This window comes from Phycodurus eques, chromosome 5 (assembly GCF_024500275.1).
Source record: "Phycodurus eques isolate BA_2022a chromosome 5, UOR_Pequ_1.1, whole genome shotgun sequence".
NCBI classification, from domain to species: Eukaryota; Metazoa; Chordata; class Actinopteri; order Syngnathiformes; family Syngnathidae; genus Phycodurus; species Phycodurus eques.
In genome coordinates this window covers 12,891,896-12,963,465 of record NC_084529.1, presented here as the reverse complement: position 1 = coordinate 12,963,465, position 71,570 = coordinate 12,891,896, and the positions used below count along the sequence as shown (strand labels likewise).

The 71,570-nt window shown below is 40.9% G+C and overlaps 3 protein-coding genes and 2 non-coding genes across 7 annotated transcripts; 3 read left to right on the top strand and 2 right to left on the bottom strand.

Moving 5' to 3' along the window:
* Positions 1-14,120: 14,120 nt before the first annotated feature.
* On the bottom strand, positions 14,121-14,193 carry trnar-ucg (transfer RNA arginine (anticodon UCG)). Its single transcript has one exon. It is a non-coding gene; the product is annotated as a tRNA-Arg (tRNA).
* Positions 14,194-14,326: 133 nt separating this feature from the next.
* On the top strand, positions 14,327-36,128 carry polg (polymerase (DNA directed), gamma). Of its 3 annotated transcripts, XM_061677569.1 has the most exons (23): positions 14,327-14,551; positions 14,860-15,473; positions 15,996-16,191; positions 16,338-16,505; positions 16,596-16,742; positions 16,842-16,921; positions 16,991-17,173; positions 18,588-18,730; positions 18,814-18,940; positions 19,010-19,234; positions 26,563-26,680; positions 27,164-27,229; positions 27,371-27,496; positions 27,561-27,721; positions 28,587-28,640; positions 28,757-28,874; positions 30,156-30,291; positions 31,736-31,982; positions 32,809-32,931; positions 33,026-33,194; positions 34,249-34,457; positions 34,589-34,749; positions 35,224-36,128. In XM_061677569.1, the coding sequence occupies exons 2-23, from the start codon at positions 14,887-14,889 to the stop codon at positions 35,286-35,288; spliced, it is 3,609 nt and encodes a 1,202-aa protein (XP_061533553.1). In that variant the 5' UTR covers positions 14,327-14,551; positions 14,860-14,886; the 3' UTR covers positions 35,289-36,128. The 3 variants fall into 3 exon arrangements, with proteins under 3 accessions (XP_061533553.1, XP_061533551.1, XP_061533552.1); XM_061677567.1 differs by having other exon boundaries at positions 18,814-19,234; XM_061677568.1 differs by lacking the exon at positions 14,327-14,551 and adding an exon at positions 14,741-14,780 and having other exon boundaries at positions 18,814-19,234.
* fanci (FA complementation group I) lies at positions 35,092-57,264 on the bottom strand. Its single transcript, XM_061677566.1, has 37 exons — positions 57,105-57,264; positions 56,938-57,010; positions 56,714-56,844; positions 56,349-56,502; positions 56,213-56,270; positions 55,997-56,038; positions 55,780-55,903; positions 55,622-55,707; positions 55,406-55,538; positions 55,234-55,311; positions 55,008-55,144; positions 53,847-54,027; positions 53,646-53,733; positions 53,263-53,393; positions 52,206-52,276; positions 51,937-52,051; positions 50,897-51,019; positions 50,411-50,479; positions 50,216-50,317; positions 49,810-50,001; positions 49,494-49,615; positions 49,253-49,414; positions 44,445-44,624; positions 44,171-44,337; positions 44,008-44,078; positions 39,897-40,013; positions 38,851-38,902; positions 38,654-38,781; positions 37,591-37,656; positions 37,411-37,495; positions 37,122-37,303; positions 36,632-36,688; positions 36,489-36,548; positions 36,317-36,385; positions 35,704-35,799; positions 35,518-35,619; positions 35,092-35,435 (listed from the first exon to the last, which is right to left on the bottom strand). Exons 1-37 carry the CDS (start codon positions 57,195-57,197, stop codon positions 35,376-35,378), a joined length of 3,957 nt encoding a protein of 1,318 aa, XP_061533550.1. The 5' UTR covers positions 57,198-57,264; the 3' UTR covers positions 35,092-35,375.
* Positions 57,265-57,627: 363 nt separating this feature from the next.
* On the top strand, positions 57,628-57,700 carry trnar-acg (transfer RNA arginine (anticodon ACG)). The gene has a single exon. It is a non-coding gene; the product is annotated as a tRNA-Arg (tRNA).
* Positions 57,701-60,821: 3,121 nt separating this feature from the next.
* Positions 60,822-70,484, top strand: fbxo31 (F-box protein 31). Its single transcript, XM_061677564.1, has 9 exons — positions 60,822-61,329; positions 63,226-63,297; positions 63,967-64,043; positions 64,147-64,314; positions 64,398-64,472; positions 64,643-64,752; positions 65,603-65,756; positions 67,227-67,588; positions 68,833-70,484. Exons 1-9 carry the CDS (start codon positions 60,933-60,935, stop codon positions 69,053-69,055), a joined length of 1,638 nt encoding a protein of 545 aa, XP_061533548.1. The 5' UTR covers positions 60,822-60,932; the 3' UTR covers positions 69,056-70,484.
* The last annotated feature ends 1,086 nt before the right edge of the window (positions 70,485-71,570 follow it).

Genomic DNA, 71,570 nt, shown 5'->3' with positions numbered 1-71,570 from the left:
GACTAATCCAAAAATCCTGAATATTCAGGACTAGCTGAGAGGAAACCTATTTATAAAAAGAACCTATAGGAGAAAGGCCTCCCCTGTTATTTCATTAAGGCAAGGGGAGGCATCCCCTGCTCTAATGTGTGTGTGGAAGCGATGCCTGTGCGCGCGGAAAGCCTTGTAGGATACGTTAAATCAGCTCTATTGGGAGTTTCGGCCAAGGCCAAGGCTCAAATGAATGGCCCACTAGTTCACAGGCCCCGTCTCCATTCTTATGCTAAAGTGTCGCTTCACCAGGCATCAACACCACTGAGCGACTTTGCCGCCAAAACGTGGAGACTTTGAAGACAGAATTCATTGAACTTTTGCTACAATTGTTCTCATAGGCATTTGAGATCTAATCTGCAGAAAATCGCTTGCTTTTGGAACCATGTTCAAAACTATTATTTAGAACAGAGCTCCTGTAAAGTTAAACGCACTTCTGTTTTCCTCTTCTGCTACTTTGTTGCCATTTAGTCATCTCTTTCTTTGAAGTTCTTGCTGTTTTTTTCTTTGCACTTTCGCAGCCAGTGTGTCTCAGTGCGGCGGTCACCGGGGAATGGCTGGAAATAGCCTCTTAATTAGCAACCCTTGACCTTTGACTCTGGCTTCTGACCTCGGCATCTCTCTGGTCTGTTTAGAGTCCTCTGGGGGACCATCCTGATCATGACCCTTGACCCCTGACATCCTGGAAGTACTTTCCCAAAACAAATAAAGACACGCGTTAAAAGGTCATTTTTAGCCCAAATGGTTAAAAATACACATGATGGTGTGTGGGAGACAAACTATGTCTTGATTATTAATGGCAACACTTGTTTGTGGAGCGTGCAGGCTTTAAAGCACACAAGAAGTTTTTAATGATTAAAATCACTCCAGTGGAGCAGTTTTATTAATGCGTTTATTTCAACATTCCAGAGGCTGCTTTCGCTAATTGCTTTGCATTCAACCAGAGAGAAGTTGCTGCAATTATTTAGATGCATCGAAAACATGCAGCGATGCACAATTCCCCATCATCACTGAATCCATACAAGATTTGTGGTTTTAGATGAAAAGCATTTTTATCAGCATTTGTCATTTTATTACATGGTTCAGTGATTTAATGCCCACATTTAACGGTGCATATTTGTGCACCGGCAATCGAAATATTAAAATTCATTTTCTCACATCTTGTAACTTCATTTTACAATATATATTATTGTTTTATACATCAGCCATCCATTCATCCATTTTCTATAGCCGGAGCCTATGAGCTGATTTTGGGAGAGAGGGAGGCACCCTGGACTGGGCAAATTATGTCAGGTTACATTATATAGTATTATATTACATTATATCATACTACTATATTGCTCGGCCCAAAGTCAGCTCCAGCACGCCCGCGACCCTAGTGAGGATAAGCAGGATGGAAAATGGATGGATGGATCCTACTATATTCTTTTATAACACTATATACATTTACACTATTATGTCAAATTTTAAAATGTGCTCAAATTTCGCAGACTTCGAGTTTATGAGAGTTGTTGAAAAATACATTTTAAGCATGGAAGAAAACAAATGTGGAATTTTAATGCATTGCCGTGTTGCATACATTGTCGAGACGAATAATCCATTGGCCCATTCCAGTAACTTGATTTTTGGTTGGTTTTTTTTAACCTTCAAAGTATTTCGATTACATGCACTTTAATTATGGGCTCCCATAAATGTGTGCATTGCATTAAATATATATATTTAAAGAAATTGATGTGGTCCAATCCCGTTTTGATGCGTGTGTGCGCGCGCGCACGCGTGTCCGAACCAGTAGATTGGACAGCACCCATCGCACTTTTTAATCATCTCATCGCATGCTGTTTGTTTGAGTGCAGTCACAAGGTGTCACTTTATAATCCGATCAATCTCGTTCTCCTTTTCTCTTTAATGTAAACCGTCCTGCTAAAAAACAAACTAAAAACAAAAAAACAAAAAAAAAACACGGAGGGATTGAACGTTTATTATTATTACACACGTACTTACCGTCGACTAAACTCACTATTTCAGTCTAGTTCAAACTTTATGTTGGCTCAAAAAGGCGCTAAATAAAATGTTTAAAAAAATAAATAAACGCTCCAAATGTATACATCGCATTTTGCTCCGGCGAGTTTCTTTGTATGAACTAATTATTTGAATTTTTCTTTTTTTTTTTTTGGGGGGGGGGGGGGGGGTGCTTTAAAAACATTTTCGATATCAAAATAAAAACACTGCCTATGCCAGATGCATTATTGGTCACCAGAATATTATTCAGCACTGATGTCTTTGCTTTTATAGACCTTGTTCTCTTTTATTTGAGGTCAAAATACAGAAATATTCATCATTTCTCTTCATTTAAAGCAATGTTGTATCCATTTTATGATGTTCTGTACAGTCACATTGAAAAGGCTTGTCTACACAAGTTTTGCTTTTTTTATTTGCAGATTTTAAAATCAACATATCTCACATGCTAAGAAAGTGAAATATAAATGAATAAATAAATAAACGTCTCGTAGATTTGAGTTGAGCTATCTCTAACAAAAAAAAAATGGTGACGACTTTTTGGGCAGTCGGGAGTTGGTTCCACAGCTTGTCATCTTCATCCTGAGAACAAACAAAGGAGGGGAAAAGAAGGGGGGGGGAATCAAGACCGGCCCATCAAATTATCAACCCTGCACAAATATATATTTCACATTTTGAAAGAAACAAAACAGAAAAAGATCGTTATATACCGTTACAACAAGGTGTTTAAATAACGACATTATTATTAAAAAAAAAAAACGTGACAGTAGTATCATATTAGAGAAACGTTTTCCTGGTGACGCCTCAAGAAATAAAAGCATGACTTTTGGTACCGTCCCAGAAAAACAAACATCCATTTAACGTCCTATTTAGTAAATAATAATAATAATAATAATAAAATAAAATAAAACTGTCTAGATATTTTTCTCTCCGATTTTCAGGCTCTATTATGGAGGGATCGCAAGGCTTTTATCCCCACGGGGAACCAGGCCCAACTCTTTCTCTGTCAATTTTCACTCACTCCTCAATTCACACAAGCTTTTTTCTCCCACCGAGCCCACAATGAAGGATTTGTCCTTGTTCTTTGTCCACATCTGATATCTTTTTTTTTTCTTCCCCTGCTCCTTTTATTTTCTGCAGACAGCATGCAGCATATGCAAATACACAGTCCTTTATTCGAAGCCCCCCCCCTCCCCTGAATGAATGCAACCTTAAATGAGGCCACACTTGCACATATTTACAGAGGGGGCATGTAGACATGCACTTATACCAATCAGCCTGCTTGACAGTTTTCGCAGAAGCAATAAAATCTAGACAAAAAAAACATGCACCGTCACAATGGATTTGAAAGATGGGATTAGAGTGGAGATGACCAGCTTTCTTCGAAGAAGTTTCTCAAAAATATTAAAATTACCACATAGGATTTACAGCCATTTCATGCAGATTGCCTCCATTTTCATATTTGGAAAAAAGTGGCAATTGTATATACAGCGTTCCTTCGCTATATCACCGTTCATTCAGTGCATTGCCATTTTTTTTTTCCATATTGATATTTCACATAATTTGCCATATCACAGGATTTTCAGTGTATACTGTCATTTTTTTGTGGTAAAATGATGCACTTCCTAACCCAAAAGATTAAAACCATGAAAAAAATGTTTTGTGTGAGTTACTGTATGTTTGAATTTAAAAGGTGTTTAAGCGTATACAACCTGGTTATGAGTATGGTTAATAGGAGTGTGGGGAAAAAATAAAAAGAGTCTGGAGAGGTTCATACATACTTTAAAATATGCATAAACAACTTAAAAAATATGTGGTCGCTACTTTGTGGATGTCGCCTATTGCGGGGGCCGGGGGGTATAACTACGGTAATAAATGAGGGAACCATTATTTATAATACTGGGATGAAGTGACAATGACACTGGTGCTTTACAGGGCAGATAATAGACATGTCATATCCTTGAAAATGGAGACATTTTGCATAAAATGCGGTCTGATGTCATAGTTTTGTGGAGCCCCTTAAATTGAGGGTGAAAGTCTACACTTCAATCATAACTGGATTTTATTCATTTATTCAAAATCACTGTGGTGGTATAGAGATAATAGAACCATTTTTTTTTTTTTGTGTAAACTGTCATTGTCCACATACTTCCAAAAACGGAATTATTTAATTCTAGTAGACCTGTACATTTGAGGTTTTGGCCACTATGTGTTTGACTGTCCTAGTTTCTATCAGAATTCAAAGTCAAATGTCCATCACTCCTTCTGACTGCAAGGCATTTTTTTTAAGGAGCATCCTTGTTTAAAATAAAAAGACGCAGCATCTGACAAGTGGCGTATATTTAGTGCCTTACAAGCTCACAGTACACAATAAAGGGTGTTCACTTGAATGGGCTTGGAGCTCGGATGAATTATAACAAACATAAACTGCTTTCTTGCAGCTGACACAGGGGGAGAATGTGAATGGTAGTGTGTGTGTGTGTGTGTGTGTGTGTGTGTGTGTGTGTGTGTGTGTGTGTGTGTGTACGTATTAGCTGCAGAGCAGTGACAGTTCGGCCTTTTCGCCGGTACATTACTGCGCCTGCCGGCCTCTTCGCCATAGCAACCCCAGCGGAGGTCAAAGGCTGTGTAACCTTCAACACGCACGCAGGGGACCACCTCCGTCTCCTCTCGCACTCGACGGTTGCACCCGTGAACTTGAACTTAACAACAGAGAGAACTGTTGAATCAAACTGATAAATGAGCATGTCTGAGCGAGAGCGCACCCAATACTACTCACGCTGAAGCGTCATCTCCTCCTGGAATGATTACAAAGAAGTATTAAAGGCACAGTCACCTAATTCTCCTCTCCTGCAGGGCCTATACTCAGGGATTCCTCTTAATCCGTGCAAACGTCTCACCATCCTTCTTTAAGATACTTAACGCCGAGCTTTGTGCCAGATTAGTCAAAGTTGCATTAAAAGAGCCCAAGTGAGCCTTCCTTGACCCACATGGGAAGGCATCCAACACTCTCGGGTTGTGCCCGTGAGCTGAGCATTAAATATTACAACGTGTTGAACATTCATATGGCTGAGAGAGAGAGCGAGTGAGAGCCAAAGATGAGCTCGAGCCCAGGGAGGACCTTAGAGGATCTTAAAAAGCAGAACAAATGACGACTATCCTTCTTCAAACTGGTGTGTTTATCCTCCTGGGGAAGACGCAAATGTTCCCACTATTTATTCCTATTTATTTCGTTAGGATATGGCATTTTGGAGCACTTTAAATATCATTGTACTCACTGAGCAATAAGGCATTTTCCATAAGTTTCAACTCTCTGTGCCGACATGGCATCACTTGGGTTTTTCCTGGCACTCACAAACAAAGAGCAACGCAAGGTATACGGGAGCTATAATCTGCATGTCATACATTGAAAGCACTACAGAGTGGATGAATATTCAAATGTACATCTGGCTGAGAATTTGTCCTAAATCCTCTTCTCTGCCCAGCTGGATCGTCTTGATTGAAAACACTCTTTTGTTTTCAGAGATTAGACACAGACGCTGATGTTTAATCACAAGCCGCTTGAATTATTTAGTACACATCTAACTTAATGTCACATCCACTCAAAAAACGAAGAGGAAAATATCTATATAAACATTAAATGTGGTTCGGGTGGAGTAACTTACTCTCATTTCAAGAGATGCCACGTCATGATTGTGCAACTGACCTGCTGAAAGCGTTTCATGTTCACCTCCGCTCATTTCAACCCCTTTGATCTGTATTATACCATCACTGGGGGCACCGTGTTTCATTCTCGACTGCTTGTTAGTTAACCCAACTACACGAAAACAACGTAACCATTTATAGTTCAGTCAAAATGTGAGGTTCGTGCAGCAAGATGTCGATGAAGCTATGCAACTTGGAGCTGTCTAGATGAAGATTGCTCAGACTCGGCTGAGCTCCCGACACATTAGCATCATGCCTTCTTTTGTTTTCTGCGGCGAGCTCCAGGACTGGTTCACACTTGACCTTTATATCAGGGTTTCTCCTGTATCTGCACAATCAAGTGAAGAATTTATTTTTTGCCATATGTCGTAGCTTACAAATCCTTTTGCGTGTGGTTCATTATCAGCAACATACATCATTCGGCCTGTCACATGTAGGAAGGGTCATGGGCACAGATACATTTGTGCCATTTCAAAGGTTTCATATCGTCTTGTTGTAACCAATTGCATCCTGATGTCAAGATAAGTCAAAAGGTTTGAAGGCAACATACAATCAGATTGAGATTGCGAATGTACGGGTGCTTTCTAATTGCATTCCGCCTCTGATAAAGGCCAAACACAGAGTGACGAGGTGTAGGTCGGTGACTGTGGGCATGTGGTGTGTGACTGCATCTCTAACGCCACTGAATCCCTCTCAATTGGCAGAGAAAAACGGCATCGCATCTCCATGCCTTTCAGACATGCAGAGGGGGCTGAATAGACTAATGAACAGTCAGGTGGCACTCCATGCAGGGCCCGCGCTGCCCCCCTCCCCAACGCACACATATCAAACACGCATAGACTTGCAAACACATTAAAACTCAGCGCCTCGGCCGACCTCAGTGCTCCGCACGACAGTCTAATGTCTCAGGCATCTGCTCATGTCTAGTCTGGAGGGCCTTTCCCACCCTGCCCCCCAGCCCGGGCCCGCTAAAGCACCAGCTCTCACAATTGTGGGAAAGGGAGCTTTTTCGGAGGGGGGGGGGGCAGGTGTGGCGGGAGGGTTCGGGGGCGCCAAACAGCTATTGGGAGGGCAGTGAGCGAGAGAGAGAGAGAGAGAGAGAGAGCGCGGACCTGAATGATAATGTGGAAACGCACAACGCTGTTCATTAACACACAAGCACGGCAGCTGCACATGTTGGCGGTGGACACGCATCCTCACGTGGTGCTGCTGCAGAGACAACCAATATTTGACAAAATTCAACCTGGACAAAATAATAACGCTTAACAGTGCCACTGTCGCAGGGGTATTCATTTAATAACGTGAGTATTACTGTTAATGCGAGTGTTGAACAAACCTGCATTATACCGGAAGCTGTGTCAAATATTCAGATTCTCAAATGACGCCAAACGAAGCAAACAGAATTATTAGAGGCAGCTCTCGTTATAATATTGTCCAGTTCGACACCACTACAACCTGCAACCACAATCGTAAACATATGGTGCAATGCATACCTTTCTGACAGTGTCATCAATACCTTTTTTAACAACACAATATTTTACATAGCCCTTGTGTTGGATTAGGACATATTTGGCACGATAAGGCTCCTACTGTGTGCGTGTGTGTGTGACCGAGAGAATGTGTAAGGTGGCTATATGGGGGCATCAGATCTTCCTGTATCCTTTTGAGAAAAGTTCTATGGCTGTGACCATAATAAATGTCTCATTATCTACAATACATGTAATTACGGAAGCGTATTCCTACCACACCACCCCCCGAAAAACGTTCAGAATCACCTTTTAATCTGCTAAATTTCACGTTCTAACCCCACAAATTTCATGTTTTAACGTGATACATTTTATATTTTAACGTGTTAAATTTAATAAGTTTGACTTTTGCATATGGCCAAACAAAACGAAGCAATGTCTTCCCGTTCAGGTCACTGGTGGAGCCCTATGTGTGTCTTCTTTTTATTTTATTTTATTTTTTGGGTACTATTTGGCTGTGAGGTCAAGCAGAAAGGAGGATCTGTATCCCTTTCATGCCGGAACAGTTGTACTGTACCACAGTGGAGCTTTTAAGCTGCCTTTGGTTCGCTGTATTCTGATGGATATTTATTGAAATTTTCTGTCGGACAGAACAAAGTTTTAAAGGGGAGTGACAGAAAAAACAAAAGGGAGAGACAGTGAAAAGACAACTAAACAATATAGGAAGAGAAGTCAACAAAAGACAGGACACTAGCCACAACAAAGATGAGGAAAGTAAATCATTATATGCCGAGTACAATGACACATTGGATTTGAGTGTTGTATGGGGCAGTAGTGCGACACCCTGTGAGGGAAGCACAGGACAATATAGGACAGGACTGGACAGGACAAGGACACGGACAAGGACAGGGGGGGGGGGGAGAAGCATGGAGGATAGAGGTAGTGGACCCGGCTGTACAACTGAAGTGTGCTGGGAGTGGTCAATTATAAACATGTTTTGAAACAGAGTGCACGTGAGGGGATACCCAGGAAGTGTGTCTTCTTTTTCAATTTTCAATCTTTATAAACACTTATTGCCTTATTGTTCTTTTACAGTATATCGAAGAGCAGCACAGTTACGTAGCTAGTAACTTTGATTTGTAAGACACACAAAGGAGACACACGTACCTTCATAGGTCTTCGCCAGTGACCTGAACCGGAAGGAATTGCTTTATTTTGTTTTGCCAAATACGAAAGTGAAACTTACCATGTTGTAAATTGACAAATTGATAAATTCCCGTTAAAACATGGAACTTATAACGTTACGGCGTGAAACTGATCACGTTGAAACGTAAAGTTGATCACGTTAGCAATGTGATATTGAATTGTGTGGCAGCAATACACTTCCGTGAGTAACACTCCTATTGAACATAGATACTCATCAGTCAGTCAAACGAATGAAAATAAAGAGGATGACAAAAATGAATCAATGGGAGATTCACAAAACCGATGTGTCAAGACAAAACAAAATTTACAAATTGTTGTTGGTTTTTTTTTTCACCATAAACCGGGATTGCAAAAATTGAAAATATATATTATATACATGCTACTTTGTGACGTGTATCTCATGTGCCAGGTGGACGACAACATGGCGTCCACCATGCTGTGTGCAAAAGGAGCGCCGTGACAAGAAGGGGTGGCAGCTTTCCTTCAACCGGTGCCAGCTCATTAATTTTGTTTGCTCCCCAGCCCCCTTCCCATCACCACCACCCTTAGCCCCCCCCCTCCTTCCCACTATCACCCACTAACTGCTAATTAGCAGGAGAAGAGGACAGATGAAAAAGGGAGAGGCCATGTGTGTGTGAGACTGGGGAGGAAATGGGGAACTCATCTCGTCTTCATCCACGATCACGCACGCACAAAGCCATTCGTCCTCCCACTGCTACCACCGTACCCACTGGTACCCTCCAAAAAAGGATGATGCAACCCACCTTGTACGTCAGCCCAGCCATTTTAGATATCAACGGCAACATCTCCCAAGATGGCTCCTCCAACCGCAGCCAGGATCCGAAGATGGGCCAAGGTCTTTGTCTGCCTCCTGGCACGGCACAGTGTCTCTCACGGGCAGTGCAGATGGCATCCCATCGCTTCTGGGTAAAAAAAAAAAAAAAAGAGAGGGCGGAGGAAACGCGATGACCTCGTCCTCTTTTTCTCTTAACAATGCTTCCGCCATCTTTTCAGGAAGAATGGCGCTAATTGAAACTCTGTAACGAGAACATCGATCAGGATTTAGAAAGCAAGCACACGTTGAATTGTTGGTGATGATGAAAGCTGCACAATGAGGACCAATGCACGTTTGGATGCTCGGTGATTAAATGTTGCCGTCAACCTGGGTTTATAATTCAGCTGCTCATGGGCAAAGAGTCATTCGTGTGGTAGAGGGACAAAGGGTGCCACAAGGGTGGCTCGGAGCATCCCATAAATAAAGACACCGACAACAGGAAGAGGCTCGGACCGCGGCCCTTTTCGCATGTCCAATATCCTGCAGTGAAACGGAGCAATTAGACAGCGAGCGCCACTGCAATAGGTAGTTAAGGCGCTGAATGCGGACTCATATCTCACTGTGGTGCACTTCGGGCTTCAGTGGCTCACATGGATATGGACTGCATCACACTCAAGGAGCAAGTTGAAAAGTTCAGCTCCTGTCTACACGATGGTCCGGCCCCTCTCATTCAGGCCTGCTACAATGTATCCCAAAGACTCTGAAGATTCGTTACAGCTTTTAAACACAGATGCCAAGTGTTTTTTTTTTTTTTTTTTTTTGAAGCCCTGTTGTGCGGAGGGTCCTACAACACTCCACTGCATTATTAGTAGTCCCGGAGACATTAATGCCAGCACAAAGCACTCGTTTCTCCCTTTCTTTCTTCTGTCAACAAAGCGGACGAGATGTTTTACATTTAAATTCAATTAAAAGATTCACTTTGGCACATTATGCCAAGCTTACACGCCAATCAAGATCATTCTGTGTTCAGTCCTTTAATATGAATATTTATAAAGTCTGCACCAATCAGTGTTCCCACCGTGTGTGTTTGCTTCCTTAACATCCGGTGTCATGATGCAGAGGAGCCCAATGCACAACTCGGCATTCAAACCTCTTTAAAACAAGCTATTCTTATCACCCATTTGATTAGCCGCTTGGTGATCTGCATTCTCAAAACAATGCAAAGGTACCAAATAGTATATACATTCCCATATATATGTATAAACTGCACACTGGAATATAATTTGAATTACCATGATGTGGTCATTGAATGTGCCATATTTATATTTTCATTACAGTCACGATTAGATTAGAGAGATGACTGCACTTTTCAATTCCGGTCGATTTATATGTCTCCCCTTCACTCTTTTTGAAATTGTACTGTATAGCACAACTGATTTTTGAGATTGCACTCTAAAATAGGAAACTCTCATGTTCATTATACACATGTTACGCTGACTGTCCTTGATTTCTTTTTACTGTTGCAGGAATCTTTCCCTTCCATTTATACTATGTAACTTTTTGCATGCTGTGGCATATAGGTGCTCTTGAATATGTTAACAAAAGGAATCGTGTTAAATAATGTGTCCTTGCAAACAGATGATATTGGTGCATGAAGTGTTTAACAAAATGAATTTTGAACTACAAGGAGTTCATTCAAAACATTTCTTACCTTTGAATGTTTATAGGTAAAGGCCAGAGTCTTCTCTCTTTCTTTCTATCTCAACGTTAATTACGGAAGTCATCCCTACATTCGGTTATCTAGCTTTATGACAGGTATTTAACACTCATACAGCTAGATAACCAAAGACAGAAACAGACCCCCAGAATTATATGATTGTTGTAACCACGCAGGATGCCACTTAGCATCTAGAGGAGGCAAACGTACAAGTGTTAAGTGTATTCCCAAAATAAGTAAACATTCATATAGAGCATTTTTCTAAATAATCATGAAACACCCAGCAAAAAAAAAAAAAAAAAAAAAAACACATTTTTCCCCCTAATTATTATGTTTATATACTTTATTATTTTAAATAGACCAGCTCACAGAATATCGCTATTATAATAAGGTCATCATTAATCATATTGTATTTGCCATTATTAAAAAACATAAATTAATTGAAAAAATATATAAAACAAAATACAATATTGATATCAAGTATTTGTAAGCACGCTTTAAAGATAAAAAAGAAGGCCTAGAACACCAATTAGGCTAATATCAAATAAAACGTGGAATAAATTGTAATTCAAACGTATGCTGTTCACTGTTTTGGGAAATAAACATTCTTACGTAGACGCGTGTTATAATTTAAATATGGGTCATTTTTCAAATCGAGACCCGCGTGAGGACTTTTCCTTTTTTTTTTGTTTTAACGTCCCCTTTAGATAACTTCTGCACGCTCTATCCATAAACTCACCAAGGTGAGGAAGAAAGCGAGAGAAAGAAAAAAGGGCAAATCTTGAAACGTCAGACAACCGCGACGGTGCCTCCCTCCCAACTCGCCATTTGCTCCATTTGACGTGCTCTCACTTCGTTTCGTCTCTGGCGTTTTTTAATAGCCCCCCTCAATCTTCACTTTTAATTGGATTTATGTCATTGGCCTACTTACACAACTATAGGCTACGCGCAATTAAATGTTACCGGCCAAAATGCTGTCATATAAGCGTACTATATTATTGAGAAAAACATGCTTATATTTTGTAATCAATGACTACGTTTATTTTTTATTTTTTTTACAAAGTGACCGCGTACGCCGCATGTCATCCCTGAATGCACCGCGGCAGTACCACACATGGTGTGAAGCAGGCGTAAATTATCTCTGCTAAAAAACACCAAGGTTTCTCTTACCTATTCGTGTGTCTTCCAGTGGTCTTGAATGTCCCACACGGCTGCTTTGAGCTGCACGGGGCCCCGGTATCGAGCGTCCTCTCGCATCCTCCTTCGTCCGCCTACTGCCAGCCTCCGGCCGCAGTCAGTCTGCTGTCAGTCAAGCCACTGCGGGATGACGTCACAAACCAGCTCGCCCCGTTTGGCCAATCACAGAGTCCAAGCACCCCGAAGAGCGGTCAAGGTGGACGGGGTGACTGCGCCCTGAAACAAGTCGCTTTTGTTTAGTTTTTTTTTTCCGACACCATATATTGTTCACCTAAAGGCCTTTCTGCAAAAATAATGTTGATGCATGTTTTCAAGGACAAAAAAAAAAAATAAAAAAATCTTGAGACATCAATAAGCATAATATCAATTTTAAAATCATTTTACATTTAACTTCTTCAATTTTTCTGGGCGATCTTTGAGACGTTTGCCACATCAGTGGCCCTGTTCTCAAAATACATCACTGGTGTTGGGACATTGTGATTTCCTAAGAATGTGATCATTTAAAAATGGGAACACTTGTAGCGAAATAAATATTGATATTTAACTGTTTATTGTAAAACGATTGATGGATCATTTGTCATGAATTATTAATAATAAAACAATTGAGTGTTATTTGAGCACATTTGTTACTTCATAAATGTCTATCAAACTGGTCGCCCCTTCACATTAATCAGTACCCAAGAAGTACCTGTCTGTTTCAACAAGGATGGTGACCCCTGCCCTATATCGTGCCCTCAATGTATCACACGATGCGTTCTTAAAAAGTAGTGAAAAAATCCTCAAGTTAGCCTCAGTCCGCCACAGAACGTTGTACGAGTTTGAATTTCAAAATAAGAGCTAGACCGGAAGTGCTATGGTGGTTATTTTAAGTGTCGCTGGCTTAGCATCGTTTTGATAGATTCGCTTTGCAGTGTACTCATTGATCCTGTCACGTGCCCTTGCCTAGTTGTACTTTTTTTTGCCCCTCTCTCTTAGAAAAGCACATCCACACAACAAAACATGCTCAAAGAGACAGGAAATGTATTCAAGGGAAATTCTGAAGTAAAAAGAGAAAAAGTTACACCAATTTTGAATTTGCAAGTATTTTCATGAGTGCCATATATCAAGTTAATCTGTTAAATTTGGGTACCATGAGCATTTATTAGTTTTGTGTTCATTTTTGTATTATCGTTATTCGAGCAGCCCAGTTCACGTGATTTGTTGCATGGGTAGAAGAGAATGTGTGTACGGGATTATAAATTTGTTCGGCTGTGTGCTTTAATGACAAGTAAGTAGTGGGTGACACACAAGTAACAGTGCCCTGTTAACAACAGCCATTACCTGCTATACTGGCTTGTGTTATGAGAGGGAAAGTAGTTAAGTAAGAAAGATGCCGTGTAGCTATTGCTAAATTAGCGTCATAATAAGTAATGATAATAAGCAATCAAATAAAGGATATGTTGTTACGTGATACCCATTAACATTTCTGCCTGCCCCCTCAAGTATGCATGGCTCGAACCGGCCCTGGTGTCGATACAGAAAAAAATGACTTTCTTTGATTTACGGCACGAGACAAATTTATGAGTTAAGGCGCACAAATATGTATGATATAAATATAGCAATACATCACAAAACGGATAGACAAAGTGTTTTGTTTGTATTATTTTATTATTATCACGTAGTCAGTATTTTGTCGGCCATGTTTAAAGTTGAGTGGAATTTGGAAGTTGGTGTGTGAGTGACAGTAAATGTGTATTGGTGGATATCTGTTCCATACAGAAAATTGTGCGCATTTTATCAAAGCGTCTTAATCGTTACATAAATGTGTAATATTTAACATTCTTACCAGTTTACTCTTCTTTTTTATTATTATTTTTTAATGTAACTTTATAACACTACACTGGCAGTTTTCTCTCATTATTTTCTGATTGGGTGTTGCGCCAATTCTATTTGTAGTCCCTATTTGTTTTGTACAAATACAAATGTCAAGCAGCAGCTGCAAAAAAAAGTGGATTGTCATTAAGACAAGCGACCGTGGCAGGACTCGAACCTGCAATCCCCTGATCCGAAGTCAGATGCCTTATCCATTAGGCCACACGGCCAACTTGGACCGAACGTGTGGTTACGCAACACAATTGAATAGAATCTCCTCTCCAGTGCAAATTTACACGGTCATCCAGTCCGCTAGATGTCGCAAAAAGCTTAAAGTGCGCATGGTTATCTTCTTGATAGCACGCCGACGAAGCTGCAGCCCTTTTTAAGGAACGTCAACTTTTTCTTCTTCGCCGATAGCCTAAATCAATAATGGGTGCATTTATGTCGCTTTGGGTCGCAGTGTTGTCATGAAACGTAGCCGGGCTTGGAGGAAGCAGCTATTGCTTTGTTAGCTCACAAGCGAGGGAAACACCTGAGCCGAGTGTTCCGGTTGATAACACGTTGACTCATCAATGATTTGACTTGGTAAATTGAGAGAAACGACGTAACCTAGTTTCACTGTAGACTCGTACTAATATGTGGCTATTTTTTGTTGCCTAATGTGTTTTGCTAATTCTACACGAGTAATATTTGAGGCATAGTGTGTGTGTGTGTGTGTGTGTGTGTGTGTCCCTCATGTCTGTTTAGTTTCTCAGTCATTCAGGTCATAGTAACACTACTGGACTGTCAAGCAGCTTTGATTCAACCTTTGCGTGTGTGTGTTTTCATCTAACATCAGGCTGTGATTAAGTCAAATGTATAGCTAATGATGCGGTTGTGAATGTTTTTCATAGGATGCGGTGAGCTGTCCAGATGAGGTGATGCTGCATGTGACGTTCGAAGTGATGCGCTGTCCCATGCACAAGTCTATCCTCTCCAAAAAGGGGATATGGCCGCCGCGCTCCTTCTGCTCCACAAAGCCCCACTCAGTCCAGGGTGAGGACACCGCAGAGACCCGTCTGAACCCCCTTAATATCCAGATGCTGTCGAGAAACCTCCACGAGCAGATATTTCGGGGGCTGGAGCCTAAGTACAAAAAAGATGATGTGCAACGCGGCGTAAGACACTTGCAGAAGCATCAGCTTCAGGGGAAAGAAACCTCACTGTTACACGACGTGGAGCTGAAGCTTCCCAAAATGTACGGGAACAATATTGACGAGCACTTCCGTGTTTTGGCTCAGAAGCAGAGTCTTCCCTACCTGGAAGCTGCGGCCGAGCTGCAGAGAGCAGAGCTTCCTCCCACGCCTCAGGAGTGGACACGGCAGGTTGGCTGGACACGGTACGAGTCCAACGGGGAGAGTCACAGGGTTGACTTCCCAGACGAGACGGCACTTGTGTTTGATGTGGAGGTGTGCATGGCAGAGGGACAGTGTCCAACATTGGCAGTTGCTTTGTCTCCCACACACTGGTAAGAAAAAATGTATGCCACTGTGGAAGAACGGGAATTATTATGTTGATTGACTTTGTCCCTTGGTGGTGTAGTAGTTAGCCTCACAGTTTTGAGGTTCAGGGTTTGAATCTCAGCCCTGGCTTTTCTTCGTGGAGTTTTCATATTCTCTCCATGCTTTTGTGTTTTACTACGGCTTACTCTCACATTCCAAAGAGGCTAGGTTATCAAGACTCTAAATTTCCCGCAGGTGTGAATGTGAGTGTGAATGGTTGTTTGTCTATATGTGCCCTGTGATTGACTGGCAATCAGTCCTGGGTGTATACCCCACCTCTTACCCAAAGTCATCTGGGATAGGCTCCATTTCACAGATGACCTCAATGAGGACATGCGCTATACAAAATGGATGGATGGATTTGTTAATTTTTTATATACTACAGTATTTTTTTTGATATGTACATAACACAACGGTACCAAAATAATACTGTATGTGGGTAAGTTCTGGCAAGTTTATGTCACAGGTTTTTGCGTCCCCCTTGCAAGGTACTCTTGGTGCAGCAAACGTCTGATCGAAGAGCGCTACTCCTGGTCAAACCAGCTCATCCTCGCTGACCTCATCCCATTGGAGACACCGATGAACTCTGTCCGTCCACCGGGGGGTCAGTGGAAGGAACGGCTTATTGTGGGCCACAATGTCAGTTTTGACAGATCTCACATTAAGGAGCAATATTTGATAAAGGTGTGTATTTTTGAGAGTGGTATAATATTATTGCCAACATCTCATTTAGATTTTGGTTGTTTTATTATGATGTTTTTTCATTATTGCTATAAGAGCTTGTGGTGTTACATTTAATTAAAATCCGATGTATGTATTATTTTCTTAAGGGGTCTAAGGTGCGCTTCATGGACACGATGAGTCTGCACATGGCTATCTCAGGACTGACTGGCTTCCAGCGCACACTATGGATGGCCAATAAGCTGGGAAAGAAGGTGGGCCTCCAGGAGGTCAGCCAGCACATGAAGAAAGTGGGACAGAAAAAAGATGGCCCTAAGGTTTGTGTATTTGACACTGGGTTTGGGGGTTGTTGTTTTTTTAGCGATAGACTAATGAAAACCTTCATAATTTAATGTTTTCATGTATAGATTGGATTTTGGGACTGGGTGAATATTAGCAGCATCAACAACTTAGCCGATGTCCATGCTCTGTATGTGGGAGGGCCACCGCTGCAGAAAGAGATAAGAGAGACCTTTGTAAAGGGCACCATGATGGACGTCAGGAACCACTTCCAGGTCGGTCTTGTCTTTCTGTCCATGGTTCATCCATCTATCCATGTGTCCAGCTATTGAACTATCAGTGGAGAGTAACTTTGCCTTTGCTGTCCCCTGCAGGAGTTGATGCAGTACTGTGCCTCAGATGTTCTGGCAACGCATCAAGTATTCATTGAACAGCTACCTCTCTTCATGGAAAGGTCAGAATGCATATTTCTCTTAAATTGTGGTCACTGCTGGATCGTAACAACTAATTCGTATTCCAAAAGATGTCCCCATCCTGTGACATTTGCTGGAATGCTGGAGATGGGTGTGAGCTACCTTCCCGTCAATCAGAACTGGGGACGATACCTGGAGGATTCCCAGGACATTTATGAAGAGCTCCAAAGAGAGATGAAGAAGTCTCTCATGACTCTAGCTGATGATGCATGCCAGCTTCTGGAGGATGAGAAGTGAGACACGACACCTTCTGAATAACCCTTTATTATTCCTTGAGAGCAAAATGTAGTGAACCTGAATCTTCTATACCAGGTAAATAATTTCATGTGGCTCTCTGTTATCCTATGATTCCTGCAACCTATGGCATTTTACATGAAATACCTGCTTAAATGTTTTACACGTGCATCTAAAAAAAAAAAATGTATAGTGTGACATCCCAGATGAAAACCTTCTCAAAGCTTGACCTCAGACTGTGGCGACGGTTCATCTTTCAGTAGGATGACGTTCCTAAGCATACAGCCAATTTAGGAAAGGAGTGGCTTCAGGACAACTATGTTCATGTCCTTGATGAACCCAGCCAGAGCCCAGACTTTGAATCCGATTGAACATCACTTGGAAGATCTGAAAAAATGCCTCTACTTCGTTGCTAGAGAAGTGCTGCGAAGAAGAATGGGCGAAACTGTTCAAACATACTGTAGGTGTGCTAAGCTTGTGGTATCATATTCAAAAAGTCTTGAGACTGTAGTTGCTGCCAAAGTTGCATGAACAAAGCATTGAGCAACTGCTGTTAGTACTTGATGATTTCTTCAGATTTAATTTGTAAAAATGTAGCACTTTTTTACATTTTCATTATGGAGTGTTGTCTGACATGATACTTCCTAGATGCTCTGGATCTCTTAAGTCAGAGGTGTCAAACTCATTTTTGTCATGGGCCACATTGTAGATACGGTTTTCCTCAGAGGGACATTATGATTGTAAAACCATATCAATGTTTAATCGCCTCATCATATTATTACATATAGACAACAAATTGAAGGATAACTAGTGTTGAAATCAGAAGTCAAGGATAATGGTTTGTACAAGTAACTGTAAAAGGGGTTTGGAGGCAAAACATGATTACAATAGTTAATTACTATTTATTACATGAATATTATAAACAACATTGGAACTGATTTTAGCAAGAATCATGGAAGTTGACACATGATTTGCTTTCGCGGGCCACATAAAATGATGTGGCGGGCCAGATCTGGCCCCCGGGCCTTGCGTTTGACACCTGTGTCTTAAGTCATTATTAATTAGGGGTTTAAACTTGACCCATTCGTTTTCCCTTAATCTTAAACTGATATTTTGCACAAAACCAAGCTTCCACGTCTATTCCAGTATGACTGCGCCTCACTCAGTGCACAAAGTCAGGCTTGGATGCACAGACCCCAAATTGGACCCTATATAACAATTGTGGGGATCAGCCACAACCTAGACTGTCAAGGAGCTCTCATCCAACATCAGTGAACCCTGATGTCACAAATGCTTAATCTTACAAAAAGAAGAGCAGTAGCTGTTTAGCTGCAAAGAGGAGACCAACTACCGAGATGTAATGACCAATACTGTTGTCCATAGAGTGAGTGTATTTCATGTGTTCATCATTAGATTCAAAGATGATCCTTGGCTTTGGGACCTTGAGTGGGACGTGCATGAGTTCAAACTGAAAAAACTGCCAGCCAGCAAAAAGAAACAGTCCAAAAAAGCAGTTGAATCCCAAACTGCTGCTCCTCTTGCAGACTGGATGGAAGGTATATCCTCAGAGTGTGACTAACTAGATTATAGTGGTCTTCTTTCCAAAAAACCTTTATTAATATTCACTTTATGCTACAAGACGCAGGTCCACCATCTGAAGAGGACACTGCAACAGGTCTTTGCCCCAGCAGGCTAGCTGTGGATAATCTGAAGAAAACGGTGAATCGACTTCCCAAGAGAAAGCAACACCTGCCCGGACATCCTGGGTCTGATCGCCAGCAGTCAGAACTTTACCTTCACTTTCCACTTTTCTTCATTGTGTTCTACGTCACCAGGTGGTATCGTAAACTGTGTGAGAAGATGTCGGCGGACAGCTGGTCGCCCGGAACGAGTCTCATCAGTCTTCAGATGAGAGTGACCCCGAAACTGATGGGTCTGACATGGGATGGATTTCCCCTGCATTATACAGAGAAACATGGCTGGGGGTATCTGGTTCCGGGACGCAGGGATAACTTGGACTCTCCGGACGGAAACATAGGGCCAGCCCTCTGCCCTCACAGGTATTTAATGGACCACACTCTAATTCAGTGGTTCTCAAACTGAGACAGAATAATTTCCAGTAAATTATGTGGTATCAATTTTTAAATGTGCATACCTACATATGGAGACCAGCTTAGTAATAAAATAAAGATGTGAAGCCATTTAATGTCTCCTACTACTACTACTAATAACCTTAGTTTTTAGGCCAATTAAAAACTATCCATCCATCCATCCATTTTCTGAGCCGCTTATCCTCACTAGGGTCGCGGGTGTGCTGGAGCCTATCCAGCTGTCATCGGGCAGGAGGCGGGGTACACCCTGAACTGGTTGCCAGCCAATCGCAGGGCACATACAAACAGACAACCATTCGCACTCACAGTCATACCTACGGGCAATTTAGAGTCTCCAATTAATGCATGTTTTTGGGATGTGGGAGGAAACCGGAGTGCCCGGAGAAAACCCACGCAGGCACGGGGAGAACATGCAAACTCCACACAGGCGGGGCTGGGGATTGAACCCGGGTCCTCAGAACTGTGAGGCTGACGCTCTAACCAGTCGCCCACCGTGCCGCCAATTAAAAACTATCATATTTTATATCACATAAATCTGACATCCCTGCCTGTGCATAGCATTTCTAGCTCTCTCAGGCACACTGTTTTTCTAATTTTGGGTTGTACAGGGGAGTCAAGGCGATGCTCTGCATGATATTTGTGACTGGGCAGCACATACCACAGATCAAAAGTTTCCAATGTGGATAAATCACTGCTTTTGCAACATATAAAGGAGCAAGCAGCATGTCTTTGGCAGTGTTCAGCTCAAGGGACTTTTTTTCATCCGGAAAGCAAAGTGAAAATAATTGAATTCATGTTATCCGTTTCTTAGCGGGATTTAAAGTTGACAGTTGCTTTTTTGAAATTAGTTGCTAGAGCGGCTGGAAAAGTTGCTAAATAGGAGGGGGAGTCAAAAAGTAATTTAATTTAACCAACTAATAATTGATTTTTTCCCCCAGAAATGTTCATGGTTCATAGTTTTAATACTTGTTTGAAGATTTACTTTAAAAAAAATAAAAATTTAAAATAATTGTTTAAGCCTCTCCTCCTCCTGCCAGCCATTTTGGAAATGACGTCACTGTTAGATGCCTGTCAGAGGCAGAGAACCGTGATTGAATTTCTTTTGCACCAGGGCTCAAAGTGATATGAACCCCTGTCTCATCCCTAGTTACTATACGCTTGAGAAAAGATTCGTCACCTTTATGACACTCTCTGATGGAGGCCATATTGTAAGTGAAAGCAGTGCATGTCAGCTTGTGACTGCAGATAAATATTGTTTTTAAATCTACTGCTTTTGTTTAACTTCTGTCAGGTTTAAAGACACCTAAAACACAAGACAGACACAGTTCAGCTTTCAGACTTGCAAGGAGAAACGGACGAGAGTGTACTTAGTTACTATCTCCAACCCTTTCTAAGTTCACTCTGCCGTACCCTCTCTTTTTATTCCCTTAGGGCAGTTCCCTTGTTACATATGAGTTACAACGTCAAAAAGGTGGGGGCATACATGCTTGTTGCTACTCATGTGATCAGCACATAACACTCTTTGTTGTGGTTGAGACAGTAGAAGAATTATATACTTCTTATCAAGACACAGGAAACTCCTCGGCTCAAGTTTGTCCTTGCACCTGCAAGGACATGACTCATCCTGTGGGAGAAAGCTTTGCACGCAGTGATAAAACATTTCTCTAATCAGAAGTAAGCAGAAAAGCACAACACATGATAACTTATTTACATTTTTCCATCATTTCCCTCCTGTTTATCATGTTTTTGCTCATGTTTCACATCACTTATTTAGCAGCCGCTTCTTCTGATTTTCGGCTGTAAGATCATTATCATGAACACAAGACATGAAATGCTTTATTTGATCTCCTCAGCTGAATCAAATAATGTCCTGATCTCCATTTCTTCATCATCATCGTCATCAGAACTATCCTGGTTCTGTTTTGTTAGAAGGGGGTACATTTGTTCTGCACGATTGCGGTGGTGATTCATCTATTCAGAAGTGCTCGTAAACATGGAATACAGCAATATCCACACAATGTCAGTATTGCAGAAAATACTGCTATTGATATTAAAATTGATGAGACCAACATCTTATACTTGCCAAACACTTTCATCCATTCGTCCCAAATGGATGTGTCCGTGCCAGAATGCTCTTTCATCTTGCGGTTGAGGGTGCACAGGCCATCAATGGCCCTGGTAAGGCTGCCATCTGCTGCGGTGTTATTCGGAATAAACGTACAACACTGGTCTCCAAACGTGGCACACACCCCTCCTCTCTCCGCAAGCAACATATCTAGTGCAATTCTGTTCTGAAATGATATTAAAGATGTGGCTGCCAATTGCTCATGTACGGCCTCAAAACCGTCCTGTCCAATTTCCCAAACGCTGTACATTGTAGTGGGTGTAGTTTATTCGGTCTACGTTTTTATTGGTTGTACACCACCAACAGAGTGTAGATGCAAACCCTGATGCTACTTGATCTACTAATTTGTATTCATCAGGTATCTCTCTTGGAATTCCAATTGCATCTATGTAAGTTGGATCTGCCTGGGAGAAGGTTTTGATATATGTTTAGCAGAAGGTACCTCTGGCCTTGGGTGTTATCAGAAAAGGGAGTTATCCTAAGAACATCATTCTTCAGTAATCTACCTTGGGTGCTATAAAGAAGAAAAGGGAGCTCCTTCGGAGGTCATCAACATCTGTGATTCCGGCTGGTTCATATTCTTTCCCACCACTCCTGTGACCATCTTGACACAGAGTGTCCTCGTACATGGAATAATACAGCATCCGAAAAGCAATAACAAAGTAACAGCAGTAACAATACCAATTCTAACAACATTGTGGACCAAACATTGCACAAACACCATTCTTTTCGGCAAGGGCCATGCGGTATAATGTCTTTACATAACGCCTTCACTACTGTTAGTGCGTCGGGATGTTTTGTGGGGAACAGCTCTATCCATTTAGAGAATGCATCAACGATGACCAAACAATACTTTTTCCCTTCACTTTGGTTTAATTCAATAAAGTCCATGTGAATTATTTCAAAAGGGTATTGAGGTGCAGGAAATTTTCCTCTCCTGGGCCTCAAATTGCCTTGTAGATTATGCCTAGCACAAATCATACATGCTCTACAAAATGTTTTGAATACGAATTAAAACCATAAGTTGTATAATATTGATTTAGCCGTCTTGCCATCCCTCATGTTGAGACGTGTTGAACCATGGCTCAAAACTGCTGCCCATTTATATAAGTTTTTTGGTAAGACAGGTTTACCTTTAGGACAATTTTTACATTATTTTTTAACCATTGTTCTTTTTCTTTTAGTGGGCTTTGTTCTTGCATTTCTTTCAGAACTTCATTGTCTAGTTCCTTATTATTTTCTAGATTTAGTATTTGCTCTTCCCCCTGTGCTGCTGCTTTTGCAGCTTTGTCAGATAATGCATTCGCCAAAGAGGTACTGTCTGTTCCGGCTGTATGTGCAGGGCATTTGCATATTGCTAGTTTTTGTTTTATTTTTATAAATGCTTTTTCTGCTTCCTCATTCCACTGTAATGGTGATGTCATCTTTAGGTCTTCACTGTACATGAGTTTGTTTAAAGGTGCAGTTATTTCTGCATAATTGGGCACCCATGTCCTACAGTAATTTGTTAGTCCCAAAAATGACATCATCGGTTTTTTGTTAGTGGTTTGGGAGCTTGTAAGATAGCTGTCTTTCGATCTTCTATTATTTTTCTTCCTCCTTTACTCAAATTATGGCCTAAATATTTAACTTGTTCTTTGCAAAATTGGAGCTTATTTTTGCTCACTTTATGTCCCTCTTCTGCCAAGTGTTTTAGGAGAGCCAAAGTATCACTTTCACAGGTACGTTTGTCTGGGGAGGCCAGTAATATGTCATCTACGTAGAGTAGGATTTGACTTTCCCCAGGGGTTTGGAATTTTGCCATACTGACACTCATAACCTGTGAATAGATAGTTGGGCTTTCACAATATCCTTGTGGTAACCCTGTGCAAGTGTATATTTTTCCTTCAAATGTAAATGCAAACCAGAATTGGCTATCTTTGTGTATTGGTACCGAAAAGAAAGCGTTACTAAGGTCTATGACTGAAAATACCTTTGCATCTGATCGTAATGAATTTAGCAGCGTATAAGGATCAGGCACACATGGTGCCCTTTGTATTACAGCATTGTTTACCGCTTGTAAGTCTCGCACCATGCGGCTTCCTACAGATTGTGGCGGTTTCTTTAGTGGGAATATTGGAGTGTTGCATGTCGAGTTATCATATTTTACTATAACTCCAGCAGCAATCAAATATTAAATTACTGGTTTGATGCCTTTGTATGCATCCTGTTTCAATGGATATTGTCTCTCACATGATCTGTATTCAGTTTTTTGCCTAATTTGTACTTCCTTCAACAAATCTTCCTCCTCCTCAGTGAACATTAAGTCTCATTTTTGCTGAGAATGTAGGTGTATCCCTTCTTGTGCCTGAATTGTCCAAAATAGTACCTTTCTTTCTATTCCTGTTGAGGAACTTATTTCTGTATTGGTTGAAAAGGTAACCCAATCAGTTGCTCTCTCACCATGTTCAACTATTCTCCCTAAGTCTTTCCATTTTTTTTCTTTTTTTTTTTTTCTTTTTTTTTTTAAACAAAAAGATGTGGGGTGGAGTCCACATTCTAAACAGTGTTTCCATCTTTTCATTTAATGTTACTCCTGCAACTGCTGTACTTTCTGTATCAGTGTATAAATAAGTCACAGTGACTCTGGCTGGTGTTATTTTTGCCAATTTTCTCTCATATTCCACATCTGGACCAGGTGTACCTTTTGTACCAGAGTGCAATATGCAAATCATTCTCTGACATTTTGTCTTGTAATTTGGGGATCATCTTTCTCCCTTCAGTCATTAATGCTGTGACTGTTTCTTTTATATTTTATTATTTTATTTTATTTATTTTCCAGCATGGAGGGTGTGATTTCCATACTCCTCCTCCAAGGTGGCTGTAGGCAGGCCAATGTAATGTTTGTTAACCCAGCTGCGAATTGCGTCTTTTGAACCTGCATGGAGAGCATTATTCAACTGCTGTTAAAATGGCTCATTTACATCTCCATCCTCCTGCAGGCTGCTGTGTGAGTCTTGAATACAGTTGTCATTCTTACTCTGTATTCCTCAAAAAGGCTCATCATCCTTTTGTTTAACTCTTATTTCAGTGTAATTTGCGCTCTGTCTGAAACGCTGGGTTGCTCTGGTAATTAATCCTTCCACCCGGTGTCCCAATTTGCGACTATCATGGGCCAAAATCCCATTTGCATCTCTTGGATTCCATGGTCCTCTAATATTATGCCAATCTGGACCCATGGCCGTCATCCACACTTGTTGGACTTTTGCATCATTTAAGTTATATGATCGCCTTAAATTTTCCAGTTCCTCAACAAACTGGTTTATGTCTGCTTTATGTGGTGTCAGTCCTTCTCATGTGGAGGCGGTGGTAATTTAGGATAAGGGGAACAGTTACACCTCCCCTGTTTTCACTTACTCCTCCAACTCTCTCTTCTCCTCGACACTGACCCTGTTCATTATCCTCCTTTCTATGGAACATTAATTGTTCTTTTTCCTTCTCTACATATTCTCTCTTTCTTTTCACCTTCTTCCTTTCTTATTTTGTCTACATTCTCTTTCAGTATTCGGTTTCCTCAAAATCATTTTCCTTCATTTTTTTTTAAGGTTTTTCTTTTTTTCTTTTTTTATTTATTTTTTTCTTTTTTAATTGATTCCTGCAACGGGGCTATTTTTTGTGTATTTAAACAACCATTAAAGCCGTGTTCAGTTATCCATGTGTCTAAATATAAAATTTTATCAGGATCCTGTTTCATGAACTTCCAATCTTTACACTGCAGTGTATCCCTGAGTTTTATTTTACTACTTCCTTTCCCCATTTTAAATAATTTGGTCCAGTTTGTCAACACCTAGGATGTTCTAAAAACTGGTTTCTTATCAGTAGGACAGCAACTAAAATTTTCTGCAGTGGTAATTCTCACTTCAACCTTTTCAGGTGGAGAATTCTTGCCTTCGCATCCACACCAGTCTGCTGTTTACAATCCCACTGTTTTGGTATGGAATGAAAAACCTAGTGGTTTCCCATTTGCCGGTTACACTCTCATTCAAACAGTTTTCATTCACACTGGCTCGTTAGAGGACTCCACCGTCCTATACGGAATTTAACTACGTCTGTCAACAGCTCGTTAGAGGACTCCGCCGTCCTATAGGGAATTTAACTACGTCGCCACGAAACTTTCCTAGTTTCTTTCTTACCCGCCATTGACTAGTATTCACAGGGTTTGTCTCAGGTTTCGCAAACCTTTTTCTTATTCATTCATACCTTTTTTTTAAAATAAAATCTCAACTCACCCGTCTGTCTTCTCAGAGTACCGTCAACCTTTGGATTCCAGCTGGCGGGCCGATTTCAGTCCCGGAAAGGGTCTTTTGGACTCACTTTAAATGGAGTCCGCCATGGTCTTTATACTGCAATCCACCCGCCCGCTGGATTCGTCGGGTATGTTGGCATCCGGCTCGAAGGACCAAGTAAATGTCAGGTTAAAAACACCTAAAACACTTGTATTAAAAAAAATAAATAAATAAATAAAACATAGTTTTTTTTTTTTTTTTTTTTAAAACAAGACAGACAGAGGCAGTTCAGTTTTCAGACTTGCAAGGAGAAGAGGACGAGAGTGTACTAAGTTACAATCTCCAACCCTTTCTAAGTTCACTCTGCCGTACCCTCTCTTTTTATTCCCTTGGGGCAGTTCCCTTGTTACATATGAGTTACAACGTCAAAAAGGTGGGGGCATACATGCTTGTTGCAACTCATGTGATCAGCACATAACACTCTTTGTTGAGGTTGAGACAGTAGAAGAATTATATACTTCTTATCAAGACACAGGAAACTCCTCGGCTCAAGTTTGTCCTTACACCTGCAAGGACATGACTCATCCTGTGGGAGAAAGCTTTGCACGCAGTGATAAAACATTTCTCTAATCAGAAGTAAGGAGAAAAGCACAACACATGATAACTTATTTACATTTTTCCATCAACTTCCTTTTTATTAAACAGGTCATGAATAATTTGGTTGAAACATAAAAAACACTTTCATGGCATTTAGGGGAAGTACATGTTCGTTATGTTTCCTAACAATTATTAGGGTGTCCTCGGAAAAACAAAAAGTTTGAGAATCACTGCTATAATTAATTAATCCAGCCTCTATGGTATGTGTTAAAGCCTTTTGTCCTCTGCAGAGAGATTGAACGCATTTACAGAGAGTACCGTGAGCAGAACAGCAAGGGGGGTCCTGAGTATGTGGACTGTGTACCATCAGATGACCTTATCTGGACAGACAGTGCTGTTTGGGCAAAGGTAACAAAGCATGTCATATGACTCCAATGTGATGGGCAAGAAAGTAAACCATGCTGCACACTTTTCTATAAACTATCGGTCTATCCGTCCTTCAATTTTTTTCATAGTCTTCATGAGTTGAACTTGTGGGTGAGCTGCACAGCCTGGACCGAACAACCACTAACCAACCATTTTACATTCACATCTGTGGACAATTTAGAGTCTTCAAATACCTCAACATGCATGTTTGGGGAATATGGGGGGAAACCGAAGTACTCACAGAAAATCGATATAAGAATGTGGAGAACATCAAGTTCCACACAGGGGTGCATGAGCTGAGGTTTTAACCTTGGACCTCTTGGGTGTGAGGCAGGCATGCTAACCATTAATCCACCCTGCTGCTTCTATAATCAATTCCATTTAAAATAAAATACATTTTCCATCAACAAGATGCTTAAATTGACACTAAAGAAAATAATATGTGTTTATGCATTTTTCCACCAGGTGGAGGAGTATGGATCACTGGAGAGACTAACAGAGGAACATGGAGTCAAAGCGGTGACAAATGGGGTATCCAAATTGTTTTCTAACTACCTTTGTCCTAATTTCACAAATATGACCATCACATTAAACAGTATTGTTACTGTTTTTACATGCCAGCTCTCGACATCAGCGCTTGTCCTCCATTTGTTTTTCTTCTTGATTGTACAGAAGCAACATCTTAGCCGCAAGACCAATGCTGCCCCAGAGGAGAGTCACTGCCACTATCACCAAGGAATCGGCCCCTACAACGATATAGACATACCTGGATGTTGGTTTTTCAAATTACCACATAAGGTAAGGTGCTTAATCAGTAAGTCACTGGCGTTGTGTCGCACACTCAAGAGACTGTCTGTTTCAGGACGGTAATCAAAATAATGTCGGCAGTCCTTTTTCAAAAGACTTCCTGCCTAAGATGGAGGATGGTACTCTAAGAGCAGGAAGGGCTGGGACCAATGCAGCTCGTGCGTTAGAGATCAACAAAATGATATCCTTCTGGAGGAATGCCCATAAACGCATAAGGTATCTTTTGTCACTATATTATCACATTTGGGGATGTTTGTACTGCTCATCTGTTCATCGTCTTCCATGAACCAGGAGATAGCCTGATAACTAACACACAATTACAAAATTTTACTTTCACGTTTGTTGACAGTTTGGTGGCGGTCTGGGCTTAATTGAATCACATTCTAGTTATGCATGGTAATTGCAGCGTTGCTTAAACAAACTTATGGTGACCCAATGGGTTTTTACAGTATTTTATTTCTAAGTAAACACTACTCACAAAAAAAGTTGGGGCTATTTGGCTTTTGGGTAAAATTTCAGAGTGAAGCTAAAATGCACTTTAACCTATACCAGTGAGCTTAATTTGACCTTCCCTAAATTTTTGAATGCACATGTCAAACTGTTCAATATTTCAGTACTTTTTGCGCAACTTCTTGTTCTAACAAGGAGCTGTATGGCAACATTTACAACAGAGGAATCAACCAATACATTTCTTGATTCAATTAAAATTGTGTTTCAAACAGTCCTCTTCACCATGTCACATTTTGACATCATGAGAACAGGACAACACCTAACTATTGAGCAACAGTAACTCGCCATTGCGAAGCTTCAGCCTGGATGTTCTCAGGGGGAAGTGGACACTGAGCTTAGTGTGTCATCAGTAGGTTACAACAGAGATACACAGAGACTAAAAGAGTCACAGAAAGTCATAAGAGTAAACGTCAGTGGAAATGTATTGTTTGCTTCATGGATCATGGATCTAGCCGATCTGCTCCTTGTTAGGGAGTTTGCCCTTCAGTACTACTGAAAAGCTTAAACTGCTCTTGAAAGTATTTGAATTTGAAAGGCATCAATGAAACCTAATTCGATGGTCCTCTCGTAGCTCCCAGATGGTGCTGTGGCTACGGAAAGGCGAGCTTCCTCGTTTTATGAGCAGGTTTGTCTGCTAGAGCTGCGTACATCTTTATTGAAAAACAAAGTTAAAGAAAAAAAAAAAAAACACTGCCGGCGGTACTTCATACATGTTGTTTTTTTTTCGGGCGGTTTCCAAAGGCACAAGGACTTTGATGAAGAGGGGCAGTACGGTGCTATATTACCTCAGGTGGTCACTGCAGGAACTGTCACACGAAGGGCTGTGGAGCCAACATGGCTGACTGCCAGTAATGCACGGGTAAGACACACATACGCGCACCACGAAGGGAACTACACAAGTCAGTACCAGAACAGACATGGTCTCATGATGTACAGTGGCTGCCATTTCTAAGCTATATAAGGCTGTGTTCTGAATCACTCCCTGTCCACTATATACACGTACAGAGGCTGAAATAAATATTTAACACGTCACCGTTTTTCTTACTAAGTATATTTGTAAAGGTGCTATTGACATGAAAGTTTCACCAGATGTTGGGAACAACCCAAAAAATCCATAGGTACAAAGAAAGTAGAACAAATAAGATCATAAATTCGTTTAAAGTTTGCTGATCAACATTTGGAGAAGCCAGTTAAATACTGGGAGTATATAGTCTGGTCTGACGAGAGCAAAATTGAACTCTTTGAATGCCATAATGCACACCACGTTTGGAGGAGAAATGGCACTGCACATCACCCTGAAAACACCATACCAACAGTGAAGTTTGGAGACGAGAACATGATGGTGTGGGGCTACCTTACAGCAAATGGTACTGGTAAACTTCACATTGAAGGAATGGATGAATGGGCAAATGTACAGAGACATTCTTCACAAAAATCTGCTGCCATCTACGAGGATGATGAAAATGAAACAAAGGTGGACATTTCAGCAGGATAATGATCCAAAACATACTGCCAAGGAAACTCAATTGGTTTCAAAGGAAAAAAAATAAAGCTGCTAGAATGGCCCAGCCAATCACCTGACTTGAATCCAATCGAAAACCTATGGAAAGAACTGAAACTCAAGGTCCATAAAAGAAGCCCACGGAACCTTGAAGATTTGAAGACTGCTTGTGTGGATGAATGGGCCAAAATCACACCATAGCAATGCATGCGACTAGTTTCTCCATACAGGAGGTGTCTTGAAGCTGTCATTGCAAACAAAGACTTTTGCACAAAGTATTAAATAAATACTAGTCGGCGTGTTCAATACTTTTTCCCTGTGTCATTTCACATTATTAGACACAATACTTAATTTCTGAGTTTATTTGTTCTACTCTCTTTGTATGTATGGGTTACTTGGGTTGTTCCCAGCATCTGGTGAAATTTCCATGTCAGTAGCACCTTTTGGAAATATATTTAGTGAGAAAAATGGTGATGTGTTAAATACTTACTTCAGCCGCTATATTGTGAATGTGCCATTTTGTAGTGCTGTTCAAATGTGTAGTGAATAGAAGTTATCTGCTATACAGTGCCTCTTGAAAAGTAGTGCACAATTGATGGTCACTAAAAAAGCATTATACTGCATGTTTTGTGTCCTTAGCGGGACAGAGTGGGCAGCGAGCTTAAGGCGTTGGTGCAAGCCCCACCAGGTTACCACCTGGTTGGAGCCGACGTGGACTCTCAAGAGTTGTGGATTGCAGCTGTGCTCGGAGAGGCCCACTTTGCAGGCATGCACGGTGAGATTTGGCATCCGTTAATTTTCTATGGCGCTTACCATGATTAAGGTAATGAGGGAAGCTGGATCCTTTCACAGCTGATTTAGAGACAGGGTACACCTTGCACTGATCACCTGTCAATCATACCACTAACACATAAATGCGACCATTCACACTCACATTCACCCCTTCAGGGAATTTAGTCTTGGATGAACCCAACACACGTTTCTGGACGTTCATTGTTTGAGCCCTAAGTAGTCTTTTATGAATATGCCTCTGCCAACATGGTAGCGCGCCTAGTCACTTAGTAAATTCTCATGTAGTCAGATGACTTAAATTTGGGGAACATAACATTTATATCAAGTGCAATTTGGTCAGACCATAACCCACCCCTGCCCCTTTACAGGCTGGTGAAAATAGGCGCTAGGCATGATGGGTGCATCACATAATCCCTTTCTCTTCTTACCCTGATGCACCCACCTCTCAGAGGTCAATATAGTCTCAGCCTATCCTTTTCTGATTGGGTCATAGACCAATCTTTGGGACCTAGCAAATCAAATTATATTTTGGTCTGACTGCTAAGAGGTTCTCTAAACGCTACACATTTTAGTCTCAATCCCTTCATTTGTTTTTGTTGTGTGCATTCATATGCATTTTTGGCTGATATTACTGTATGTCTATTACAATAATCAATAAAGAACTACAAACATCAGCGATAGTTAACTTCCTAGTAAATGAGTGAACCTATAAATTCAACAAGCGATCAAATAGCTATTTATCTCACCGTATGTTCCACCCCTTTTTAGATGTTATTCAACTGCAGTTTTTCTTGGAAACTTATGACTAAGGCTCTCAGCAGTTAATGTTTTTAAGAGTTTTAGTAGTTTGAGCAGTCTACTTAGTTGTTCTCTTTACTTAAAGGTCTTTATCATATACACTATCAAATATAAGTTGACTAAAAAAACTGCAAACTCGTTGCCTTAAAAGTACTGTAATTAGTCGTGACTTAGAAAAATAGATTTGAATAGCTTATTTATTGTGAGTGTGCAATACTCAAATTTGCTTAAATGTATTGTATGACTAGTGTAATTTGATTATTTTGAGTGTGCAGTATTCATTAATTTAATTAAATTAGATTAACGTAATCTATTTATTTTAAGATTCCATTGCTCAAATCTGTTGAGTTCTGATAACTATTTTTTAAAGTAAATGCAACTGAATATTCAGGAGCTGTGAATGCTTGAATCTATTGATCTTATTTATTTTAAGATTCCATTGCTCAAATCTGTTGAGTTCTGATAACTATTTTTTTAAAGTAAATACAACTGAATATTCAGGAGCTGTGAATGCTTGATTATCTTTATGGTGGATGAATAAAACTAAAGTCAACTTGTCAGAATAACTAACACCTGCAAGCCAATCATGCCACATCTTTGTCGTCTTGTAATAATTCTGTGGGGTTTAGGTTGTACGGCCTTTGGCTGGATGACACTTCAAGGAAAGAAGAGCCAGGCCACTGACCTGCACAGCCGTACTGCCGACGCTGTGGGCATCAGCAGGGAGCACGCCAAGGTGTTCAACTACGGCCGCATCTACGGTGCAGGACAACCCTTCGCGGAAAGGCTGCTGATGCAGTTCAACCATCGCCTTAGTCAGACAGACGCTGCCAGTAAGGCCAGACAGATGTACGCTTTGACAAAGGGGTTACGCAGGTACTCTCATTTATGGTACAGCGATACCTTGACTTAACAGTTTAAATCATTCCATATCCATGCTCTTAACTTAAATCCCTTGTCTCGAAAGTCAACTTTCCTCATCAAAATGAATGTACGGTAAATGCCATTAATCTGTTCCAGCATCCCCCAAAAAGAGAAGTTAGTATTGTACTGTATTCAAAAACAGTAACTCTTACAATACAATATGTAAAGGAAGAAAGGTTTCCCTAATTGCGATACTTTTACTGAACTTCATCTATTAATTTGTGGGTTTTTTGCCCTTTTTACCACGCTTTTCTCATTTTAAGAAGCTTCTCCATCTTTTTATCGACAGACGTCCACAACTTAGAATATTTTTATTTATGCCCTTGGCTGGCGTTGTAGCAATTTATCCTCTCTCTCTGCTTCAGTATAAAGAATTACGCTCCTACTGCTTCGCACATGGTTTTCCATTATTTCAAACTTTAAATTCAATGGACTTCTTCCAGTTCTTCTCAGCATTCACCCATGGTTGGAAAAAGAAGTTTGGCAAAATATCTGCACGAAAATATGCAAAATGCAAGCGCAATGCACAACAGACTCACTGCAAGGTGTGAACTGATGGTGGCCGCATGTTGTGAAAGTCACTGCCCCAACCTAGTGACGGACTCTCTGAGGCTTACCCAAAAGTCAAATTTTTGCTCACAACTCAAAACACTAAATTGATGGAACTGCTTGTAACTCGAAAAAACTAACTTGGGGCACTCTTAAGTCAAGGCACCACCGTATGAGTTAATAGTTGATTGTGGCCGTGTGACGCATCTGTGTGTGTTTTTTGGGCCAGATATGAACTATCGGACGAAGGTGAGTGGCTGGTCACTGAGCTGGGAATTGAAGTGGAAAGGGAGGAAGATGGAAGCGTATCCCTCCAGGAATTGCGAAAGATTAGTAGGCTGGCCTCACATAGGTGAGAGAAATGATCAAACAGAACCTCAGTTTTGTGCTTCTCAGTGTTCATGTATTGTTATTGTTGTCTTCTGCCTTTTTACTTGACCTATAAGCTCTCGGCGAAGGAAGTGGGATTTGGTGGGCAAACGGATGTGGTCAGGAGGGACGGAGTCGGACATGTTCAACAAACTGGAGAACATTGCCCATTCAGCCCAGCCAGCGACACCTGTGTTGGGCTGCAGGATTAGCAGAGCTCTGGAGCCCAAGGCAGTAAAGGATGAGGTGAGCTAAGGGACGGACCAACACCGAACAAACTAACAGTGGAGGAATAATTTTTATATATATATATATATTTTTTTTTTTCCTTTTTATATATATATATATAGGAAAAAAGGGAAGGATCATTTCATTGAATCATTCCTAAATATATTTCAAGATTGTACTTTTTACTTTTTTTTTTTTTAAGCTAAGAGTACACAGTAATTCTATACATATATTGAAGAGGTCCATCTCGACAAATTAGAATATCGTAGACAAGTTCATTCATAATAAAAATAGACAATAACAGAAAAATAAATACAGTGGACCCATGCATACGACACCTGCGGATTCACTTATTCACAGGTTTTTAGTTGCATTTTTTTTTTTTGATTTATTTTTTTTTGTTGTAATTTACAATTCTAATGGTCACCAATTCTTTGCAGATTTGCAATATTCGGTCTCAATCCCCCGCGAATAACGGGGGTGCACTGTACTCAAAAGTATTCCTACCTGAATAATTACCCCAGTACAGTAACGGTATTTGTACTTTGTTACTTCCCACCACTTAGGAAAATACTTCTCAGAAGGCCTATTCCTAATTCCTACATTAAAAGTAATTTTGGTGGTTCTTATGTAATAACATTTCTTGAGATGGGAAATTTGGGGTAAACTGTAATCATGATAAAAAATAAAACCATTATTTCACTCCGTATATAAGTATACAGTATGATATTCACTTTTGAACTGCTAAAATAAAGTTTTCCACTAATGTGAATAATATATACACATATTCTACAATGAGTGCAAATTGTAAAGTATAAATATGGCTTTAACAGTGTACCTACCGTATGTTAAGCATGATTGGTTATACATAATATAAAATGTAGCAGTTTGCTGGAATGTTCACACAGTGGAGCTATTTGAAGTACAATCATGTATTAAAAATAGCTGTTGCACTGTATCCCTCGTGTAGGTGTACCTAATGTTATGGTCATTGATCACAGAAATGCCCATCATGTGGTCCAAGTGGAGCGATGCGAGATTTTACATTTATGTCGGGCTTTCCTTGTGTCAGTTCATCACCAGCAGAGTGAACTGGGTGGTCCAGAGCTCGGCAGTGGATTACCTTCACCTGATGCTGGTGGCGATGAGGTGGCTCTTTGAGGAGCACGACATCGACGGGCGCTTCTGCATCAGCATCCACGACGAGGTGCGGTACCTCGTCCGCAGCGAAGACCGATACCGAGCGGCATTGGCGCTGCAGATCACCAACCTTCTTACCAGGTCTGAGCTGTTGGGTCAGGGTCAGCGAGGCCTTATCTGCTGGCCTACATTTATAACCAAAATTCTAATATTTGTTTCACGGAATTGTATTAATTTATTCCTTATTGTTTTACTACTTCTGTCTCCCGCAGGTGCATGTTTGCACATGCATTAGGCATGCAGGACCTTCCACAGTCGGTCGCTTTCTTCAGTGCAGTTGACGTAGACGCTTGTCTGAGAAAAGAGGTCACCATGGACTGTGTGACCCCCTCCAACCCCGCGGGTGTGGAACAAAAATACGGTCTTCCTCCTGGTGAGCCTGAAACTGAATCCACTGGCAGACAATTATTTTTCACATCGAGTGCTGCGAACTGCTAGCCATTCTAGCAGAGTGCAAGTCGTGTAGCTGAATGAGGTCACCAAAATATTTAGATAAAGCTGTCAGGATGATGCAAAAATAATTCACTGAGTGTTTTCCAAAATGTATAATTTTTATCTTTGTGAAGGCAGATTGGATCTCATTAGATTGTGGCATGACTAACTCATTGATGAAGCTGCCAATTAGCACAGTCATTAACTTGGTAAAAGTTGCACTAGTGCAAAATGATTACAATGCCAATGATTCTGTATATTACAGTTTTAATATCAGCCACAGGAGAATTTCTACAAGTCAAATTATGTGTTAAGAGAAACATAAAACATAAAAACATAAAATAATTACAAAATATAGGGTTTCTCTATAATTAAATAATAGGAGAAAACATTACTAAACAAGATGTGCTTTCAGGTGAAGCCTTGGACATCTACCAAATAGTTGACATCACCAAAGGTTCCCTCAACAAAGGAAGATAGAGTCTTATAGAGAGGCAAAGGACACTTGGAATGCAAAATGGAGAAGGCCCCTGCAAGCTGGCGGTGTGTGTAACCAACAGGAGCAGCTCATTGTTTTCGCTTCTTTTTTGGGGGTTCTTGAGTCTCTTCTGCCTCTTGTGATGCAACCTTAAAGGAACAGAAACAAGTACAAACAGTGAAAGCACACACCGGAACAGTGTGATCGCCAATGTATGGAGATGACACTTACCGCCACAGTGTTGTCCTGCTCCTGCAGTGCTGCATCCAGAGTAGCAGTATTGATGCGGAAATCTCTCGAGGTGCTCAATTTCATGTATTGCATCAGATTTACCTGGACAATGCACATATGGTAAATGTTGCTGAAATTAGTCCCATTTGTTTTCTTTACACATTTTCCACAGATGCTCACACATACCTTTGACTTCTTTGAGAGTGTAATGAGGTATTTCTCGTACTGTTCAATGCTGAAGATCAAGTTGGGAATGGCCTTTGTCTGACGCAGAAGTTTTGCCTACCCAGAAAGCGAGATGGGTGTAGTCACGTAATCCTTTCTTTTGAAATGTACATTATACAAAATTATACACACTTTATTTTGTTTGAATTAAAAATAAATTGTTTTATCAAACGTATCATGAGGTATTGACTGAATGGGCATAAGGCTAGATGAATTGGTTATCAGTTGTGTGAAGATGAGCAGTATAGAAAATGAAAGGATGCATCTCAACTACCGGTAGATTGCGGCCTATAAAAGGAACAACATGACGTCAGCTATGGAAAGTTGAACAACTAGACAGACCTACTCTAAGGCATTACTGTAGCGGGGTAGCATTATTGCACTTAATAGGATTCTAGAACACTCAGAGGGAGAGTTTCTCATCCCATTAAAACATGTTTTTTTATTGATAGTTAGTCTTGTGAATGCGCCCAAAGTCAGATGGGATTATCGAAGAAGATTGACGGAATTGATTGATAATTGTCCCCTCTGGTCGAACAAATAAATTTAGCCCATCCCTTATACAAGTCCTTACAGTCGCAGCAGTGTTCACTTCCTTCTTCTTTTTCTTCTTGTCTGCACCTCCAGCACTTGACTCTCCACCCTGGAGAAGAATTAAAGGGACATTTACCAACACTATTTAATAGTAAACACCTGGCTTACAAACTATGCAGGGACTGGTTTTCAGAACTTGAACTCGTTTGTACCTGAACGTATGTGATGAAACAGTAGCATTGTGGAGTCAGATGGGAGCCAGACAGCTTGACCTGCTCAGTGGCAAAAAAGAAATACACTTAAGCATAATATCATATGCAGTATTAACAAAAACAACATTGTTGCCAAGACTTACCAGCTTCTCAAAGCGTGACGGTAATTTACTACTCTGACTGGCACAAACTTGAATGTACTGAAAAAGTGAAGAAAATACATTCATATCAAACTTGGTACCCTATATTTATCGTTGAACTATATAATAATAAGTAGGGTTGCAAATGATTGGAAATGTTCCGTGGGAATTCAGTGTAATTTAATGGCAATGCATCGTATTCAAGCATAAATACGAACATTTTGTTGAGTCGTAAGCAGACAAATGCAAAATTGATGGCTCCCGTGGCCCACATGCGAGGGCAAGTGAATGCTCATAACTCACAAAAACTTAAAAGGTTGGGGCATTTATAAGTCAAGCCACCACTGTACTTGGAAGAATTTATTTATTTGTCAGGGTTATGCTAAAATATAAACGCTATTTAAGTTCCTGGTTTATTCCCATGGAAAGGTTCCAACTGACAAATTTCCAGAATTTTGCAACAATAACTAATAATAAGGAGACAAATACACACATATTTTACTAGTGTGGTGAGGATGGTGTAAGTGCGACTCAGCACTCTCAGCAATGTGATCGTGCAGGTTCCGAGGTGCAGTGCGGTCTGGACCAACTCATTTAGTGCCGTCAGAAGGCTTCCAATCTGCAGCGTCACCGCTTTCTCTGCGGGATCCTGCTGGCCTGCAGACTGCGTGCCCTCTTCGAATTGTCAGCAACATAACAAAGCCCCAATAAATGTTTGCATTATTCACCCTTCAACTCTCAACTTCATGCCAGTGAGCGCATCTGTGTGAAAGGCTCCCTACCAGGGCTTGATTTGTGACTTCTCCTTCTTCCAATCAGCCAGTCCACTTCATCTAGCACCTTGTCCACTTGAGACAGGACCTGCAGCTGGAGTTAAAGATTCCAAACATAATGTAAATTGTGACAAAGTGACTGAAGAATGAAAGAAAGAAGGGACAAAAAAAAAAGGGGAAAGCACTTACTGTTGCTGCTGTTGCTGTTTTCATGTTGACAATAGCAAAGCGACACTGCTTTTCTACCTCCACATCCTGGTAAGAAAAAACATATAAAATGATGCAGCTCCTATTGTAACTTATAGGTGTAACACACAATGCGGCTGTGTATCCATCTGTACATCAGCTTTTATACAACCTGTCCTCATTAGGGTTGCGGACTGGTCGCCGGCCAATCGCAGCACATACTGTGTGACATACAACCAGTCACACCCTTGGGCAATTTAGAGTCTTCAATTAAGTTAACATGCAAAGAATGTGGGAGGAAACTGGACTCCCCACAGGAGGGAGAACATGCAGACACGCTAACCACTAGTTCACCCTGCTGTTCATCCAAAAAACAATATTCTAGAGGTGCAACAATTAATCAACTGACAAATAATCAATGACAACTATTGTGATAATCAATTAATTGTTTAGAGACCTGGTTTAACTGAAAATTGCAAAAATTCCTTGTAATTTCAGTTTCTCAGCAGATAATATTCTCGGATTTCTTTAGTCCTCTATGAAAGTAGAATGATTATCTATGTTTATTCAAAATAAGACATTTGCAAATGTTTAATTTTACTTTGGAAAACAATGATCAACATTTTTGCCAATTTTCTGACATGTTTCGGTACAAACCAGAAACTGAATCATAATCAATTAATGTCAATGCATTTTCTGCACTGTCCATTTCAAATAATGCCCTGTTTTTTAATAAAATGGAAATAAAAAAAATGTTTAATCTGACTCAATCTGGTTAATTGAAAAAAGTAATTGACAGATCAATTGATTAAAATAATCGTGAGTTGCAGCGCTACAATATTCCTGATAATTTTCACGTGCTTGTTTTATCCGTGCAAATAACAGCACCAATCTACACTGAAATATGCAGCGCATTAGCGTTAACTAAAGTATTGCTCTTAGCCCAAAAAGTGACGATGCGGCAATAATGTCATGGCATCACCATGTCTAACAGCAAAGTATGGAATTCATTCTCTCCGTAGCATTTCAGCTTGGCAACAGCATCTCACATGAATTGATGACGTACCTGATCAATATCGCCGAGGTGGCTATGGATGTCCTGGCAGAGTTCTAGCAACAAGCTGGCAGGGCTCTTAAAAAGAACATGCAGGCTGAAGAGAAGCGCGAGCAGCCCTTTGGACAAAGCGGAGTCCTCTAAAACCAAGGAGACGTTTTAGTGCAACCTATCAAAACCAAACGACAATTGCTGATTTGTTGACTCACCAAAGCTGGTCTCCTTGCAAATCTTCACAGTCCAAGTGATCATCTGAACAAACTGTTTTTTTGATGCGGATGTTATCAGTCCTAGCATGTATTTGACTTATGAGCATTTCATCATAGAGCGAAGGTCAGCAACTGGCGGCCCGTGGACCATAATTGGCCTGCCGCCAATTATATCTGGCCCGTCAGATGACTTTGATTTGAAAAAATATTTTTTATTTTTAGTTTGATTAAAAATCTGCGCTCGGCTCCTAAAGCACTCCCTTCACTTCCATGTTCCAGTATTAAAGCACCTGATTGGCCGCATAACCACTGTGACGTGACGATGTCATAAGAAATACACCGATTGGCTGATTTACCCACGTGACTGTCGTTCAACGTGAAAGTAATGTCTGCAAGATGGGGTCTGCACCGGCTGTAACCGTTTAGATAAAGGGGTGTATGTTAATTGAGAGGTGGATCGACGTGATGAACTATTCTTGTTTTCTGTGAAGTTTGATGTAAACCTGACAATTAGTTCTCTGGGTGATCAGGAATGAGATGGCTCGAGCAGACGCCACCATTTTAAAAAAATCGGAAAATGGCCTGTTTAAAGATTACATTTTCATCTCAACTAATAAGACAAACATATGGGCATTTTTCTACCAAAGAGTCAAGGTTTCGTTCACAAATTTCCTCTTGATTTAGTCGATTTATGGACAACTTAATCCTAGCCAAATCATTACAGTAGGCCTAAATGTCACTGAAACGACTGATACATTAATTAGGCTCAGAGAAGTGTTCATCATTTAAAATGGCAATTATTTAACCGTTAAGTCCTAAAAGACAGCGTGTCTCAGTGATTTAAGACATTATTATGGCCAGGTTCATTAAATTATGTTTTTGAACACGATACAATAGTATTAATGAGAAAAAGGGTTGCTTATTTTAGGAGGAAAAGTAGGGTTTGCCTGACAAAAATGTCCTTTTGGCTCACGATTCAATTGTCAGGAAAACAAATGTTACCCTGGGCCGACGTTAGTTGCCGACCTCCGTCATGGAGTACGTACCTGCTGAGATGAGGGCTTTAGCTGGAGTGAAAGCACACTCAAGATGCTGACCAATAGCTGAGCTTCTTTGCTGTTAAATTCCTCCTCTCCTCTACTCAACTGGGCAAACAGCGCTCTCTGTTGACAAAGAAGACAAAAAAAAAAAAAACAGATACTGAGCAGAGATGTTCAAAAAATATACTGTACATTTAGCCATCTGTTTTCTATATTGCTTATCCTGTACTGAGTCACGGGGAGCTGGAACTGCTAACTTTGTGCGAAAGGCACATTTTCACATAAAAAAAAAGAGAAAATATGCAATTTCTCTAATGGTTTTAAATGTCCCCCATACTGAAACAGACACGCTGAAAGTCCTGTTTTCAAAACGTTATTTACAATTTTACACATTCATAGTAAAGGCAATCCTTATTGACAACAAATGGTAATGGCCCATTGAAACACACTTCTTGCATTTGCCGGCTCAGCAACTCCGTACATCAGTTGACTAAAATGCATGTGATATGGTGTTCATTCACTAATGAATTCCATAGACACGCTGTAGGCTTGAATTGCTTGTGCTGGGACCACTAATAACAACGCAGGTTGTATTACGATATCAACTCACAGGTTCTTACAGGTGTTTAGACACTAAAAAAAGAATCCAACCTCACCACTTGTCAGTAGCACTTGCCTTGCTCGTTTCTCACCTCCTGTTCTGTCCTGTCCTGTCCTGTCCTTTTCTGTCCTCTCTCATCTTGTTCTCTTGGTTAGTTGTTGCATGTGTGTCCCCCAACCACAAATAAGAACACGATGTGACTGTTGTAACGTTACTTGTGGTGAAATATCAAGACTGTCTAACTCTTGCTCTGCTGTGGTTCGCACCCCCTGTTCTCCTTGTCCGTTCTGTCCCCTAAGACCCTTTTCTGTCCGGCTGCATTATCAATAAACACCAGAATAATGATAATACAAAATAAGCAAATGGAATATTTCAAACCAGCACAAAAGGCATACAGATCCATCATCCTGCATGGACATCCAGTTGAACAGGACAGGTTTGGGGTAAAAAAAATTTTTTTTTTTAAATAAATAAATAAAAATAACAATAATAATGAAATACACTTCTTGCATAATAGTAAATTCAAAAGTAAGTAACAGTAAAGACATATGTTAAAGACATAACAGCTTCAAAAAATCGTGAGTTGCACAATTTAAATGTCTTGCCTTTCAAACACTACATAAATGAGTAACTACTGATTAAATCCATTACAGTCTCGTCTTTACTGTTATTACGATTGTATAAAGACATGCAATAGTTCCAACACTGATAAATTCATGCATATACATAGTCATATCTCACAAATAAAACCCATTTACTTTGACATCTGCTATTGTGTGAATCAGAATCATCTTTATTTGCCAAGTATGTCCAAAAATGTGTCTCAGGTAGTTGGAGCCGCTCTAGTACGACAACAGACAGTCAATTGACAGAGAACACTTTTGAGACATAAAGACATTGCCAAAAAAAAAACATTCACTAAAGGGTGAGCAGTAAAGGGTTGCTAGTTATCTGGTAATGCTGGTACATATTTATTTTTTTGACAATTGTGCAAAAAGTCCTCTAGCACTTAGAGCAATTTGAATGACTAATATTGCAATAGTCCGGTGCAATCACCATTGTGCAAAGGGCGCCGAGACTTCAAGGAGTGTATGCGGTTTAAAGTGACGAGTAGTGCGATCATCTGGGACAATGTTGATTGTGCAAATGTTGCAGATACTCCTCAATCAGTGTGCAAATGGAGCAGATGCTACTCTGGCATGAGTGGCCAGTATTGGTCAACAACAGATATGCAAATAGTGCAGCGTGGCGAGACTACTACAGTGAGTGCACGAGTAATATATAATTGGCCCCACAGAAATGTGACAATGAACTCAAGTCAAAAAATTGCCAGCATGTTGTAATGGAATTGTAGGTTAGGTGTTGAAGAAGTTGATCGCAAGAGGGAAGACGCTGTTGGAATGTCTGCTAGTTCTAGTTTGCATTGATCGGTAGCGCCTACCTGAGGGAAGGAGCTGAAAGAGCTGGTGACCGGGATGTGGAGGGTCCGAGAGGATTTTGCACGCTCTTGTCTTAGTTCTGGCAGCGTGCAAGTCCTCAAGGGTGGGAAGGGGGCTACCGCCAATCCTTTCAGCAGTTTTGATTGTCCGTTGTAGTCGGAGTTTGTCCTTTTTTGTAGCAGCACCAAACCAGACTGTGATGGAAGAACACAGGACTGATTCGATGACCGCTGTGTAGAACTGCCTCAGCAGCTCCTGTGGCAGGCCGTGCTTTCTCAGAAGCCGCAGGAAGTACATCCTCTGCTGGGCCTTTTTGAGGACCGAGTTGATGTTGGTCACCAACTTTAGGTCCTGAGCGACTGGAATTCCCAGGAACCTGAAGGTCTCGACGGTTGACACAAGGCAGCTGGACAACGTGAGGGGCAGCTGTGGCGAAGGATGCTTCCTGAAGTCCACGATCATCTCTACAGTCTTGAGCGTGATTAGCTCCAGGTTGTGTCGGTCGCACCACAGCTCCAGCCGCTCCGCTTCCTGTCGATATGCGGTCTCGTCACTGTCCTTGATGAGGCAGATGACAGTGGTGTCATCTGCAGACTGCAGGAGTTTGACAACCGGGTGCGTTGAGGTGCAGTCATGTGTGTAGAGAGAGAAGAGCAGCAGAGAGAGGACACAACCTTGGGGCGCCCCAGTGCTGATGCTGCGTGTGGATGAGGTGGCCTCCCCCAGCCTGACCTGCTGTGTCCTGCCCGTCAGAAAGCTGTAAATCCACTGGCAGATGGCATGTGAGACGCTGAGATGGAGAAGCTTGGTTGAAAGGCGTTCAGGGATGATGGTGTTAAACGCTGAGCTGAAGTCCACGAACAGGATCCTCGCGTAGGTCCCTGCACTGTCGAGGTGTTCTAGGATGAAGTGCAGTCCCATGTTGACTGCATCACCCGCAGACCTGTTCGCTCGGTAGGCAAACTGCAGGGGGTCCAGCAGGGGACCTGTGACACTCTTGAGGTGGTCCAGCACGAGACGTTCAAAGGACTTCATAACCACAGATGTCAAGGCGACAGGCCTGTAGTCATTCAGACCCGAGATTGCAGGTTTCTTGGGGACTGGAATGATGGTGGAGCGTTTGAAACAGGATGGTACTTCGCACAGTTCCAGAGATCTATTGAAGATCTGAGTGAAGACTGGCGCGAGCTGGTCCGCGCAGACTTTGAGGCAGGATGGGGACATAAGGTCTGGGCCTGCCGCTTTGTCAATCTTTTGTTGTTTGAAGATGCGTCTCACATCCTGTTCATGGATGGTTAACGCAGAAGTCAGAGGTGTGATTGTGTTCGGTGGTGTGGCCGGATGGGTGTGGGGTGTGAAAGTGTCCTTTTCAAATCTGCAGTAGAAGGTATTCAAGTCGTTGGCTAGTATGCTATTGTTCTCAGCTTGGGGGGGGGGGGGATCGTCGCTTGTAATTAGTCAGCGATTGGAATGCATGCCAGACTGATTTCGAGTCGTTAGCGCTAAACTGTTTTTCCAACTTTGCTGCATAGTTCCTTTTTGGAATGTTCATTTCTTTCGTCAGCAGGTTTCTAGCGCGATTATACACATCCCTGTCCCCGCTCTGATTTGCGTCCTCCTAAGCTTGGCGAAGCTGCTTAAGTTTAGCAGTGAACCTTAGTCTACGCAAAATGGCTGCGTGATCTGGCACTTCAGCTCACAGATCCCTCTGTAGTACATAATGGACACCTAATGGTGAAGACATTTTGGCATTCAAAGTTTGAAAAATATTACTTTAAAACTGTCAGGACAGGTTTAAAATAATAAAAAAAAATAAAAAGGAAATATTACTTAGAAACAATTATGACCTTATGATGGATAACAACCACCAATAATTCACATAGTCATAACAGTAACATTAATTGATTTCAGTGGGCCATGTCTTCACCGTTATTGATCAAACTGTATGAATATGACCCATATAGACAAAAAAAAAAAAACATTCGAACCTTTGGACGATTTAGAATCTTAAATTAACCATTTTTGGAACACGGGAAGAAGCCAGTTAGATAAAAACACATGACTGTGAGACATTTACCTGAAATTGACGGATGTAACCGTAATTCATCTCTTCACCATCTTCTGGCTCAGCAACATCCTCCAAGTTGTCTGCAACGTACACAGAATGCAATGGAATTATGGTCTATTGTTCATTAAATTTGAGTGAGTGTTTCGTTTCTGTTTAAAACTGCGAGTCCAACCAATGGAAGAGAGAAGCTTAGTCATCTTATCAGGATAGCGCTGCTGGCAGGCAGTGAATATCCCGAGAAGACCTTCCAGGCTCAACTGGGAGAGGCTGGAACGCTTTTCTTTTTTCCCAGCATCCTCCACTGCACTGGGGACGTTGATATACCGCCACATAAGCACACTGTAAAATGGTCACTATATTACAGACGAATATCTTGGTGGGCAAATGTCGAAACGAATCGTCCCTGAGTGCATACTTAATGCAATCAAAGGATTCCAGTTTCCTACCTTGTCATTTCACACCAGAAGCGGAAAGTCGAGTCTGAACTTTGTCCATCGGGGCCGTCTGTAACGCCGGTATCTTCCAGCTGCTGGATCTTCTGCACAGCCACGGAAAACGCGTAACGCACAAACTCTCCACTGGAACGCAGCACGCTGAGCGCCTCCTCTCTGCTCTGAGAGCTGTCTCTGGAAACAACAGTATTATATCCTTATTACCACCACCAAGGACAGTATGTTTTCTTTGACATGGGTTTGTTTGTTTGTGTGCAAATTCCTGGCTGCAGTTATTTATTTATTTTTACACAACAACCTGGATTTTATATGACCAGCAGGCATTCTTGGAGACAAACTATACTGTTTAAAAAAATAATAATAATAATACTAACTGTAATTTCGCATTGTATAATGCACACCCATGTATAATACACCAACCCAAAATTGACCTCAAAATTATTGAAAAGCCATCTATTCATCATGCATTTTTACAATGCGTGATTTTGTTTCTACCCATATAATCAAAACGAAGTATTATCTGTATTTTGTTAGTTTATTTCAAATATTTTTTTTAAAGTTAAGCACATTATTTGAACACATAATACTTTGTTTTTACTTACTTGCTCTTATTTGGAAATTCACAGCCCTACTTTTATTTAGTGAATGAGAAAACACACAGTTGTGCTCATGTTTGATTACCCAGGCAGAATTTGTAAGATGGGTACAATTCTTTAAAGAAAACATGAAGGGCCAGGCGAAACACATTTAATTTTATTTTAATGGGATACAAATTAAACTGTCAAGCCTTTCACAAAAGCATTATCATTAAACAAAACGAACATGATTTGCAAATCATTGTATTCTGTTTTTATTTATGTTTAACACAACCTTCCAACGTCATTGGAATTGGGGTTGTACACAAACAAATAACTCAAAACACAGAAATGTAAACCAATCCAATGAAAGCCCAAAGTACGGTAGTAACTGAGCGTGCCATCTTGTTCCAGATGACCACATATCCTTACGCCCGCGCTATTCGTAACCTCGCGATGTCGTCTGTCCAGTGGTGTTAAGTTGTCCGAAGTGTTCTCTTTTAGCTCGAAATGCTATCTTCCAGAAAACTGGGAGGAAATGTCGGACCTCTGGCGAGGAAAAGTGCACTGGTGCTGCTCAAGATCAGAGTAACTACTCATGAACTTCGACCCCGCTTTATTGAGATGGAGAAATCGGATGTCACCCAACAATGGCCACGCACATCATAAATATAAAACAGCAAACTTGATTCCTCAGGCCAATTGATCCTGTGGAAGTTCATCTACTAGCCACAATGTTATTCATCAATTGTGATGGTTGATTTGTCATCTTTAAATACTGCCTCTGAAAGGCAGGTGCAAACTAGGCAAAATGAGAGTCAGCAAGGAGAACTTTTGCCACTCGTGGAAACATTTTTGAAATGGCAGAAATAAAAACTATTGCGACACAATATTGTCTATTTAGGAATCCAACTTTCGAGCTTCTGAATGCTCTAAGCCTGTCAAACTCAAATTCACAGTGGGCCAAAATACAAAATTGGGACAACGTCATGAGCCAAACTCAATATTGAATGAAAAATCACTGCGATGTGCATGCGGCCCTTCTCTCCAGAAATGTAGTTTATCATTTGACAACAAACTTACATTTTGCTTAAACACTGAATCTGGAATAAACAAACTTTAATATTATAAACATCCATCCATCCATTTTCTGAGCCACTTCTCCTCACTGGGGTCGCGGGCGTGCTGGAGCCTATCCCAGCTATCATCGGGCAGGAAGCGGGGTGCACCCTGAACTGGTTGCCAGCCAATTGCAGGGCACATACAAACAAACAACCATTCGCACTCACAGTCACACCTACGGGCAATTTTGAGTTGTCAATTAATGCATGTTTGTGGGATGTGGGAGGAAACCGGAGTGTCCGGAGAAAACCCACGCAGGCACGGGTAGAACATGCAAACTCCACACAGGCGGGGCCGGGGATTGAACCCGGGTCCCAAGAACTGTGAGGCTGATGCTCTAACCAGTCGTCCACCGTGCCGCCTATTATAAAGATGAGAAATAAAATTTGCGATAAAAGTCATCAGTGGTATTTGTTTGTTATTTTGTATATAAATAGATAATGTCCATTCTTATGTCTCTCCATCTTCTATTTATCTATCTCCAACTACCTTTCTCCATCCATCCATCCATCCATTTTCTGAGCCACTTCTCCTCACTGGGGTCGCGGGCGTGCTGGAGCCTATCCCAGCTATCATCGGGCAGGAAGCGGGGTGCACCCTGAACTGGTTGCCAGCCAATCGCAGGGGACATACAAACAAACAACCATTCGCACTCACAGTCACACCTACGGGCAATTTTGAGTTGTCAATTAACCTACCATGCATGTTTTTGGGATGTGGGAGGAAACCGGAGTGCCCGGAGAAAACCCACGCAGGCACTGGGAGAACATGCAAACCCCACACAGGCAGGGCCGGGGATTGAACCCCGGTCCTCAGAACTGTGGGGCAGACGCTCTAACCAGTCGTCCACCGTGCTGCCAAATCTTTTTTCAAAGGCCAACAACAAAACAACCCCAAAAAACTCCTTCAATAAAAATCCAAACTTCAAACTATTAAAGGTCCCTGCCAAGGAGTTGATAAAGGGGATTTAAAAAAAACATTAATTCAATTATGTTATATTCCTTGTTACATCCACGTTGCTCCGCACACGACAAACAGGTCTGTCTTTTACGTTTGTGAACAAACAATCTGCCTCCCACCTGTCTTGGAAGTCAACCGTTTTCCATCTTTCGTTTGGCCATTTTTGGGAAGGGAAAGTGTAAATTTGCTCGAGGAGACTGGTAGCATAGTTGCTAATGACTGCAACAGAAAGGGGAAGGGGCGCTCGCCGGTCTAGACTGATGGGGCACCCATGATTGGGTGTAAAAGGAGCTTCCCTGAATTGCTCAGTCAATCACAAGCAAAGATGGGGCGAGTTTCACCTCCTTGTGAACAAGTGCAAGAGAAAATAGTCGAACAGTTTCAGGACAATGTTCCTCAATGTACAATTGCAAGGAATTTAGGGATTTCATCATCTACGGTCCATAATATCATCAAAAGGTTCAGAGAATCTGGAGAAATCACTCCATGTACGCGGCAAGGCCGAAAAACAACATTGAATGGCCGTGACCTTCAATCCCTCAGGGGGCACTACATCAAAATCCGAGATCAATATGTAAAATGATATCACCACATGGGCTCAGGAACACTTCAGAAAACCAATGTCAGTAAATACGGTTTGGCACTACATCCATAAGTGCAACTTGAAACTATGCAAAGCAAAAGCCATTGATCAACAACACACAGAAACGCCTCCGGCTTCTCTGGGCCCGAGCTCATATAAGATGGACTGATGCTAAGTGGAAAAGTGTTCTGTGGTCTGACGAGTCCACATTTCAAATTGTTTTTGGAAATTGTGGACGTTGTGTCCTCCGGGCCAAAGAGGAAAAGAACCATCCGGACTGTTATGAATGCAAAGTTCAAAAGCCAGCATCTGTGATGGTATGGGGCTGTGTTAGAGCAAATGGCATGGGTAACTTACACATCTGTGAAGGCACCATTAATGCTGAAAGTAACATACAGGTTTTGGGGAAACATATGCTGCCATCCAAGCAACGTCTTTTTCATGGACGCCCCTGCTTATTTCATCAAGACAATGCCAAACCACATTCTGCATGTGTTACAACAGCATGGCTTTGTAGTAAAAGAGTGCGGGTACTAGACTGGCCTGCCTGCAGTCCAGACCTGTCTCCCATTGAAAATGTGTGGCGCATTATGAAGCGTAAAATACACCAACGGAGACCCCAGACTGTTGAACGGCTGAAGCTGTACATCAAGCAAGAATGGAGAAGAATTCCACCAACAAAGCTTCAACAATTAGTGTCCTCAGTTCCCAAACGTTGATTGAATGTTGTTAAAAGAAAAGGTGATGTAACACAGTGGTAAACATGACCCTGTCCCAGCTTTTTTGGAACGTGTTGCAGCCATAAAATTCTAAGTTAATGATTATTTGCTAAAAACAATCAAGTGTATCAGTTTGAACATTAAATATCTTGTCTTTGTAGTGTATTCAATTAAATATAGGTTGAACGTGATTTGCAAATCATTGTATTCTGTTTTTATTTATGTTTAAAACAACGTCCCAACTTCATTTGAATTGGGGGGTTTTAATTACATCGTGGGCCAAATTTGGCCCCCGGGCCTGAGTTTGACACACTTGTTCTAAGGGCTTACATGGAGCCAGTCAGAGTGAAGATTCATGCCATATTCCAAATGTCAAAACTCCTTTCAACTCCGCATTCCTGTGTGTCTGGGTCCCTTCGGTGCAATGTGACAGTTGGTGATGGCCTGTCTCAGTTCATGTTCTCCGCATGTTCTGTCCCAAGTTTTAAATGCAATGTTACCCAGGATAGGCAGATGCAGACAATTCACACGCACTCAGGGCGAGTTATATCAAATAAAGCACTGCCAATTTCAATACATTTTGACTTGGAGTGCAGATGGTGAAAATCATCAGAGCTGTCCATCTAAAGCACAAACTCCTTTTTTAAATGCGGTGTTCTCTACCACTTTTTCACCTGTTGCTAACCGCTCTCTCAATCTGTTAGCGTGACAGCACACTGAATTTAGCACCTGCCATTTTGGATCTTCGTAAATCAGGCCCTAAAATACTGTTGTTGTTATAATTAGTCTTGACATATACTGTAGCTATCAGCACCACCAAGAATACATATTGTGCATACTTACCTAAAGAGCACAGTGAGGAGAGTTGATACAAAGCCCATTGAGAGTAAACTTCGTGGCGTCTTGTTTGAGGGCTGCCGACCCTTTCCAGATTTCTCCCTCAGGATCTCACAAAGCTTGTGGTAGCAGTTGAACAGCTCCAGCAGCTCCTCAAAGGCGCTTTTACTAAAGGTTTCATACAAGGTTTCCAAAGCTAAAATTCCCCACATAATCCTCACACAAAAAAACAGGAGGTGACAGATACCTGTAATTGGCTTTGACAAAGTTGTACTCCATGAGGACCTCATAGAGTCCTATCACGAGCACAGCATAGATATTATTCTTCACACCAACACTGGATGCAGTGGAGAACTCTGCTGACTTGTCCTGATAAAACAGAACACGGCGTACCATGACTTTTACAAATAACTTGGAAGAATGGGGTTGTGTCATATATATAGACAATTGACTGTGGTTTCAGCTCAATTTCCATTTGGTTCACAATTGTATCAGTAGCTTTACATTTGAACAAGATACCGTTGAATTAATATAATTTACCACAGGGTGCCATGTATGCGTACCAGTTCAAAGTCCTCCATTTCACTTTTGATCATGCGTTTTGTGATACTCTCTAAAATTGTCTGTAGCTCGGACTGGTATCCCTCATCCTCGTCTTTGTCGTCATCATCACTGTCGTAAGCACTGATTTTGGCTGATTGCCGCATATTTTCATGCCACAACAGGCACTGTACTGTACAGCATACCAGGTGGGCCTGAGATAGAAAAGTATTGACAAAGCAGACACAATAAATTAAGTATTAAAGCTATCACAGCTTCCACTCTTTCGTGAAGATTTCAACAAGAACGGCATGGGAATAATTGTCCAACTATCCAGATGAACATAAGTCAGTAATGATTTAATAACAAAACGTGTGTCACTCAGCAAATTAAAAATAGCAAATCAGCGCTATATAAATTCTACAATACCAGAGGCTCCTGAAGGTGGATCTGTTCTCCATGAGCTGTGATGCATGGGTGCAGTTTCACTGGGGGCAAGAGATCTTGTTCAGGTTCATAGTACCTCCTCAACTAGGATACAAACACACACACACACACAAAATATCAACAATACATAAAACGTGACAAGTACATCCTTAAGAACAAAGATATATCATATCATACCTGTGAGAAAAGAGTCTGCATGATGGAACTAGCAAGTTGGGAGTTCCGACGAAGAACATCATAGAAGCCCTGAATAACACAACCATCAACACAACCCTTATAAAGAAGCTCGATGCGCATCTTCCTTCACACGAATCGTCCTGAACTAGAATGCAATGCAAAAGTGTCGTCGTGACTTTTGGCTTGTCCCGTCAGAGGTCGCAACAGCGAGTCACTCGCATGATTTGTTCAGCAGTTTGTTTGTCTGATGCTCTTCCCGACACAACCCACCAATTTTTTTTTATCCAGGCTTGGGACCGGCAGTGGGTAGGTATGAGGTACTGACCATAAATCACATCCGCACCATCCATGTGAAAGGGAGCAGCATGTACCACAATACTCCAAGTGTCAATGCAATTTCATCATACTAAGATATTCAAATCTGAATCACTGTGTGGAAAAAAAAAAAAAAAAAAAAGACCATAAGGCTTAGAAAACACCACAAACCTCGTAGAGCATGAGGCGCACATCAGCCTGCTGGCCAAGGCAACGACGCAGGCTGCTTAAGATTTCCAGACAGAACGCCTCATTGGCAGCAGCGTTATATCGAGAATGAACATCCACTTGGATCTAGTCAGGGTTCCAGGAAGACAAATGAGCATCTGTCAGGGTTTATATACCAAGTATAAGATTGCGCACATACGTTTGATTGTATTTCACTTTATCTATTAGGAAATATTTCTAGGATCAAGTACTTTAAAGGAGACATATTGTGCATGAATCCACATTTTAACGTGTCTTGATAACATGTTTGTGATGCACTTTCATCAAAATACCCTATAGATCAAGAATTACATCCACTTTTTTTCCCTTGACAAAACTAGTTTGCCGGCACAACGATCAAGTGGTTGGTTAGCACATCTGCCTCACAGTTCTGAGGTTGGGGGTTTGAATCTCTGCTTTGGCCTTTCTTTCATGTTCTCCAAGTCCTTGCAGAGGTTTTCTATAGTTACTCCAACTTCCTCCCACATTCCAAAACCGTGCATGCTAAGTTCATCGAAGACTAAATCAGGGGTGTCCAAACCTTTTCCTGTGAGGGCTCCATACAGAAAAATCAAAGGATGCAAAATGTATTAAACAGGGTAAAACCAATCCACCAAGTAACTATATATTGTTTATAAATTGTAGTTCTTTTAAAAACTACTACATTCCAGCTTTCTGGCAAAGGTGATAAGGTAAATTTAGAGGTCACCCGCAGCCCTGTAACCCACTAGAATAAATCCGCTGCTGCATTGTTGATCTCTACATTCAGAACCAAAACAAGAGCATTCTGTAGTAAGATGACATATTTTTAGGATCATTAATTTGATACATTCACAAATTAGACCCAAATTAGAACTTTCTGTCACAATATCAACAAACAATGCCTATGTTCTTGCTAATGTGTTGTGCTTTTATTGTTTTCTGAAAATGTAAAAAAAAAAATAATAATAAAAGACTCGGGCAATTATGCTATTCGGCTAACAATAAATAGATAAGCTACCTACCTGGCTGGAAGAGAATGTCTGGCTGCACTGGCTGGAGGTCAGGCTGCCGAGCACTTTGAAGTTCTTCAGCAGCAACAAGAAGCCAGTTACAGCTGACTTTCGTCCATCCAGTTGGCTGGTGAAGAGGCAGAAAAGTTCAACTAAGAATCTCAAATTGCCCATTCACATATGTAGCCTATAACATGATAAATTACATGAGCCAATCCCATTGAAGTGAAACATACGGAGACCATGTCTTAAATTGGCAACAATATACAAAATGGACATACCTTGAAAACATGGCCTTGCGGAGAACCAGAATCAATGCATCTTTCATGGACATACTGACTTTCAGCAGAGGCTGGAAATCAAACAGTGGCAACATTTTACACATGTTTCTACCAGGGTTCCTACGCATTTGAGATTTCAAAATTCCAGACTTCTCAGTAAAAAAATCTAATAATTTGTGACATTGAGTAAATGGATGTTTCTCATTCTGATTCATTATATGCCATTATGTTAGCAAATAATTTCCGGAAGATTATAGCTATATATTCAGTATATTTCTCTGTGATGGTTGATGCAAGCTCTCAGGCTGGCAAGGCTGTACTCCGTGTCGGTCTTCGTCGGTGGCATAAAAATTGTCGCAGGGTATGATTCAATCATCAACAGTGAAGTGTTCAGTTCGTATTTGTCAGTTTTTGTGCCATGAAGTGTGTCGGCATTTAATCGCCGATTTTGTAATTTTCCTTTTGTTTAAATAGTACGGAATTCATTCTTTGTGCAGCTTCTGTTTCTTCAGTTTTTTTCCTCAGCACCATTCCAGTCATTAAAAGTCTTAAATGATTAAATCACTCATTTTGGTTTTAAATTGGCTAGTTTCTGTCCTCAGAGTACTTCATGTTTACTTGTCAGAAAATCTGACTGTCAGGTTTGTTATGTTTGCTCATATAATCTGTGCATTAATTTGGAACAATGTAAAGATTTTTTGACAGGAACGACTTGAGACGTTCGAAGGTTGTACATTATCGGCTGACAATGTCCACCGATGGAATTTCCTGAGCCAATCAGAATCGAGTATTCACCAAGACCATAGTATAATACTGTGTGGTCTCACGCGACCATTGTAGGTGCACTTCTAAGTGCCTTAAAAAAAAACATGGATATATCTATATATTTTTTTCGATTTTCAAATTTTGTTGTTTTCAAAAATAGAGCTGTTGTAAAGGTCTTGGAAACATGAATATTTTTCGATGCAATAGTTTTCCAGACCTGGGAATGTATTTCTATAGGTATGTAGGAACCTTGCATGTAAAGAAGTGAGTGTATGCTGTGTCTTTCTGGTACCTGGACAGCTTTTAGCAAGCCCTGCACGGTGGCCAGGGGGAGGTAAGACAGATGGTCGAATGTCTCTGTCACCTTGGAGGATGACTCCAGAAGTATCATAGGAGCAGAAGTTACAATGTCTGAGAAGAGCTCTGAGGACATAGGCACACATTTCATAATCAAAGTATATTTAACAGACACTACGGCACATTTTAATTTAAGAGGTATACTTGCCAGCCACAACATTATGACCACATGCACAATCTAATACGATCCAATAAAAGAGCTTTATCAAAAAATATGCCTTTCAAATCAATTATGTGGAGTTTTGATTGAATTTTGGTACTGTATTAGATCAGATTGTGTAAGTACACATAATTATGACAGAAGTGAGTCTATTTTACCTAAGAAATGATTGATAGGTGAGACGGTTTTTGTGACCAGTCGGTTCAGAACCTGTTCCAGTATCTCGCCTCTGATTGCCTCGTGCAGCTTACGAAACAAAAACACATCATAGTAACAAAATACAAGAAACAAGTCCAATCCATGCCAGAAAGGGTATTACAATAGTTCTATTTAACAAAACAAAAAAAAATCTACTGTACCTTAAAGCCCTGCAGGAGCACCTGACCTCCTAGTTTACATGCCAGCTGAGTGGGGGTCCGGGCCACAGTAGCAGAGCCTTCTGTGGTCTTTCCAAATGGTCCAGGTTTAGGTCCAAATGTGTCCATCAGGAAGAAGCCTAGCTGCACCAGGCTTTGAGTCACATGATCCCATCCAAAGACACTGTGAAAAAAAAGCCATGCAAGTTCATGTTTTTAACTAAAATAACCAATATTTTTTATTCAATGTGAACATAGTAGAAGTGTGATTGCTTGAGAACAAATTACAATATGATAACAATAGAACACATGAGTCACCTTGGAGAGGTCAAAAAAATAAATAAATGTGCCACACCCACTATGTAGACAATTTGCTGGAACTGAAGTTCAAATGCGCATAAGGCCATACATTTTGGAAACAGTCTGAAAAGTCACACAAACATTTGGGAGGTTGCTCAGGACTGCATATTAATCCTTTTCTGAGTTGTTTGGTACGATATGCTTATCCATCCATTCGCTTAACCGCTTATCCTCACTAGGGTCACGGGTGTCCTGACGCATAAAGACATTGACAAAAACAGTCACTGAGCAATAAAGGGTTGCTAGTTATCTGGTAATGCCGGTACAAATTATTATTATTTTTTGACAATTGTGCAAAAAGATGCAGAGTCCTCTAGCACTTACAGCAGTTCGAATGACTAATCTCGCAATAGTCCGGTGCAATGATCATTGTGCAAAGGGCGCCGAAACTTCAAGGAGTGTACGCAGTTTAAAGTGACGAGTAGTGCGATAATCTGGGACAATGTTGATTGTGCAAATGTTGCAGATACTCCTCAATCAGTGTGAAAGTGGGGCAGATGCTACTCTGGCATGAGTGGCCAGTATTGGTCAACAACAGATATGCAAATAGTGCAGCGTGGCGAGACTACTACAGTGAGTGCACGAGTAATATATAATTGGCCCGACAGAAATGTGACAACAACCTCAGACAAAAAAATTGGCAGCATGTTGCAATGGAATTATAATTATGCATTATATAATATGCACAAATCTAAGGAAAACGTGCGACAGAGAATAGATTGTGGTTGCCCTTAGAGGTTCCACGGTAATTTTGAATGGTGCATATGAAATAATTAACTCATCGTGGCCTGCAACTGCTCACACCTGCTTTTCACTGTGTCCAAAATCATCTCAGCAACACTACAGTGGCCAAGCAGGAGGTCCTGCAGGAACTTGGATCCCTGCAGCAGCTGCTCATCTTTGAAGCTCTTGACGATTGCTCCCTTGAAAAGTTCAAACACCTACCGAATACAGAGAATGGGGAAGTTAATGAATTAGCAGAAGAGATTCAGATGAAGATAAAGAAAGAAGCTCAGCAGCGACTTCTGACCTGTTCCTCATAGCGCTGGATGCGTGCAACCGAGAGCAATAGGGCAACACTGAAAGGGCAAAGATCCCCATACGATGCCTGGTGGAAAGCAATGATTTACGACATCCACGAAAAGTATCTGCCGGTGATCAAATGATGTAACAATTTTAGTGACAGATGCGACAAAAGTTACCTTGATGCTTTTCAGGAATTCTCTCCCAAGTTCATGGTCTAGCCTCACTCCAAAAACAATGTGGAGGATAACAGTACCCTCCACATGTCTTAACTGGTCCTGTGGAATGGACTGAACCTCTAAATCCAAACTCCTGAGAGAGGGAAGAAGGAGTGTAATGAAAGGTAATAATCATTTAACATGGGCAGGGCCACTTGCAATGTTTGAATCACCCACTCTCCATCTTTCTGCTCCTCTTGATGGTGAAGGTCTTGCTGCTTAAAATAAATGATGATTCCGTCTAGGACCTGTTTCTTGCAACCCTGCGAGGTGGAGCATGGCCATTTAGACTGAATGGATGACTTGCTTGCGACACGTTTGTCACACACTCCCACCTTTGCGGATAGCAAGAGCAACTGATAAACAAGTGGCGGAATCTCCTGCAGGTCCAGCTTGCTGAACATCCGCAGCACTTTTTCCACCACGAAGCGCAACTCTTCTGATGACAAGGGCACATCCCTAAAATGAAGCAGACACACTCAAAAGAAGTCGGAGCACGACTTTGACAATGTTGTGCAAATTTTACTAATGTGAGAAAACCAAATAAGTTACCTGAACATTGTTGTCAGGTGGATAACACATTGTGAGTCCCATCTACATTAGAAATACAAGTGTGTTACATTAGAGGTAAATGACTATTCAGCCTTTACTAGTTGTTGAAATTAAATTGTCACTGTTACTTAACATACTGGTGTACAGTGTTTGTACAGATTAAAAGAAAAATCATAATGAATTGATTATTTTGTAAGGCTATGAGCATTATATCACCTGCTTGAACAGAGGCTGTTGATCAGCTGTTTCTTGTATTGCTCACCACTGAGTTCGCCTGTGGTTAAACAAAATATATGTTTCAATCATCTTTTTTGAGCCACGTGAACCATAATCATACACAATCTGTACTAACCTTTGCCGTATGACAACATTTCACAAGCGGTCATGGCAGTAAGCACAGTAGGAAATAGCTCCAAGGACTTCCCGTTGCCTATTTTTCCTGCCTTGATTTCTTCAACAAATAGCTCTGCTAGTTTAGCAAGGGATGGTCCAACCAGAGTGTGTGTCTGTATATACACAACAGAGTCAAAATAAGAATGAGAAAGAACAACAAAACGTTGAGCAAGCAAGGTGAAAAGGTCAAACGCTGTGAAAGGAACTCATCGACAGAAAAGGTTTCCACAAGCATCGTGTGCCATCTTCGATGCAAAAGTTGAAGGTTTCTTTTTTTTTTTTTTCTTCCCAATGATAAACGAGAGCTGCAACGTGCGTTTGCACCTCCAGCATGAGCAGTCCAATGACATCAGCTGCCACCTCATTTTGGAGGTCACCAGACTCGCACAGAGGGATGCAATGTTGATAAAGCAGCAGTCTGCGTGTTGACCCTTCGCTACATCCAGGTGGAGAGCCTAAAATGAAAAAGAGGCAATATATTGGTTCCCTGAGAGCTTTTCTTATTTCAACGATAGGAGTTCATATTTACACAGAACAAAAGGTCTTACCTTTGAATATGGCTTTAATAACTATGCCAATAGTCTTGCCCTTGAGTGCACTACTGGTAATAAGCGTAGTCAACTTCCAAACAAAACACACAAAAAAGTTCGTGTTTTAAATAACGAATCAAAAGCATATATCGTGCTTAGCTCACGATGCGATAAACACGAGTTACCTTGTCTGCGGTGAGGGACGACAAGTACTTCTGGAGTTCTGCAGAACTGTCACCGTCTGATAAAGAAAGAATTCTCTCCATTTCAGCCTTCATGGTGGAGGAAAAGTATGAAAATGGAAACGAAACCCTTTCCGCGAGGCAACCTACTTGCAAGTCGCGTATTTCCCGCCAGCAAAAAAAAAAAATAAATAATTGTTTTTTTCTTTCAAACTTCCGGTTCCGTTTTTTGTGGGTTGCCGTGTCGCGCATGCAGTGTCACGCAAACTCGTAATTTTCAAACAATATTTAATATAATCATACTAAAACACAAGTCAGTTGTGCAATTAGAAGAAGCATAAAATTAATGTTAGCGCTATATCTGAGACGTCATTACATACACGATTTTTGTTGTTGTTGTTGTTTTTTGTAGTTTTGTTTTGCTCGTTCCGGCCATGGTTTGTTTCAAACACTTCATACCTACAATACTACCTGCCCGTTGTTGCGTAAATTAATATGCCGAATATCATGTCAGTGCATTATATCAGGGCCAGTGGCGCAATGGATAACGCGTCTGACTACGGATCAGAAGATTCTAGGTTCGACTCCTGGCTGGCTCGGGTTATTTTATTAAATTGTCTTTTATTTTGATTTCTTAAAAAACGATTTATTTTCAATACATCATTATATTAAGAGCTCCAAGTTTTACTAAATATATGAGCTTTCTGTATTAACCACAATATAAAACTGGTAATGTGATTTGAGGGATTTCTTCATTGCCAGAGCCAATCATTTGCCCCCAAGGTCCAATCCTCTGCTGTCTTCTTCCAAGAACTGACCAATTGCCAAATCTCTGAGCTATATGTTTTTTCCAATCATAACTACAACTTTCAGGCTGTGTTATAGTTATTTCAAATAATGATTGATATTATTTGCTCTTATTGTAAACACCTACACTTACACTAGAAACTTATTATATAAAAGAAAAAAAAATAATTCAAAAAATAATTAATTATATTTGATCTTATTGTAAACAGTTTACTTTCTAAAAGCCCTTGTGGTTCCTTCACAATAAAAGTTACACAATCATACTTGTTGTCTATAGTCATTATAGATCAGTCTGCCTGCTGTACTGTACTGTATATACAAAAAAAAACTGTATATGTGTGGATATAAATCTGTGTTTTTACTATTGCATTTGTATTTGTATTATATTCTACCGATGAGGCCTGGGTTATCAGTTTTGTGTTGGCCACACTTACAGTTGGGAAGCTTGTACCTGAGACATGCCAAGTCGTACAACATTTGTTGGCTTCTCTATATCCATTTTTTGTACCGCTTATCCTCACTAGGGTCGCGGGCGTGCTGAGAAATGGGGTGCACCCTGAACTGGTCGCTTGCCAATCGCAGGGTGCTTACAAACAAACAACCATTCACACTCACATTCACACCTATGGGCAATTTGAGAGTCTTCTATTAACCTACTACGCACGTTGTTGGGATGTGGGAAGAAACGGGAGTACTCGGAGAAAACCCACACTGTTTGCAAACTCCACACAGACGAGGCCGGATTTGAACCCAGGTCCTCGGAACTGTAAGGCAGATGTGCTAACCAGTCGTCCACCATGCCGCCCTTCTCTATATATGAAGGTAAAATAGTAAAATTTGGACATATTACCCTATGTATGAATCTGTTTTACAAGTGTTGGATAAGATGACAGTAAAATATTATTAAAATTATCTTTGAAAAATCCCTCTGTAATTTTTATTATTTAAAAACTTGTCCTGTCGGACGCCATGGAGACAAAAGGTGAAACTGAATAATGTGTCAATCATCTTCTTAAGCACACACATGCGAGCACTTGCTGCAGCCTCGCTGTCGGTACAACATGCCGCTTTGCCCATTTTTTTTTTATTTGGCTGGATTATTCACCTCCAGTTAGCAAAAAGTTAAAAAAAGAAGTAATTCGACATCTCTCGAGACAAAACAAAGGTAAGGGTTCATACAATGCACGTCTCTTGCACCTTTACGTTAGTATATGGCTTTGGTCAGAGAAGCGAGGGGGGGATGAAGTATTTGGTAGCAGTTTGAAAAGTGTAAATATCACCTTCAATGTCATATATATATATATATATATATATATATATATATATATATATATATATATATATATATATATCCATCCATCCATTTTCTGAGCCGCTTCTCCTCACTAGGGTCGCGGGCGTGCTGGAGCCTATCCCAGCTGTCATCGGGCAGGAAGCGGGGTACACCCTGAACTGTTTGCCAGCCAATCGCAAGGCACATACAAACAAACAACCATTCGCACTCACATTCACACCTACGGGCAATTTAGAGTTTTCAATTAACCTACCATGCATGTTTTTGGGATGTAGGAGGAAACCGGAGTGCCCGGAGAAAACCCACGCAGGCACGGGGAGAACATGCAAACTCCACACAAGGAGGGCCGGGGATTGGACACCGGTCCTTAGAACAGTGAGGCTGACGCTCTAACCAGTCGTCCAACGTGCCACGCTGTTTGGATGCCATAACGCACACTATGTTTTGAGAATAAATGGCACTGCACATCACCCTAAAAACACCATACCAACAGTCAGGTTCAGAGGTGGGATAATGATGGTGTGGGGCTGCTTTTCAGAAAATGGTACTGGTAAACACATTATTGAAGGAAGGACGAATGGGCAAATGTACAGAGACATTCTTGACAAAAATCTGCTGCCATCTACAAGGATTATGAAAATGAAGCAAGGGTGGATATTTCAGCAGGATAATGATCCAAAACATACTGCCAAGGAAACTTTCAACTGGTTTCAAAGGAAAAAAAAATAAGCACAGCCAATCACCTGACTTGAATCCAATGGAAAATCTATGGAAGGAACTGAAACTCAAGGTCCATAAAAGAAGCCCACGGAACCTTCAAGATTTGAAGACTACTTGTGTGGAGGAATAGGCCAAAATCACACCAGAGCAATGCATGCGACTAGTTTCTCCATACAGGAGGGATCTTGAACCTGTCATTGCAAATAAAGGCTTTTGTACAAAGCATTAAATAAATGCCAGTTGGCATGTTCAATACTTTTTCCCTGTGTCATTTCACATTATTACACATAACTTAATTTCTGATCTTATTTGTTCTACTTTCTTCGTATGTGTTGATTACTTGGGTTGTTACCAACATACGGTGAAATTTTCATGTCAATAGCACCTTTGGAAATATATTTAGTGAGAAAAATGGTGACGTGTTAAATACTTATTTCAGCCGCTCTGTGTGTGTGTGTGTATGTATGTATGTATATATATATATATATATATTTACTTATGTATGTATTTATTTATTTATTATTATTTTTAAACTCAAGTAGGGCTAGATATGATAACTCAATAAGGTTGGGGAAACACTGATCACTGATATTTTTTTTAACATTTTATTTAAGAAATAGAAATGATTCTATTACAAAAATAATCCCGCTCCTGCCCATAATTACGGTGATGATTAACCCCAAATGAACTCCGCCTAGCAACATGCAAATGTGAAGTAAAATCCAATAAATTCTGTTCATCAAATCTAGTAATTATCGACAATATTCCGATTATTACACTATATAATGCGCCGTAAAACGATAAAAACGCCACCGATTATGATTTCAATCTTGAAAAGCATTACCCAGCAAATCCTAGGTTGACGTGACGGGTGTTTCCTTGCACTTGGTTCACTCGCTCCACCACCAGAGGCCCACGCGTCCAGTCGCACGAGAGGAGGAGATCGAGCACACTGCAGCGGAAACCCGAGTGGCAGTGATGTAATGTCGCTCGCTGTCTGCTGACCACGGATGGCTGTTTGTGCCAGGCTCTGCGGTGTGGGTCAGTCGCGGAGGTGCCGCAGGCGACCGCGACACAATCAGCGGGACCAGGGCAGCGATTCCGACATGGACGAGGAGGAGGAGGAGCGGATCGTGGGCCAGAAGCGAGGCACCGCCGGCTGCGGGGACCGGGAGAGCGGCGTCAACACCGCAGGGCCGGGCCGGGTGCACCGCAGCGCGCTGGACGGCGCGGGACTCCCGCACCCGCACCAGCACCCGCATGCTTTGTCGGAACTACCGCCGGAGCTTTTAGTGGAGATCTTCTCCTTGCTTCCCGGGACTGCGCTACCCAATGTCGCCCTCGCCTGCAAGAAATTTAGACACATTCTCAACACAGAAACCATCTGGAGAACGCGGTGCATGAAAGGTATCGAGACGGCAGACGATGAGATCACTGCAAGTGTCTGCTGCATCGCGCACATTTATTTACACACGACGTGACATTCCTACGTGCTATAAATGATATGAGCTGCTGCTCGTGTTCGGCGTCGAGCCGGTAGAGGCCTGGCTAGTGATCGGAAACGAGGAGCGCTGTCAAAGCAAAGCAAAGCACAGCACAGCACAGCAAAGGCAGATGGGTTTATTTCGTTAACAGGCCCCGGCGCAGCTATGCAATCGCGCAAATGTCGCGAGGCAAGCCGGGATTGCTTCGATCGGTGATTCCCAACCTTTTATTGAGGCAAGGTACATATTTGACATGAGAAAAACTGGATAGCACACCAATGTGCCACGTTGGGAATCGCTGGCTTAGATGGACAATATGGTCACGGCCTTTATATATTTAGAATAACATCTTGTATCCGGATGCTGTAGGTTTGGCAGCTGCTATTTCCCATTCCCTATTCCCTACGGGAGGGTGTACCAGTCCTGTACAACACGCTTTTGGAAAATATCAGAACTCAAATTTGAAACCCTGCAATTTAAAAAGAGAGGAATACTTGACTATGACAACTCAAAGGTCCCATATTTTGGCTAAATAGGGCTCCATAGAGTGAGTGTCTAACATATCTTTGTCTTTGACATCTTTGTATAAAAGTGTCAATTTCATTTTAAAAAAAGAAACACTTCGGTTTTGGCATAGGAGTGTCCAGCAAAGGGCCCTCTGACAGCTACTTCTGGTTGACCCATTTTATTAATTTTTTTTAAATCTGCTTTTTCTGCTTTATCTGCTATGATCTGTTGCCTCCGTGCAGAAAACTCACTTCTGAGAGCCCACGTTGACAGCGCTGGCTCGGGAGCGGAGATCTTCGCCAGTGGCATAGAAATTGATGATCGAGAAATTCAAACGACCTGATTTCAGGCCTCTCGGCAGAAATAACGTCTGGAGCTCAGGAATGCGTGGACGATTTTAATTGATATTTCACATAGAGACATAGAGACAATATAGCATCCTAAGTACTAGAAAACGTTGGTTTGGTAAAATATGGCACCTTAAATAGAATGCGAGAATCGGTTTGCACACAGGTACAGTATGTCCCGTACCGTTGAAAATTCCAACCGCACGTTGAGTTGCTATCTCATGATTCTGAATTAGAAAAGTAAGATCTTGCAGTAAGTCTGTAACACCCTTGTAATCTAATGCATCCAATTAAGATGCAGTGAATATCCCCTTATATTGCAAAATAGACAAAATGACCAAAAGTATTAAGGTACTATTACTCTTTAAGAAACTGAAACTGAAAGCAAATATGGAGTTGCTGTGAGAAAAGCTTGCACTCTTCAGAGAAGTTTGAAATGAGTTGACATGATGAATCACTAGTTCTTTTCTAGTTCAACACAAATGTGTTTGATGATTCTTGCACACAAGACTCATCCAAGCATGTCTTTACGGAGCATTCTTTGTGCACTGGGGCACTGCCGGAACAGAAGAGGGCCTCTCCGATACTGACCTTCCACAAAGTTGGGAGGCATAGAATAGCCTCAAATGTTCTGGTAATGTCGAGATTCAAAATTCAGGGGAGTCGAAGCCAAGAAATTCTGAGATGTGTTCCATCTCTTTTGTCCCGATTGTGTAAGACTCTTCAGTTTTTAAGTTTGTATACATAGTAGCATAGTATTCATTAGTGATTGCAAAGCTTCAGAAGCTGCTTGATACCCCAAGTGTGTCAACAATGTTTATTTGGGTCACATGTTGCTGCCATGACATTTCTCTCTTGCCATCTCGGCTTAAAATGTGTAAAACCCCGCAGTGCGTGACAATAACGTGCGTGCCCTTCCCTTCTGGTTATACTTTTCATACTGTTTTTTTTTTTTTCCTCTGCAGAGTTCCACATGAAGGAGGATCTGAGAAAGATGGAAGTTGGTGGAGTTTCTAGCCGTGAGCTCTATGTGAAACGTGAGTGAAATGTCAACCATAGTTGTAATACTGTGAGTAGAAATCATTCCTGGTGAAAGCAAAAAGCCTTTGTCTTTTAAATTTGGAATTAACGAAGCGCGGTCTTTTGGATCCCACTTTTTCGGCACATTGTGTTCACGTTCAATTGAGTGCTTCGTTAGTCAGAGCACACCTGGATCTGTGGCACCTCTCAATGCCTGTGTTGTGCCTGTTCAGGTGTTAACCCACGAGTGAAGTCTGGGCGTTTCATGAAACTCCTTCCGGACTACGAGCATATGGACTATAAAGACGTGTACACACACTGTATGTACACAGGTCCTGGCATCAATGGCTACAGCATGAGGGCCTATGCGTGTTTATGGGGGGGGGGTGGTACTCTTGGTGTAATTCTGATTGAAAGTGTTTTGCTTTCTGCGTGATTTGCAAATGCTTTTTGTGATCAGAAATAGAGACATACTGTAGATGCATAGTGTTTTGTTCAGCAAGCTGGCAGGGGGAAACTCAATCCCCTCACATATTCCTTTGAGGTTTCCAATAAATTGAACTCTGTACTAATTGAGACTAAACAAAAAAAAAAGAAAAAAAAGTGTGCTGTGTGCTTTAGCCTCAAGCATGTGCACAGCACTATTGGGAATGCTGATTATGGTGCACTGTGTTCTTGTGTTGCAGTTCTTCATCCATACAGACACATTTTGGGATTATGGCAGCCTGACATAGGCCCTTATGGGGGGTTACTTAACGTAGTGGTAAGCATAAATACACTTCATGAAATGCAATATTTAGCTGCAGATGTTTGACAAGAAAGTCTTTTTTTTTTTTTTTTTTTGCTGGCTGGTAAATTATTCAAAGGTGGATGGGCTGTTCATCATCGGCTGGATGTATTTGCCACCACATGACCCTCGTGTGGAGGATCCCATGAGAAGACGGCCTCTCTTTCGTATCCACATGTGGGAGAGCAAAAAGGCCACTGTGGAGTGTATGTATGGAAACAAGGGTCCCCACAAAGGAGACATCCAAGTGAGGACCATCGAAATGAAGTGTATTTGATTGATAAATATGTGTTTATGTGTGAAAAGTAGTTCATTTTCTGTCATTTTTAGACTGTCAAGAAGGATGAATTTTCAACAAAATGTAACCAGACAGATCACCATCACATGCCAGGAGGCAGACAGGAAGTAGGTCAAATCAGAAGTTACTTCCTCTGTTTTGCAATGATTATTTTGCTTAATAAGGTTTTATTTACTTCAAGTCAAAACTCTTACTGCAGCATTCGGATGTTCTCTCTCTCTGTGTGTGTGTGTGTGTGTGTGTGTGTGTGTGTGTGTGTGTGTGTGTGTGTGTGTAGGAGTTCAGGAGATGGCTGGAGGAAGAATGGGGCCGGACGCTAGAAGAAATCTTCCACGAGCATATGCAGGAACTCATCCTGATGAAGTTCATTTACACCAGCCAATATGAGTATGCAACATTTGAATGCACAGGTTTTTACATCAGACACTTTCCCGAAACATGAATTTTGGACTACAAATTGTAATATTGCCGTATTCACGTTGTATTTTACAATCATTGCCAATGACATTAGGTACATAACTTGCACAGTGAGATCCAATGCTAATTTCTGCACAAGGTTATAGATAACAAATATGATAAGGCTCAGTTTTTATTTTCACAATCAAATAGGTACAATTAATTAAGTTGTATCTGCCTTAATAAGGTAAACATGTTTAGTTTTGACTGACAATGTATTAATTTAACCATATGCGCGTATAGTTTACACTGATGTGGAACTGCACAGCATCATAATGAAAGGAGTTTCAAATATTTTGGACCGATTATGCGCTTGACTGTCAAATAAACGCACTGAGCATCACCATTTAAAACTACAATCACACATGGGCCAGCCACACCCTTACGACCGCTTGTAGCTCTTATTGCAGTACAGTTCTACACCACTCCAAACAATAACCATCATTATCAACACATTGTGAAATGAATACAGTGTCAAACTAAACTGAAAATTATTACCTTTGTAAATGCGGAGCATTTTTATACGGCTTGTGTATCGGACATCATTATGTTGTGCAAGTGGTCACAATGTGGTGCCTGGTCGACGTACATGCCAACAATACGAAGTGGATGTAGGATGTACTGTATTTATAAAATACTGTTCATCGTATAAATGCATGGTTCAAATTTAGGGAAGACAGTATTACTTGATTAAAGTCGAAGAAGAAATAAATTATCTAAAGGCTTGATCTTCAGCATCGTTGTTAGCCTGTCAACAGTCTTGGTCGTTTTCTCTCATTAGCAACTGCCTGACATACCGACGGATCTACTTGCCTCCTGCAACGCCCACTGACTTAATTCATCCAGGCCTCTTTAAAGGCACCTATGGCAGTCACGGTTTGGAGATTGTCATGCTCAGCTTTCACAGGACCTCTGCGAGGGCCACCAAACTCACTGTAAGTCCCAGCTCTACTGTCGCACACATCAGCAAGCTTTCTATAGCCTTTTGCCTGTATTTATTTTCACTATGAATATCAGGTTTGGAACACAGAGAAAACAGGATTTTTTTTTTTAACTCTTTGATTTTCCCCCGCCAGACACCTCTGTTGAATCATTAAGAAAATGCCCTCTCGGTCATTTTACTGTTGTTTACACACAGAAACGGTGGTTACCCTGAGAAATCCTTACGTTATAAGTTCCCTTCAAACCTACAGTAGCTCATATTTTAAAAAAAAAGGGGGAAAAGGGATGAACTTGAATTGAAGCATAAGTAGACTAAATAAACCTGAGAAAATTAGTAGTGTATGTAGAGAATGCATTACTCTTACGATGGGACAGAATGTGAGAATATGTAAAAAGAAAATTAAGATGAATAACTTGAGAGGTAAATGGGGATTTTGTGTGCAAAATGTGCAGGTGCAGTTGTTGAAGAGTTTATCAGCATACCAGTGATTAAGATATAGGATAATTACTGTATTTATTGATCCTCCATCCGTTTTCTGTGCCGCTTATATTTACAAGGGTGAGCTAGAGCCAATCCCGGTTGAGCCGTGGGCGACACCCTCAACTGATTGTCAGCAAAATCAAAGTGCACATACGTGTATAGACAAACAACCATTCACACTTACATTCACAGCTACAGATAACTTGGAGTCTGAGATACGGTAGTGAAATTGAATTCATTCAATAGTCCGATGGCCTGTGGATAGAAATTGTTTTGGCCTAAAAGAATGGAACTGTAGTTTTACTTTACTGTAGTCATTCCAGGAAGAGATATTCTCTTTTTTAACATGGATTTCACAAAGTTCCAGTCGATACACATGCATAATGGATTCTAAGGGCATGAACACAAGGGAGAGATGTCAGATTGACATTGGTGCAAAGTTGCAACAGTGCAACAATGCACCCCTGTTCGGACGAGTTATAAAAAAAAAATGAATGAAATGTTCATTTTAGGCAGACCTAAATATAAAATGTTAAGTGGTGCATCTTGCATGGGACCGTTGGCCTTGGTTTACGAAGGGCAAAAAAATGAACTAAATGTTCATTTTTTTGCCCTTCGTGACACTGACTATCTAATCTGGTTGTGATGTTCTACAATTTAACTTTGGTCCGATGATACGAATGCCAAAGTGAACTATACATGAACTAAAGGTGAAGACTGCATACCTTTGGTCCAGACCAGCGTACTGAACTACAGGTGTGAACACAGCCTTAAGAGGTCTTTAACACATGGGGAAAAAACATATGGATAAAGTCCCAACTTGATTTGATATGTGACAACAATCTGACTTCCCAAAACAATAATAGAGATATCAGTGTTTATGCCATGAAATTTTGTATCCATCTCAGATGTCAAGAGGGGCTCCAAAGATAAATAGAAATGTGTCTTTTCGAGCTAACTGTATTTTGTACTATATGTTCAGGGAGACCCCAATGTTCCCGCCGGGCAACTGACTTTGGATATTGATCTGAGTCAGCCGCTCGTCCTCCCAGACTTGGAACATCAGCGCAATATAGAGGAGCTGTCACGCCTCGTATTGGGGGTACATGAGCAAGTACAGAGGCAGGTGAGGGAAGGCACCCCTGACACTGTGAGAGCCCCTGCAGAAGGCGATTGTGGTGACGCTGCCGCAGCAGACGCGGCGGAGGCCGATCATGGTGACATTTCTGATGACTGCCAGCCAGGTCCAACTGCGGACCCCAGTCCTTCTGAGAGCCAACCCTTCGTCCTGCCCCTTGGAGTCATGGCTCGCAATGAAGTGTACCCACGCACTTGCAGAAAATGGTGAGCACATCTGGCAACAAATATTGTAGGGTAAAGGGGAGCGTGCCAAGGGGTGAGGATCATCCAGACCTGCTACTATATTGCAGTTCATTGTTCGCGCCCTTGATAAATTGCGTTTTTTAAAGTGGTCTTTTATATGGGTTTTTACAGTACACTTACTTTACGTACTGTTTACACATGAAGAAAAGGAGAGCATCAGTCGCCGATGCACGTTTCAGCTTTTATTGACTACAAGGAGAACAGTTAAACTTGTAAAAAATTGAAGACAAAGTCATGCAGGAGCTGCAGATGAGCACAGCTCAAGCCGAGACGCTTGCACGTAGACTCTCCGACGTAACGTGCCTTCCAACCAGCCACTGCCTCTTAAAGGCACATGCATTGAATGCAGAAGCTACAATATGTAGAGTATGTTCTATACATTTTATGATTGCAATTTGCTTTTGTTGTGTTTAAATACATTTATAATGTGTTTGAAAAGTGTTTTAATAAGTGGTTAAACCTTGTAGGAGGTACAAAACTATATACATATAAAACGTTTTTCTATTTTTCATATGGACTCTCTATATCACAGACTTTCACCTATTGCGACCTGGTGTCGAGGTGCTCTTAAGCATAGCATCAAACCTGCCCCTTCTCAGCTCATGGCTGCAACACACATTGCACGCCCCATCACTCTAACATCTCACCTTGAATGTGTGCGGTCTCGTTCTGCATGGTGTGTAACAAAAATACGGTCTACTGCAAAGTGTCAATATACATGTAATTTTCCCTTGAAGGGTTACAATTTGGGGCGGCGAGTGGTTAGCACTTCCGCCTCACAGTTCTGAGGTTGAGGGGTTTAAATTTGGCCTTCCTCTGTGGAGTTTGCATGCTCCTGCCATGCTTACATAGGTTTTCTCCAGCTTCGCGAACTTCCTCCCACATTCAAATTGTCCTTGGGGATCAGACCATTGTTTCCTAAACTATACTGAGGCAAGCCACCCATTTTACATATGAAAAATCTCAAGGCACACCACTAAACAAAAATTCTTAAAAAAAAAAAAAAAAAATGATTATCTCATCTTGATTTACTCACAAACGTAGTGTGAAAATTGGCCCTATTTAAATGACCACAAAGCTGATATGATCGCAAGAAGCTAAGACAAATTCTGTTGTATGAATGGCGTCAAGGGGATACACGTGTTTATTGTACGTTAAAAAAAAATAATAACCATCCATATATTGACTGAATAATTTGTGTGCAGCTTCTACGGGACGGGCCTGATCGCCGGGCATGGCTTCACAAGTCCAGAGCGCACCCCAGGGCTATTTGTGCTGTTCGATCAGGATCGTTTTGGCTTCATCTGGCTGGAGTTGAAGTCTTTCAGTCTCTACAGTCGCCTGACGGACCACCTAGCCCATGCACATGCCCCAGACTTGGAGCGATTCGAGGCCATGCTGCGCAACATGCAGTCTTGGACATCATGAGAACCCAAGTTGCTTCCGGCAATACAATACATTGGCATATTAATAATGATAATAATAACAATAAATATAATAATATACAGTACAGCACATGATACTTCGCCTCCCACCCTCACAGCGGTACATATTAGATCATGACATTACCTTTTCCAGCCTCTATATTATTTTGTTTTACTGTCTGATAAGGGCAGTTTCATCACTTTGACCTGATCTTGAGTCAAGTCACTCGAGGGCAGCATGATAACAGGTCACAAAGTTTTTATTTATATATTTCCTCCAGGAGAAACAGAGATACTATATTTATCATATACTACATTTATCATGGCTCAAACATTATGTGCCTCTGATTCTAAAACCATGTCTATACTTTGTAGACATGGTTTTAGAATTTTTAGAAAATAATGGCGTGAAATGGATTTCAATTCAGTGCTCATTATTTTCAATAACATGCAGCATTTTATTTGCATTTGGCTTTGCAGCAAATTATTTTAAGGAAGAGTCATGCCTTTCGCTTTAGTTTGTAAATCCCATGATTTTAAATAGACAGCTTCTCAGGTATTTTTTGTCACAAAATTGTGAATAACAGGACACCACTCATGTCTATTTGTTTTAAAACGTAATAACATTAAATGCATTTTAAAGATAGCCCAACAGAAATATATTGGCTCTCGCAACAGAGCGACTTTGCAAATGTTGGCAAATAAATTGCCGTCTCATCAAACACTGTAGCACAGATTATAATTATTTTTTTGCTCTTTGAGCTTTAAAGAGATTTTCAGTGATATGCTTTGGCTTCTAAACATTATTTCACAACACCTGACTTGATATCAGTTGAAAACATGTACAGTAATAGAAAAGTATATATATATATAGATAGATACACTGGATTAATTCATTGTATGACATTGTTTTGTGAGAGATACAACATTGCAACATCTCGTTTGTACCACATTTGCTGTTTCAATGTTTGCCTGACCTTTTATCCTATCGACAATTTGCTCTATCTAATTTTCTGATTTATTTCACGACACTGTCTAGCTAAACATGTGTGTGTGTGCATATATATATATATATATATATATATTTTTTTTTTTTCGCTTGTTATGGCTCGATGGCATTGCCCAGTAGCTTTCAAACTACAAGTGCACTTTTCTGGGCAGTATAGTAACTCATATCTATAGACTGGGCACATTGGGCACTGTACTTGTAATAGACTCCACTGCAGCTATACTAATATTTGCAAAAAAATAATAAAAATAAGAGCTTTTGTTTTGTTCATCTGAACCAAAACATATGGTTCAATAATGTTTCTTATCTACAAGTTATTTATACCTGGCTATTTAAATGGTTAACTTAGTGTTGCTTTGTAGCTATGCACCTGCAGGGCTCCGTTGTAGTAATTACCAACACTTTAAGTTGCACTAATTGAGTTTTTTTTCTTCAATTGTAAATTTGGTGTTTTAAAGTTTACTACAAAGACATATGCAATACAGTATATAGTAATCTATGTGTGCTACTACTATTATCTTTTTATCACAAGTGCCATGATTATAGTGGATTACACGGCACTTTTACTGTAGTAGCTTACACAACATTATTACAATCATTTATTCTCCAAAAAGCCATCCTGATACAAGCTAACTTTTCTCATGTCACTTGTTAAGGTACAAACTTTCCATTTTTCCTTTGCATAAGGATATTTAATATACAACTCCAATTCCAATGAAGTTGGGACATTGTGTTAAACATTAATAAAAACAGAATACAATGATTTGCAAATCATGTTCAACCTATATTTAATTGAATACACTACAAAGACAAGCTATGTAATGTTCAAACTGATAAACTTTATTGTTTTTAGCAAATAATCATTAACTCAGAATTTTATGGCTGCAACACGTTCCAAAAAAGCTGGGACAGGTGGCAAAAAAGACTGAGAAAGTTGAGGAATTCTCATCAAACACCCGTTTGGAACATCCCACAGGTGAACAGGCTAATTGGAAACAGGTGGGTGACATGATTGGGTGTAAAAGGAGCTTTCCTAAATTGCTCAGTCATTCACAAGTAAAGATGGGGAGTGGTTCACCTCTTTGTGAACAAGTGCGTGAGAAAATAGTCAAACAGTTTAAGGACAATGTTCCTCAACGTACAATTGAAAGGAATTTAGGGATTTCATCATCTAGGGTCCATAATGTCATCAAAAGGTTTGGAGAATCTGGAGAAATCACTGCATGTAAGCGGGAAGGCCGAAAACCAACATTGAATGCCCGTGACCTTCGATCCCTCAGGCGGCACTGCATCAAAAACCGACATCAATGTGTAAAGGATATTACCGTATGGGCTCAGGAACACTTCAGAAAACTCATGTCAGGAAATACAGTTCGGCGCGACATCCGTAAGTGCAACTTGAAACTCTACTATGCAACGCAAAACCCATTTATCAACAATGCCCAGAAACACCAAATTGTTTTGGGAAATTGTGTATGTCGTGTCCTCCGGGCCAAAGAGGAAAAGAACC

What these genes read in the sequence shown, in the direction of transcription:
- fanci (XM_061677566.1), bottom strand. Translation starts at nt 57,197, where the DNA reads ATGAAGGCTGAAATGGAGAGAATTCTTTCTTTATCAGACGGTGACAGT. An exon ending in GCTTGCTAAAAGCTGTCCAG is followed by an intron (nt 52,277 to 53,262) that starts GTACCAGAAAGA and finishes TTTGATTTCCAG; the next exon opens with CCTCTGCTGAAAGTCAGTAT. An exon ending in GTTACATCCGTCAATTTCAG is followed by an intron (nt 40,014 to 44,007) that starts GTAAATGTCTCA and finishes CTTTGTCAACAG; the next exon opens with AGAGCGCTGTTTGCCCAGTT.
- polg (XM_061677567.1), top strand. Translation starts at nt 14,887, where the DNA reads ATGCTGCATGTGACGTTCGAAGTGATGCGCTGTCCCATGCACAAGTCT. An exon ending in AGGAGCAATATTTGATAAAG is followed by an intron (nt 16,192 to 16,337) that starts GTGTGTATTTTT and finishes TATTTTCTTAAG; the next exon opens with GGGTCTAAGGTGCGCTTCAT. An exon ending in CCAAGGCAGTAAAGGATGAG is followed by an intron (nt 33,195 to 34,248) that starts GTGAGCTAAGGG and finishes TCCTTGTGTCAG; the next exon opens with TTCATCACCAGCAGAGTGAA.
- fbxo31 (XM_061677564.1), top strand. Translation starts at nt 60,933, where the DNA reads ATGGCTGTTTGTGCCAGGCTCTGCGGTGTGGGTCAGTCGCGGAGGTGC. An exon ending in CCGTGAGCTCTATGTGAAAC is followed by an intron (nt 63,298 to 63,966) that starts GTGAGTGAAATG and finishes CTTGTGTTGCAG; the next exon opens with TTCTTCATCCATACAGACAC. An exon ending in ATTTACACCAGCCAATATGA is followed by an intron (nt 64,753 to 65,602) that starts GTATGCAACATT and finishes TTCTCTCATTAG; the next exon opens with CAACTGCCTGACATACCGAC.